We start from the raw sequence: 72,089 nt of genomic DNA on the forward strand, positions 1-72,089 counted from the left end.
GTATAACAGTCTATATATATATAAAAAAATACCCCGTATACTATAAAAAGAACACGGGGATTTTTTTATATATAGACTGTTATACATATATTGATTAAGCGTCAGACTCCTGTGATAGGTGTTTGAAATTCTGACTTTAATTGAGTTAAAAATCATATAAAAGAAAATAACTGTATAACTAACAAACAAAAACAGGTTTGCAACGACTCCAATGACAACAATCACAAAAAAATCTTCATTTTTTATAGTAATACCATTATTTTTGTATATGATTTTTATCTCAATTTACAGTCAGAACTTCAAACACCTGTGAAACGACTTGACACCCAAAGAGGTTTTAATTTCTTAGGTTTAAAAGCTGTATCATAATCAATGCACTATTCACACTTCCAGTACTACGACGTATTTTAACCTGTGTCATACAAGAATTAATTTTATCTCAAGCTTTCATATAGTTCTCAATTGTTTGAAAATGAAGATCAGAGGAACAAACTACTATTGAATAAATATATATTTCTACACTTAGTGTAAGTGGAAGAGGGGAACATACAGCCTAAAGTATACTAGAAGGATCATGGTGATGCTGTACATCAGATCACAGGAGTCTGACGTTTAATCAATATATGTATTATAACTGCAGTCTTTATATAAAAAAAAATTACCCTGTATACTATAATGGTTTTTTTATAGTATACGGGGTATTTTTTTATATATATATAGACTGTTATACATATATTGATTAAACGTCAGACTCCTGTGATCAGATATTACAATTCCCTGTCAGACTTGGATCATAAATGTTTACCGAAACATGTCATTACATGTACATCATACATGTACATTTCTTCATGATTAAAGACTGTGATAAAAGGTATTTTTTAAACAGAAGTTAATATTTGCTTGTTTTAGACTCTAAATAACAATTGAGATGGGAATTATTTGAAGAGTGGGGGATAGGGTAAATACAATTCGTCTTCTACCCCGCCCTTATTTTGAGTTACACATGTTGGTGTATAACTATAAATATTATATTATGAATATTGAGATAAAATACAATTTGCCGTTAGTACACCGGGATAATCCTGGAAGGGGGCCATATGGAGTCATTGACCCTCACAAATTAAATTGACCCTTCCAAGTTCAAATTTAATCTTACATAGAATGGTCCCTCTTAATTTTGATAATTCTTATTTCTTACATTATGATTTAAGGGAATTAATGGAAAACACTATAAACATCACTTTCGGATAATATTAATGTTTCAATTAGTGATGAGATGAAGTCATAAGTCAATGGCAAGGTCAAAATGATCTTTTTACTTTTGAGATATATATTTAATTGAAATTGTCAAGAAAAGTTATGAACTTGGTTCTATATTTCACGGTCAATAGGAATGCCAGTATCATGCACACTTATCATTAACCATGCCATTTTTACACAATATTATTTTTGTATTTTCAGTTCATATCTCAACTAAAATTGTCTTAGTGTTACCAGTCTGCCATGATATTTGGGGCCACATTACAGCAACAGATTCACCAGACGTGAAGGACATCAAAGAGGAAGCAGTCATAATCTCTTTAAGACAGTCAGTTGTCAGGGGACATTTTCAGCATAAATAAGGATCCATTGAATCTCATCCCAGAGTGGGTCAAACTAGTCAAAATTGAAATACATCTCCTAAATTCCTTCAAATAGAATACTCTTTTTAGGTTACTAAGCTGTGATAGTTACTCAGCAAAATGTGTTCAAGGTTATATAATTAGCATGTACACGTTACCTTGCTGATCACCAGAATAATATTGATTATAATTTGTCGTTTTAGTGGCTAGTGAGTTTGGATAGGTATATCTGTATCGATGAGCAGTAATTAAAATTAATAACCTGGTAACTGGATAGTTTAAAGCACAGTATACCCTCTGAAAACCCTCTCCGGATGAAATTCACTAGATTTTTATCGAACCACCGTCATCCATCGGTCTGGCGTCAACGTAATACTTTAAACAACTTCTTCTGAATAACCAAAAGGCCCAGGATGTTGATATTTTGGTGGTGAAATGTTGAGATGAATGACCTTGACTTATATTCAAGGTTGCAATAAACAGGAGCCCTAGGGTTGTGATATTAAGCAATTGATATGTTAAAATGAGGGAGATATGATGTATGTGGAATTGAATGACATTGACTAGCATTCAAGGTCACAGGTCAAATGTGTAAATTCCTGTAAAATAAATGACTATTTCTGAATACCAAATAAATCTTGGGTGATGATATTTAGCCAATACCATGCTGGGATAAAGGATTATAAAATATATTCCAATGTTGTTGAATGACCTTGACTCAATTTTAGAGTGACAATATGTTAAAATTGTTAATCATCTTCTGAATAATCAAGAAACCTAGTACATTTAGGCACTCACATGCTATGATAATGTGCCGTCTAGTTTTTTCAAATGAATGATCCTGACCCAATTTCAGGGCCATATGTTTAAATTTGTTAAAACATTTAATTGACGTCTGAATAATAAAAGAGGCTGACTGAAGTCCATGACTTTTTGCGATTTAGGTTAAAGGTTTAAATCAATATGATGTGTTAAAAGTGACTCAATTGCTATAACAACCAGCTAAGTTCAAATAAAAAAAATGTTCCAAGTCGTCCAACAAAGATTCACAAAGATGAAAAAAAAAAAAAAAAAAAAAGGGGTAAAAAAAAAAGATCTGCCAAAAAAACCCCAAACATGCATAGTCTGATTGAACAGCTTAAAGACTTTCTTGTACTCTTTTTGATAAACATGTATTTTTTCCAACAGCTTGAAAAATTCAAAATACTCCAGGTGAGCTATCAAGGCCCCTTGGCCTCTAGTTTGGGAATAAAGTGAATAGATCTCTAGGCAAATTATGTTTTTAACCAGTAGGTAGACTAATAGAGTTATAAGGATTCATGTTTTGATATTTCAGATTTTTTTTACTATTCCTTAAGTATATATATATCTTTAGTCACATTGTTATGGAATATAGATTCTATTCAGTTATAGCCTTTGGTTGAGGTCGACACCTGGATTTATCGACCCGAGAAAAGATATATCAATTCTATTTTTAGAAACACCCAGTCCTTCAACAAAAATCCCACGCTCCAAGTCAATATCGGTTTTAATCGGTGAACACGTGATGCACTTCTGGCCAATCATTTGTCGGGAATAATCTGAAAAAAACCCAACTGATATCACCTGTATACCAATATCATTATTACTAAAAATGTACTGAAAATTTGTTTGAAATATATGGTGATTTCTTATTTTGAGTAATTCCATGATGATGTACTCTTGTAACTTATGTTGTGCTTGTTTTGACCAATAAAATTTCAATTAAAGAGGTTCCACATTTTTTATCATGTTTATCTTACTGCAGTTAGTTATTGATATTCATTTTTATCAACAAGTGAATGAGCTGATGAGAGTTTTTCTATTTAAAACTTCAAAATTAATAAACTATCTCTATTGAGATGAAGAAGCAAAATATGTTGAGGAGTTTTGGAAATTCATTGTACCATATGTTTTTATGAGATTCGATTAATTCACACTATTAAGCCGACATTAGCAAGTTTCATGTTCGTGTTGAGTGCAATTCCTTCAGTTCCTTTTACTATAACACCTGATATCTTTTCAAAATCGTTTTCAAAAGTCTTGGTCAAATCATTCTTGGATTGAAACTTGACTGCTTATTTTGGTATTCTTCTTATTACAATAACAATGATAAGATGTGTGTGTTTTTTTAATTAGAACTGTAACAGATCAATTGATTTTTTTTCAAATGTTGATCTAATTATGTTGCTAGCAAACCATCCCTATAAAGGTATTGGGGTAAATAATAATAACTTATAAAATATCCCGATGATCTCCAAGAATTATGACATGTAAGCCTTTTGAGCAAGATTGCCGAGGCTGGTATTACTTATAAATTATAATTATAGAAATAAAGCAATTGCTTTAAAATAATATTTTCTCGGATATCCATAGAATAGTATGCTATGATATATCTGGAAAGATTATGCATATCTATGAGATCATTGTTGCGATTATTTGGTTGTCTTACTAACGGTTTGACAACTAAAAACATCACCTATTTAGTTGGAGATTTCTGTGTCTCACCCTCCAGGTAGGGGAATATTCTTTATTATTAATCAACACATCAGATTTGTTTAAAGTCCATAGACAAGAAAATATTCATAAAAGCTGAAGGCCAGACAAGGTTGATCAGTTTCTTCAAATATTGAAAAACTGAATGTCTTATAATTCTTTCATTAATCTTAATCCTGCCAGGATATGCTGACTGACTACATTGTATATTCAAATATATATATATATTGCAAATTCTGGTTAAAATATTTAGAGTCTATCACTTTTTTTCTTGTGTAATAATACAACTCGATAAACAAAACAGCTAGAAGGTAATAATTCTCTAAGCAATGTATGATTATTAAAATAAAGAATTATTTAGGCTAAAAGGAACACTACATCTTCGTTTCATCCGCAGTCCGGTGAGAATTGTGATCTCGCAAATGAAAGCGTTTATTAGTTTTATTACGGTACCGGCGAGGATGCGGCGCTGCAGTCGTATTGTTTACAACATCGGAACGGTGTAAGTTCAAGCGAACGTCTGTTTGCAGTAGGTCTATTAGGTCTACATAAAAGTATGTTTTTTATAAGGAGGTACACGTCTACAATAAAATGAGACGCAAGATTAACATTCATCATGTCTTCTTGTAAACGATTCTCGCTGATCGATGATCTTGTAGGATTACGATGTGGACCGCCTCAAGATGGTCATTTGAATCATTAGCACGTTTGTAAAACTCTCCATTCGTCCTGAATTAATTGGAGGGTTTTAAAAGTAAATGGTCTAGAAATAGTCGGGACGAAATGTCTCTTCCTTTCTCCCAATGAAATCTAGGTCAAAACGGCAAAACGGCCCTAGTGAAAACGGCCCTAACGTAAAAACGGCCCTAGTTGAAACGGCTCTACTTATTAAATCTTGTTATACATTTTGATTGGATTTTAAACGAAGTTAGCAACCTGTAAAAGATATAAAGTTAAGAATAATGTAAGTACGTGTATGCCATGTACGTGTAGTTATTTTTACATAAATTTAAATGCATTGCTTTTTGTCTTTTCGTCATTATGTTTTTTTCTTTATTTCTTTCCTTGCTATATATCGTTGTTTCGTCTTTCGTTATATCGGATTTTTTTGTCTTTTCGTTATTTAGCTCTGGCGCTTTGGCGTTGCTTCTTTATTTCGCTTTGGCGGGTTTTTGTCTTTTCGTTATTTCGTTTTTTCGCTTGGCGTTATTTCACGGGCGACAAAGCGAAAAGACGGTAAATTAGAAAGGAACGCTCAAAACTGTCCAGTATCTTATTTATTCTTAGATAATGTATAAATAATATCTTTTGCGGTCGAAGATGCTTTCAATATATTGATAAATAAGCTAACAGTTGAATGAGAATTGTGCTTTATTTGACCGTTATAAAAAGTTTTAACATAATGTTATATATGTCAATGCATTGTTTATACATTCTGTATATAATGTACAAAAAGATAATACGTTAATTTGTCAACAACTTTATTCAATGACTTAATGATCAAAAGCATTCATTACAAAGCCTTAAGGTTTAATGCAATAGCGTCGCCCTGCTAAATATCAAATTTTGGAAAAGAATGTTGTTTTAAAAAAAGCAGTAAAATTAAGGTTAGATAAAATTCCATTCCAAGTGCGAGAAAGTGTTAAAAGTGGACCTACCCTTGTTGGTTTTCCACCGCTTAGCTTCCTGTTTGGTTAAGTCAGAACTAAACTAAAGCAAATTGAGAGTGTAATTTATGGTTGACTATAGCGGGTCAGTAGAAAGTGCCTAAACATTTGATATTTATGGATCTTGGGATTTTTTCTTCAAAATTCCCTTTTCTTTCGTTTTAAGGGTGCTGTATTTCTACAGTCCCATGAAAAGTGTTCGGGTGATAGGGATCAGTTAAACATATTGTTGTAAATGTTGTAAATAAGAGATCCAGACTGGGGTCTTATTTGAAAACCAAGATTCCGTGGCAATTATCAGTTAATAACATGTGTAAAATTTGTTATTGTTCTTTTGAATGTTAAAACATTGTGTATGTGGTATTATAAAAAATGTCAATGTATCTAAATTATATACATATGTCTACTGTTGTGTAGGGCATCGTATAGAGAATGTAGATCTATATATGAAAATGAGAGTTTGTACTCAGAGTGTATGTATACAAAAGCAGAGATTTTATACTCACATTCGTGTACAATTATTAAGTGATGGACCAATGATGGACAGGTGTGTAAGGTAAGCCTTGATACACATATAGGAACGACACACTTGATAGACAGGTGTTATAGACAGGTCGTCACTACCTAACAACAGATAGAACTATACGACAAAGTCCGGTGAGCGTAAACAAAGCAGATACATGTATTTACCTACTGTCGTATCACACTCGATGTCTTAATCAACTAGATGTAAATATTAATGTAAATGTAAACATAATATTTTCATGTGCGGACGGCTTGTTTGTGTAGACAGATACCGCTGTGAATACATGTCAATTGCTTGTGCATGTTGTAGACTCACTGTCCTGTCCACGGAGTCACCATGGCCGAGAATACAGGTAAGCCAGTTATAAATTAAACGATAACCTACTATACTGCGTTATATATGAAACATATCTTGAATTTGTGGCATGTCACATTAGAGAGACAGCTGAAAATTGTCCTTAAGGATAAGTAGAAATTGCAGAAACTAAAGTAAACGTCTGTTTGATTATTGTACTGTTATATTTCCAGATCTAAAGCTTCTGTGATAAATGTTAAATAACTTGAAAATACTGATTATTCACCACTGCTGACGGACTCACTTACTACTCACTGTTTCTAAAGTTGCATTTTGATAAATACCAATGACAAGTTTATGGCCGCCATCATGATCTCATTGGGAAAAATATGTTTTTCTTTGTGCTGCAAGATTTAGGCATTCCCAAAGGAACAAACTATGCCCTTCGCAGGGCCGATTTGTATGAAGTTGAGTTTATTGATGAGCATTGACCACATCGATAGTTTATACCCTCAAGAGCTTGAAATCAATGACACCACAGACTCATCCACTTTAGCCGCTTTTCACGATCTTTACTTACACTACTAAACTGTACGATAAGCGGGACGATTTCGTCTTTCCGATCGTAAACCATTCCTTTCCTGATAGCAACATTCTTGCTCCCCTACCTACGTCCTTTTTAATGTTACAATTGATTCGATACTCAAAAGGTTGCTCCGGGATACAGGGTTTCCATAGATGCAGGTTGATGAGCACAATGGAAAAGTGTAATGGTCGCCATTAGGATATCGCGGAAAAAATATGTTATTTTAAGCTCCATGTAAATTTATTGGTTTTATTCATATTTTGCCCAAATTTTATCTATTTTCAGTTTTAATTATGGATTTGCTGACACTTTATATTAATAATGATAATCATAATATAATAATAATAATGATAACAATAATGCTTTATTTATAGAAGTTACAATTAGTTACAAAACTATTCTCCCTTGAGGCCTTCTCTACAATCTATGTCAATAATATATACAAGGTAATACCATTATATATGAATATATATTCAGATATCATCAAAATTCAACATTTCAAAGACTTTAAATACTATTCCAGCATAATAACAGCCAAATAGGTTGCTGTTAAGTATAAAGAAAAGGGGGAGGGTTCCAAAATTGAATGTTGTCAAACTAACAATGCAATGAATGATCATTTATGATGCAACCAAAAGTACGGATCATATGCTACAGTATACATACATGTATAAACCCCCTTGCTATGGTTAGTTATCAGATATTTACAGGCAAATCAACAGCCGAAAGACATCTCAATCAATGATATTTTCCAGACACAAAATGTTTTCATCTTAGAATAAAAGTATCTTATAACTTTTGTATACCAAAAATGGATTTTGATAAACTGTTCGTTGACCAACCTCTCCAAGCTTTGCAGACAGGGGCATCCAAGATGTACGGCACTTCTTAAAGGTCAATAATTATTTCAGAAATTGATAGTTCAAACACTCTCTTCCTTATAGGATTACCTGTGTACAAGGTTTTAAGCCAACGTCATAAGATGAAATGAGCTTACAGGTGATGACACAGAACACCACACTTTGTGTGTGAAAATTAACTGATGTCTGGCAGGTTTTTGCAGAAGCGTGGAATTCCCTCCCTTCAAATTAATTATTGTTAAAACAGAGACAACATTTTTTATGTGAACAGGACCCGTAAAACAGCTCCTTGATTGTTAAGAGAGGAAAACTTCTAGTAGTTGGATCTTTTTCAGATTATCTTTCTTCTCAGATACCGTTTGTTTCACTTCGGACCAATACTAGCTTCTTCAGTTGAGCAATGTATGCCACTTTTAGTCAGTATATCCAAAAGCCATTTATATTATGGATTTATTTTCACATTTCGTGTACTTTTACATTTGCGAGATTTCGCAAAGATACTTTGGTAACCTTCACCAATACATTTACTCTTCATAATGAGATGAATATTAAACAAATGAGCATGAAATATTCCCTAAAAGCAGCGTAAAAACGAAAGTTTGATAATAAAATGTATAAAAAAAAGATAACAGAATGTAAAAAAGAATTCTAAAAAGTGACAAGAAAATTACATTTTATCTCAAAATTGATTGTTAACAACCCTTTTATCAATCACGCCAACTGATGAAATAAATTGAAATTTGGAATTGTTTGTGACATAACATGCACTGAAATGTTTATTGTAGGCTTGCAACGAATTTCATTACCAACTACCTGTAATCAAGTGCATTGCTTTTTGGTGGTCTCCAGGGAGGTGTCTTAGGCCCTCACCTTTTTTGTAATGCCCGAAGAACCCAAATCCTCCTTTCGGGAATGCATTTCGAATTACCCTTCTCATACACGACTTTACACCGATGGTTCCAAAGAAGTTGAGAAAGTGGCCGCAGCCTGCTGTACTGCATATACTTGCACTTCAGTTCGACTACCAGACGGCGCCTCCATCTTTTCTTCCGAAGCATGCGCCATTGGTTTGGCACTCGACCATATCGATGAACACCGCATTAAAAAGGCGATCATTTGTTCGGACTCTCTATTTGTCCTACAGAGTTTACAGTTACGAGTTCCTAAAAACACACTCATACAAAACCTTGCTCTTCGAATATCCTGTTTCTTAAAAAAAAATCTGAAATAACTTTACTATGGATTCCAAGCCATGTCGGAATTCAAGGCAACGAATGTGTTGACAGAGAAGCAAAAAATGCATTAAATCTCCAACAAACAAATACCAAACTATACCATATACAGATGTTAAACCTACTATTCGTACAGCCATTTGAAATGAATGGCAGCCACGCTAGTCTCTCGAGACCACCAACAAACTTTTTAAGGTACAACCGAAACTTAAAACATCTATTCCCAGTCGGAGAGATCGTAGAAGAGGATATTGTCCTCGCTCGGCTTCGTACTGGGCACACATATCCTACTCATTCGTACCTTTTAAAGCGAGAAGATCTACCTTCATGCCACGCATGTGACACTCCATTTAGAGTGGAACATTTTTTAATAGAATGATCCGATTTTAAACACATTCGTGATCACTACTTTCCCGGACATGAAAACTTTTTCAGGTCCGTGGACTCGAGGCATTATTTAACTATTTGAAAGACATCGGTCTATTCTACAGACTCAGATGTCTTTTAACCCACCTTACCCTCTTTGCGTTATGCATACATCACATATTCCATATAATCTATTAATTATATTTTTTTATCATTTTAACCCCTTTTATTTTGATTATTTACGCATACAATGCGAATGCTTTTAAATATGCATTTTTATAAGATTTTATCTTCGCTACTCTCATGTTTGTTGAATAAAATAAATAAATAAATCGCCATGGCCCTGAATGACCACAGTTGTCGATGGGCCGTTCAACACCAACAAACAAACAAACAAACAAACTCACCTTTTTGGGTACACAAGGTACTCTGTTGTGCGAAATGAATACTTTTCACCACTTTTTTGGACTGAAGTTTTGCATACAAATTTGAAATAACACCACTTCTTCATACTATTTAAGAATGAAAAATCCTATATTTTACATTATTATTTTTACAAAATATTCTATTAAACTCGCATTCTAGATGATAAATACATTATTAAAAGCACTGCATGAAAATAAATGTTCTTTTCTAAGTATAACGATGCAAAAAATACCATTTTTTTCAGAAAAATACTGTCAGGCTGATATTCCATGCTGTAATAAGGTTATTCAATCATCTAAATAATTAGAAGAGAGATTCAAAGTAATAACTCCAGCATAAAACTCGTAGTACTTCTGAAACAAAAGTTATGAGGGGGCAGGCTCCTATGTAAATTTAACATAACTGGAAATAGTCCCTTTATTGTATATGGACACAACGCAATTATATTATCAATACTTCAAATATGATATCAAGAAGCATATTCATAGTTATTAACAGACAATATTGCAGAGATGGTAAGCTATTCTAGTATAATTACTAATAAATCCTGACTTGCTGTAGTATCTTGATTACATGGAGGTTACAGGGAAACATATGGTCATAGTATTGATGGATCAAACTAGAAATCAGAGATGCTTATAACATTTTGTCTTGAAAGACAGCAGAAGGTCAGAATTTTCAATTTGTAAGGGCAAACCATTCCAAACATGAATACCAGACATTTGAAAGCTTTTCTTACATAGTTCTATCTGAGGTTTAGGTTTGACAAATACATTTTTGAGGTATTTAGGTGTTAATCCATTAATGGATTGTTACATCAGTACAACATTGTGATAAATCACCCATTTATTTATTTCTAGTTTAACAAAAGTGACTTAGATGGTGCATCTGATGGTTCATTGAGGATCATACGTGCTGTTCTTTTTTGTAACATAAGAACTCTATCTAAGTTTTGTTTGGGACAATTTTCCCATACAGTTATACAGTAATCAAGTAGTGGCATAATTAAAGCATTATAGAACAGTATTCTGGTATTATGAGGCAAACACTTCCTTATTTGAATGAGAAAAACTATTTTTGCTCCCAACATTTTAAAAACTCTGTCAATCTGAACATTCCATCGTAGAGATTTGTCAACATGAATACCTACAGGTTTGTGACCTGAAACATTTTCAATGGGAATATTATATATTTTGAAGTTCTTGCTGATTTCTGTATAGTAGAAACTAGCATAGCTTTAGTTTTGTTTTCATTTAACAGCATATTGTATTGTTCACAAGGTTGTTGTACATTATATAGATCTTCAGCAAGTTTTGACTGTATAACTCGTCACTAAGGTCCATAAACATGAAGTATGGCGTCATCAGCAGAAAGGTCAACTTGCAATGAGTATTATTAAAAGAGAGATAATTTATAAAAAGGAATGGCCCCGGGACAGAACTTAGGTGGACCAACTTTGGTATTCTCTTGCTTTTCTCCGTAAACATAAACCTATAAATATATTACAAGGACTACTTCTTTAAGATTGCCATTCACATTCAAAACAAACAACCAAGGCTTAATGATAACAAAACATGTATTTTATTAAGGAAATGGCTTAGGTGAGATCCTGGAGATTCGAGACAAGAGTGGGAATACCATGAGCGTGTTTAAGTACGGAGAGGACGTTATACCGCTAAACAAAGGTCTGCTCGACTTCGTACTTCCTCAGGAACATATGTTACGACTGGGGGACATGGAGGCCAGAGACGACGATATCATGATATGTGCTCACACTAAGGCGGGTATGTTACTCAGTCAGTTTTACACAGGGTAGCCCTTTTTCAATTCGATATGTATTTAACTTTTAATGAAGTGTACAATCCCTGCTCCAAATTTTATTTTATTGTATAATAAGTAAACGATTTGATTCATTGATACATGTATCATTTAATTGATACATGTATCATTTAATTGATACATGGACCATTTAATTGATACATGGACCATTTAATTGATACATGTATCATTTAATTGATACATGGACCATTTAATTGATACATGTATCATTTAAGAAGTTAATAGAACTATATTGATATACATGTATTATATAACCAGCGTGAAGTTAGTTACTTATTCAATGTTGGTCATTATGTAGCATAATTGCAATAATTATTGTGACACATGTATTGTATGTTATACCTTGTTGATGTTGATATATATAGTGGTGTAAAAGTTATGTATTTAATGATCTCATTATAAGGATGCACGTATTCTATTTCACAGTTAAAGTATTGCTTCAGAGGTAAACTAGTTTCTGGTCCACAAGCCAATGTCTATTTCGTGACGCAAATTCAAAAGAGATAGGTCTGGTCGAAGTGAAACCAGTATCCCGAAAGCGTATATACTGCTTGCCTCTGTGTAAGCGATATAGGCCTCTAAAAACGTTTTAAGATAGCTTGCACAAAGATATTGGTGGTTGGTCTCCAGGATGATTTGATTGTCCTCTTAAAAATCAATGTTATGTACAATTTATGTGCTGGTAATGAAGAAAAAAACTAGCATCCAAAGAAAAGTGATGATATTCCATAAGTGGATGTATATATGTATATATTGATTGTTTCCAATACGTGGTTAGCAATGTATAAATATATAAGATAGAGGATACTCCTCTCTATGTTATGTAGTCATCAGTATTTACTTCATCCAAGATATTGGACTAAAAAAGCCACACCTCCTTTGATGCAAAATTGCACACTCTCAAAACATGGCGGGCAGGCTTATCAACTAGTCATCCAGGGAAGTCCTTCGACGGACATTATAACAAGTACATGCTAAAGCAAAATCCGTGCTGAATATAGGCCCGCAGACACCGGATATAAAACCACTTGATATTTGACCAAACAGAGTTGCATGTACTTGTACCATATCGATAACCGCTCTTGTCAATGGCAAGAATGACCAACATCTCCAACCAGCTGGAGAACCAAAACCTCCAATCCTAACTTTAGTTCCTAGGTATTCACATGGCAAGCATTTGTTGATTGGTAACGATTAGACTGTATATCCCTGTCACAAACTCCTAGGGCACCTCCTACGCGACTTTCCAGTAGTCTGCTAGGGTAACCCCTAGCAATACCACTGGCAGGCCTATCAGTTATGACAAAGTGATTGGTGGTTTACCTAGGTACTCACTGGATATGGGAAATCATCATGATGTTGACCAGAGGATCGACAGTATATGCAGCGGGACCAAAGGAACACGCAATGCTCGAGTTTCGTTCAGCGGAAAAGTTAGACGCTTTGGATTCACCTAGGATATTTAACACTCACCTACGGCTCAGCAATCTTCCAAAGAAACTGGTTGAGAGGAAGTGCAAGATTGTATTTTTAGTCCGAAACCCAAAAGATACAGCTGTGTCTTTGTACAACCACATGTCAGCAAAGGGATCTGCATTCGCTTACAAAGGCAGTTTTGATGACTTTTTATCCTTATTTATGAGTGACATATGTAAGTATACATCCACACCAAACAAGTAGAGCAAATGTTATTTCAAAATGTAAAGTTCCTGCTTTGAGGTTAAAATTAGTAATGGTTTAACTGAATTAAACAATTAATATCCAGAAAAGCGTTCGAAATCATATGAGAGCAAGCACGATTGAACGATTCTTTTTACGCTTGCATTCGTCATGAATATTTGAACATATTTTATTTATCGTTGATTTGATAGAATTGAATTCAGAAATCATTTGTCGATTTTGCGCTGTGACACATGAATATCAGTTTCATTTAAGAATAAATAAAATATAAGAGTATCAGGGAAACATATTCCTTTCTGAAACAATTAACATGACATACTTGAATAATGATAGCTTAGCTTATTTTTTGTGGTCATTAGTTATAAGATTGTAACGTTATAAAAGAAATTCATAAGATACCTTTCCATGGTCAGTAATTCTTATATGACTACGTAGGACCTGTTTCTCTGTTATACAACTTAGTTCCACACAACGCGTGGCCTGGGTATATGACGGGATGGGAGACTGACTTTGCGTTAAATCCAGACGTTCCACGTCACATTATATACTATGAGGATCTAAAACAGGTAGGTCGAGTAGTTGTTCCTGATCAGGTCTATGCTAACGTCATCATAGACATAATGAGGAATTAGTTTGTTGTCAATCAAATCCAATTGTAATTGTTAATCTTTGTAATTTGGTTTGATATATTTTTCGCTATTTTACGCTGTCTGTTGCCATTGATTCTAAATGCAACTTAAAACTTTATTGAATTGTAAATTAGTGTTGGCTGTCTCTGTTATGGCTAAGGTAGTTTGTTTGTGACCGACAAACTTTGATGAAGTTGACTGACAAGTGTTTCAATTTCAGATATATCGACAATGTACTATCTTTGAATCATGTGACCACCCCGTCGGTCATAACTACCCCCTCCGGCCACAATCATTATCTCACTTGGAAATGTAATATTTCCTTGGGCTATATGAAGGTCATTCTGTATTTTACTTGTTAGTACGCCTTTTGGTTTTGATGTCACTATCCCGGTACTAACTTTGAGGTCGTGACATTACATTAAGTTATCCTAAAGAAGAAGAAGACACTTTACCTTCCGCAGTACCTAGTCTTATTTTGAATCATATGTTTTTCTATGCTAATGCTCTTTTGTATTTACAGAACCCTGTTCATGAAGTCCGGATGTTAGCATCTTATCTAAATGTGACATGTACCGACTCATTCATTGGTGAAATAGTCGATAAGTGTTCATTTGACAATCTTAAGAATGGGAAAACTGACAGTCCTGATACTACAAAGTGGAAATTCATGTACAGGAAAGGTAATATCATGTGTATTATTATAATTGTAACACCGTTCTTGGTAACGCTGAAATAATAACATTGTTACATTTGTAATAAACTGCAGTATTTTATTTCCATGCGAGTTAGATGCCAAATACCCGTGTTTTAATATCTTGATTCCATCAATAGAGTTATATTCATTATCTTATAGTGAATTTCTCAGTTTACAGAACATATTAGGAAAAAACTCGCTTCATGTAAAGAAGTAGATAGGACACTGTTAAATATGGTATTATAAACAACTGTTGTAATATACTACTCTGAGTTAATGTTATATGTGTCATGTACATTATTACAATTGATTTACCATAAAGTAATGTGCGGAGGGTTATTTTCGTTTTCCGTAAGGAATCCCAGGATTATTTTAGAAACCGGCATATTATTACTACCGTCTTATTAGCACAGTCATATAAACAGTTAGGCGTGTACAGCTTAATTTCAAGGCCGTCTTTCTTATAAACAGTCAAATAAATCGTTTTATTTGCCTAGCTATTAGAAAAAAATAGTTAGTAATATAGTCAGCACAATTAGTAGAAATTCATAAAAAAAAAAAATTACCGCTGTTAGTTTGTCACCCCTAACTGGACCTTTTTGAATGGTACAAGTCAAAACATGCCTCAATTTGTTGAAATTTCAAGTCTAAGAGTTACCCTTCCACGTAACCATTATGTAACTATACACAAAACATTGAGACGTTTCACATATAAATGGGTGTCACAGTATATACAAAGTTAACTTATTTAATACAATGACGCAATGTATACACATTTATATAGCATGTGACTTGTCCTTGTGCTTACATGTCCCTGTGATACAAATTGACTTTTAGACTATCGTGCTGTACTGGTATAGGGGTATCATAATGACCTGTCGTGTAGACCTACTATTACAACATCGATTACAGTATTTATACATAGCGAGTATAGGTAGATATATGTAGTCAACAGTTTTACACCTGATACATCTGAACATTGAACAGGTGGCATGACTGAACAAATGAACATCGCGATGTAAGCTGTTCGCAATGGTTACATGTCCTGGTAAACAGGTTTTTTCTTAAAATCTGTATGTCTTCAATTTAAGAAATATCATATAGTTTTAGCAATTACCTAAATGTATTTGTTAATGTATAAACATGATGTTCGCCTGACAACAACTAGTTTGTGTGGTAATTCATGCACTTTTAACATCACCAGTACAATTATTTTTCGAATATACCATAACTGGACTTACATTTTCCTTTACGTTTTATCATTCATAACACTGAAAATAATTCATAGCAAAAATAGAGCTATTTTGTTTCTTTTATTTCAATTGATAATTATTGAATTCACTTATCTATTAACGTGAATAGCAGATCGGATACTTATCTGTTGTTCTGTTATATATTGAAGATAGATCTGACAATAATCTATGGTTGGGCACTAATCTATTATTTCATTTTGTATTCCAGGAGAAGTTGGTGATTGGAAAAATTGGTTTACAGTAGCACAAAATGAAGCATTCGACAAATACATAACAAAAGAAACGGAAAAATCTAACTTTAAATTCAAATATACCTTATAACGTGTACCATAGTTTTTTACGATTTTTACAATAAACGTTTAAAATATTTATCAACCTAAGTGTTTGTTTTTTTATGTCAGTCAACAATTATATACTACGCCAGTCAATAATCATATAATACGCCAGTAAACAATCATATCCTACGCCTGTCAATAATCATATACTACGCCAGTCAACAATTATATACTACGCCAGTCAAAAATAATATACTACGCCAGTCAATAATCATATACTTCGCCAGTCAACAATCATATACTACGCCAGTCAACAATAATATACTACGTCAGTCAATAATCATATACGTGCCAGTCAACAATCATATACTACGCCAGTCAACAATCATATACTACTCCTGTCAATAATCATATACTACGCCAGTCACCAATCATATACTACGCCAGTCAACAATCATATACTAAGCCTGTCAATAATCATATACTACGCCAGTCACCAATCATATACTACGTCAGTCAACAATCACATACTACGCCAGTCAATAATCATATATTACGCCAGTCAACAATCATATACCACGCCAGTCAACAATCATATACTACGCCAGTCATCAATCATATACTACGCCAGTCAACAATCACATACTACGCCAGTCAATAATCAGATATTACGCCAGTCAACAATCATATACTACGCCAGTCATCAATCATATACTACGCCAGTCAACAATCACATACTCCGCTAGTCAATAATCATATACTACGCCAGTCAACAATCATATACTGGGCCAGTCAACAATCATATACAACGCCAGTCAATAATCATATACTGGGCCAGTCAACAATCATATACAACGCCAGTCAATAATCATATACTACGCCAGTCAACAATCATATACTAAGCCTGTCAATAATCATATACTACGCCAGTCACCAATCATATACTACGCCAGTCAACAATCACATACTCCGCTAGTCAATAATCATATACTACGCCAGTCAACAATCACATACTACGCCAGTCAATAATCAGATATTACGCCAGTCAACAATCATATACTACGCCAGTCATCAATCATATACTACGCCAGTCAACAATCACATACTCCGCTAGTCAATAATCATATACTACGCCAGTCAACAATCACATACTACGCCAGTCAATAATCATATACTACGCCAGTCAACAATTATATACTACGCCAGTCAACAATGATATACTACGCCAGTCAACAATCATATACTACGCCAGTCATCAATCATATACTACGCCAGTCAACAATCACATACTCCGCTAGTCAATAATCATATACTACGCCAGTCAACAATTATATACTACGCCAGTCAAAAATAATATACCACGCCAGTCAATAATCATATACTTCGCCAGTCAACAATCATATACTACGCAAGTCAACAATCATATACTACGCCAGCCAACAATCATATACTACGCCAGTCAACAATCATCTACTACGCCAGTCAACAATCAGACACTACGTCAGTCAACAATCATATACTACGCCAGTCAACAATCATATCCTACGCCTGTCAATAATCATATACTACGCCAGTCACCAATCATATACTACGTCAGTCAACAATCACATACTACGCCAGTCAATAATCATATATTACGCCAGTCAACAATCATATACTACGCCAGTCACCAATCATATACTACGTCAGTCAACAATCACATACTACGCCAGTCAATAATCATATACTACGCCAGTCAACAATTATATACTACGCCAGTCAATAATCATATACTACGCCAGTCAACAATCACATACTACGCCAGTCAATAATCATATACTACGCCAGTCAACAATCATATACTACGCCAGTCAACAATCATCTACTACGCCAGTCAACAATCATACACTACGTCAGTCAACAATCATATACTACGCCAATACTTATACTTTATTTCCCTAAAAATACATAAGATTTCATCAGAATTATCACTTTAACCAAGACTCAATCCACCTCCATTAACTACTGGATTTGGAGGGTATCTCACTGACACGGATAACTCCATTAACTACTGGATTTGGAGGGTCTCTCATTGACACGGATAACTTCATTAACTACTGGATTTGGAGGGTCTCTCACTGACACGGATAACTCCATTAACTACTGGATTTGGAGGGTCTCTCACTGACACGGATACCTCCATTAACTACTGGATTTGGAAGGTCTCTCACTGACACGGATAATTCCATATTCAACTACTGGATTAGGAGGGTCTCTCACTGACAGGGATATCTTCATTAACTACTGGATTTGGAGGGTCTCTCACTGACAGGAATAACTCCATTAACTACTGGATTTGGAGGATCTCTCATTGGCACGGATATCTTCATTAACTACTGGATTTGTAGGGTCTCTCACTGACACGGATACCTACCTTAACTACTGGATTTGGAAGGTCTCTCACAGACACGGATAACTCCATATTTAACTACTGGATTAGGAGGGTCTCTCACTGACACGGATAACTCCATTAACTACTGGATTTGGAGGGTCTCTCACTGACAGGAATAACTCCATTAACTACTGGATTTGGAGGATCTCTCATTGGCACGGATATCTTCATTAACTACTGGATTTGGAGGGTCTCTCACTGACACGGATACCTACCTTAACTACTGGATTTGGAAGGTCTCTCACAGACACGGATAACTCCATATTTAACTACTGGATTAGGAGGGTCTCTCACTGACAGGGATAATTCCATTAACTACTGGATTTGGAGGGTCTCTCACTGACACGGATTCCTCCATTAACTACTGGATTGGGAAGGTCACTCACTGACACGGATAACTCCATTAACTACTGGATTTGATAACAGTCTTTTATATGATCAAGAATATGTGCAAAATATTAAAGATACCATATATAAGATCAAACATCAATATTCATCACCAATTTACGATAATGATATTTCTAATATAACTGATGAAGAACTAATATTTTGTATAGATGAACAACTTTTTTTAGAAACATTATTAATGGAAATGAGGGGAACAACTGTATCGTATTCATCATTTATACAAAAAAAGAACGGGACAAAAGGGCAAAAAGTACTAATATCTGATCTAGGAAAATTAGAAGACAATAATACATTGGCTACTAATTTAGATGAATACGAACAGAAAACAAACGAGCTAGAGAATATTAAAAAAAAAAAAAAATGAAAGGGCATATGATCAGATCAAAAGTAACTTGGCTTGAAGAAGGGGAAAAACCATCAAAATATTTTTGCAACTTAGAAACACACAATTATGTTAATAAAACTATTGTAAAAGTTGAAAAAGAAAATGGGGAAATCATAACTAGTCAAGATGAAATTCTTAGGGAAATACAAAACTTTTACAAACAATCATATGCTGACCATTCGGATAATATTGAAGATGTTAATTTAGAAAGCCATTTAGATGGTTTAGAATGTGTAAAATTAACAGACAATCAACGTGTAAATTTAGAAGGCGAATTATCAGAAACAGAATTACTCTTTGCATTAAAAAACATGAAAAACTGTAAATCAACCGGTTCCGATGGTTAAACTAGTGATTTTTTCTTAAAAAAATGGAATAATTTAAAATATTTTATTATCAGAGCATTGAATTTTGGTTATAATAAGGGGGAGCTATCCATTACACTAAGACAGTGTATTATCACCTGTATTCCCAAAGGAGATAAAGTTAGACATTTTATTTAAAATTGGAGGCCGATGACTTTATTAAATGTTATATATAAACTTGCTTCAGCTTGTATAGCCAACAGACTAAAAACGGTTCTTGATTTTATTATTTCAGACACACAAACAGGGTTTTTAAGTGGAAGATATATTGGGGAAAACACCAGACTTATTGCGACATTATAAATTTTACTGAAATAAACAACATACCAGGACTTTTAGTAATTAATTTTGGTGAGAGCATTAAAAAATGAGAAAACATTATACAAAAATACCTACTCTGCAATAAGCCAAAATTGTATACTGTCAATTTTTTTTGATATACAAAGGGGTTGGCGACAAGGGGATCCTGTCTCCCCATATCTATTTTTTACTTGTAGTTGAAATATTGGCTATTCTTATAAAAAAAAACATAAAAATATCAAGGGCATTACAATCCAACAGAAAGATCATAAGCTCTCACAGTTTGCAGATGATACCTCACTAATTTTAGATGGATCTAGAAACTCATTCAACGAAGCACTGAATGTTTTAGATTGCTTTGGTAAAATATCGGGACTAAAAGTAAATAATGATAAAACCAAGGTGATTTGGATTGGCAGCAAGAAATTCAGTGCATACGTTTACCATCAAAGATGGAAACTGAAATGGGGAGAAACAAAATTTAATATGCTAGGGGTTTATTTTTCAGTTAATCTAGATGAGGTTGTAACCTTGAATTATACCACAGTTCTTAAAAATGTTAATAAAAGTATAAACCAGTGGTCACGCAGAATTTTAACAACTCTTGGTCGGATAGTTGTATTAAAATCAATTATTATACCAAAATTTAATCATCTATTCATATCTGTTCCTACACCCGACAACAATTTTATTCAACAGTTGAACACTACTTTTTTCAATTTTATTTGGCAATCACCAGTCGAAAAAAATAAAACAGACACTATAGTCCAAAGCTATGAAAATGGGGGTCTGAAAATGATTAATATCAGGAGTTTTATAACAAGCCTTAAGTCTACATGGATAAGAAGATTACCTAAGAATAATGATAAATGTTGGACAAATATTTTTGAAGCAGAACATTTTCCCACCATCAACATATCAGATTTTGGTACTGACTTCATTAAAAAATTTAAGACCAAAAATGCCTTCTGGAAAAATGTTTTTCAGGCATGGGTAGATATTTCAGAAGAAACACAAGTGCGAATTAAAAATATTGAGCAGTTTCTTACTCTTCCTATATGGTATAACCCAATTTTCTGCATTGATAACAGGTCTTTTTTCATTAAAAATGGTTTGAGAAGGGTGTTAAAAATGTGTGTGACCTACTGGACCAAGACAATTCTTTTTAACCTTTGCAAACTTTAAACTAAAATTCAATATCGATTCAGAAAACTTCTTAATTTATCAAAGTATATGCCAATCAATTAAGCAAAGATATAGACAGTTTAACTTTAATTTAACTGCTGAAAACATTGTTGAAAGACCATTTTTACCACACCATATCAATGTAATTATGAAAAGCAAGAAAGGTTGTAAAGACATGTATGTTACACTGAATAATGAAAATAAATGTGCGAATACAGCTGAAATAAAATGGAAATCAAAAGAAAGTTTTAGAAACATAGACTGGAAACGATTGTATAGCATTCCTTTTAAAAGTACAACGGATACAACACTACAGTGGTTCCAGTATCGATTACAAAATCGCATTCTCCCACTAAATGATTACTTGAAAACTATTGGTGTTTTGAACAATAACCTTTGTAATATGTGTAACACAGAAATTGAAACTATAGAACATATTTTCTGGGAATGTCCTCATTCTTTCAGTCTTTGGCAAGATTTGAAAAACAAAATATACCACAACTTAGATAAATTAATTGATTTTAGATTAGAAACAGTATTATTTGGAGAGACAGAAAATGTTGCCTTACCAATTAACTTTATTTACACTGTATCAAGAAAACAACAAAGACTCAGGTTGGATGGTTTGATTGAGTTTCTAGCATTCCGATATAACCGATATAACATTCCGATATAACATCGAAAACAATTCAGCCTCAAAAACATTTAATCAAATATGGTTCGAATGGAAAGATATTTTTAAACAGATTGAAAAAACAAGTTTACACAATCCATACATCTTTGTATCTTTGTTTATATAATTGATGAATTTAAATTTCATCTTTATTTGTAATCTGATAAAAATAAAACTGCATATATCCGGTATGTTATGGTGTGAGTGGATGTATGTGCTGTTTTTTGTTTGTTTTGTTTTATAATTACCTTTTTAGCGGACATAAAAACCTGTATGAAAACCGGTTTTTAAATGCTATTTGAAAATTGATGTCAGTATATATCCATATCAATGTGAATCACCACATGCCTGTGTCATAGAAATATTCATACACATGTGTATATATATATATGTACATCTGACACTGTTTGCACAGTGTATTTAATATTGTTTCTTAACTGCTTGAAACTATGCGTGCATAATGATGCATCTAATTCAATGTATGTAAGTCTGTCTCAAAGTATACATGTATGTATGTACTGTCTGTCTGTCTGTCTGTGTGTGTGTGTCTGTGTGTGTGTCTGTCTGTCTGTCTGTCTGTCTGTCTGTCTGTCTGTCTGTCTGTCTGTCTGTCTGTCTGTGTGTCTGTCTGTCTCATGTATATACATTGTATGTATGTGTGTATGAGTATATATGTGGATGTATTTGTATGTGTATTATGTTTTTATGTGTATACTAGACGTGCTATATGTTTATGCTTGTTTGTAATATTATGTTGTATATGGAGTTTGTTAGGGTGTGAAAGAAGTATGTTTTGTGCACTTGTCCTGTACTCTATTTGCAAATATTTTGTTTTCCCATTGCCCTTCCTATTTATTTATTTATTGTTTGACTGATGGATGTTGAATGAGAAACCTCCAGCGTGAGGACACCATATTGTTCAGGGGCTGACTCCAGGGCTCCCCAAACCTGGCATCCCCTATCAAAATATTTATATATGTATATATATATCTGCTTCATAGCAGCATATGTATATACATATTTATGAAAAAAATGGCTGGGGAAAAAAATAATTAAAAATATATATATATATATATATATATACTGGATTTGGAGGGTATCTCACTGACACGGATAACTCCATTAACTACTTGATTTGGAGGGTCTCTCACTGACACGGATAACTCCATATTTAACTACTGGATTTGGAGGGTCTCTCACTGACACGGGTAACTCCATTAACTACTGGATTTGGAAGGTCTCTCACTGACACGGATAACTCCATATTTACCTACTGGATTTGGAGGGTCTCTCACTGACACGGATAACTCCATTAACTACTGGATTTGGAGGTTTTCTCACTGACACGGATAAATGGATATGTTCTTTGTTAGGTATCTTTTTTAAAACTTTACTCAAAGAAACTTTATAATCTTCCATAACATCTGTCCGCTCTTAAAAAAATATAAATAAAAGGAATTAAAAGCATAATCTTCATTCTTAGTGACGTCACGCTAGACAATTAGTTAAACAATACGCTTCAAAACCCTAGGGACCTTACAGTATATATTGTAACCGACATTTTTACTATACTAATCCGTCCATAAGTTTCATACCTTTTGTGGTAATGTATGATGTATTTATGCATATACGTAAGTCCTTTATCTGTCTTAATTTCAATTCAAATGTTAATGGTTTCAACACCCAGTGCCCCTCCTTCGAATTCATTCCCTAATTGTTAGCTTTTCAAGTTCAATTAAAATGAGGATACAGAAGAGTGACACAAACATTCACTTGTTCTATCGTCGCTTCATCTGCGTCTCAACAGAATTCTGTGGCTTTGAATGTTTGCTTGTCTTGTTGGTTTGTGTGCTTTACATCCAATTAGCTATTAACCTTTTGTGGAGGTAAACCGGAGCAACAAAAGAAAAGCCACCGACCTGGGGTAAGTACCAGTAGGGCAGTTTTGGGGGTCTTGTTACTCCTCTTACTCCTCTTTACTCCTCATTACTCCTCTTTACTCCTCATTACTCCTCTTTACTCCTCATTACTCCACATTACTCCTCTTTACTCCTCATTACTCCACATTACTCCACATTACTCCCATCCTGCTCCCACCCTGCTCACACCTTACTCACACATGACTCCCACACCTTACTCACACCAGTATACACTATATAAGTCAGAGATATTATCAAGGGACGTATCACTACCTCACATGGCTCAAGCTCTCATCGACACCGTCAAGAACGTTGATATTTCAATCGCTAACGTATCTTCTAACCAAGTGGATTGCTATTTAGGACTTCATAAGGAAATCGCTTTTAAACAGTTGAAAAACAAGGTAAGCATATACTTAAAAGAAGAAGGAAAGAAAATAACTACATCACTAGAACTTTTAAAAAGAATATTGTCAGTGTCGGAGAGTTTACAATTAATCTGTGCAATTGTTGAAAGTTAATACCCATGGACAACGTCACAGACAGCGCTTCACATACTATAAACACTAATGTAATACAACCGTGTTATCCATCATTGATCAAATGTTGTAACCGGCTGGAAACCTACAAAAAGTGGTCTTAACATCACCATCAATCTCCACAGCAACTCGCCAGTAACGGATTTTTCTACACCGGTATCGAAGATCGTGTTTTATGTTTCATGTGTGGTGTTTCGTTAAAACATTGGAACTATTGTGATGATATCAAAACAGAGCATTTGAGATGGTCAAAAGAATGTCTGTTTCAACATATGATGTTCGTCATTTAAATATGTAGAGTTACGTTATCATACCAATACGTACATGTGTAATAATGGAATTAAACACAGATTTGCTAGATAAAAGACTGCAAAACTATTTGATTAAAAAAACCGAAGAAAAGGCCTATGTGAGACTACTGAAAAATCTGCTGTGCCTCTCTTATGCATACGTTGTAAAATCAAAAATAACAGAACTATTCGTATGTTTAGGTTGTGAGAATCGTCGAGCTAGTCAACATGAACATGAATGTCTGATGTATTCCAATGCTGTTGTTATAGACCTACATTTTGATGAAGCATTGACATTTACAAATCATTTGAAGTGGAAAAGACTTGGCGCGAGTTTGCCATTCAATCTTGTATACCTTCGAATACATTACAATATCTCATGCAAGACGAACGTTTGAGGAACGAGAACTACGTGAAACAAAGTTATAGCGAAAAAATAAAGAAATACGTGAAGAAAATCGGTGACGTTTAGACATGCCTATTCATTTGATTTACAGNTCTTATCAGCTGGCTAGAGACAGATTTTTTCACGAAGGTGTCGGTGATTACGCTACCTGTTATAAGTGTGGAAATACACTGAAATATTGGGATAATAAAATCTTTTCTGTGGAGTGTATTGATCGGCATTGTGTTTTACCTCACACGCCCAATTTGAATAGGATATATCAACGTGCAACGCAAAATGAATGATACTTTTCCTTGTGGGAATTCCTCAGAATTCCTCAAAATAGATAACTTATTAAAACTGATATATACATATCATGTTCGAGAAATCATAAATGAAAGACAGTTTGATATAATGCATGCATTTATTCAAGTGGATGACATTAAAGTGATTCGTGACTTTATTCAAGAGACTGGTCGTTTTAAAATCCAAAGAAGTGCTAGAAATGCATTCATTTCACAATTATGTAATGCCGAATGGAGAAGTAATGAACTTAAAACAGAAAAATGGAAAGAGAAAGTCGGTATAATGGTCATGTCCATGAATCGTGTAGAAGATTGGTTTCACAAAACGTTGTAATATGTATCAATGTTAATAAAAGTTTGTACATACATGTTTTTGTCTCATTATTTTCAAATATGTTGACCAAATATTGAAATCACAAGGTATTAAAACCCTTGGTATATATAAGATCAGAAGATATATACAGAGTCTTGATGATTATAGTTTACAAAAACCAGTTAGGCGTTCTTTTAAACGTGCACGTGTTGAAGTTGGCGGGCCAGGTGAACAGCACGATACTGACTTGGCAGACATGACATCTCTATCCAAACATAATTTGGGAGTGCGATATCTCTTGATGGTTATTGACGACTTCAGTCGACATCTATGGATTGAACCTCTGAAAAACAAAACGGCAAAAGAAGTTTTAAACGCTTTCAAGAAAATTGTCCAAAGAAGTGGAGTGCCTCACAAACTTCGGACAGACAAAGGTGGAGAGTTTAATAATGCGATCTTTAGAAAATACTGCAAGGATTGGGATCGATCTAGCAGGATTGGTAAAAATACCTATCAAGATACTGAACACATTCATTATTTTACCATTCAAAACGATACGAAGGCAAATATAATCGAAAGGTACATACGGACGTTTAAGACCATGCTATTTCGATACTTTACAAAACACAGAACGTACAAATATACTGACATTCTACAGAAACTGGTTGATAGTTACAATTCTTCACCACATCGATCTTTAAATGGTATAGCTCCTAAAAAATATCAACAGAGAAAATCAGGCAGATATTTTTGCATATCTGTACTTAAGAAAGAAACCGATGAAACATCAATCAAAGAACCCAGCTAAGCCCCCCATCAAAAAGAGGATCAAATATGGATTCAAAATAGGAAGTCTCGTTCGAATATCTCACGCGAAACAACTATTTAAGCGTGCCTATCAACAACAGTGGTCATCAGAAATATTTAAGGTACACCGACGATATCTATTGCAGGGTATTCCCCAATATCAGCTGATTGATTTTCTAAACGAGGTACTTAAAGGTAACTTTTATGAATCAGAATTGCAGAGAGTTGATAAGAACATGAATTCACTATTTTACATAGAGAAGACAATCAAGATGCGCAAGATAAGTGGTAGAAACAGTGGCTAGAAAATGGTTGGGGTGGCCTGCCAAATATAATTCATATGTCGATGCAGATACCATTATTGATACTGTAGACATTGATCATGACGCACTACGTCACAATCAACAGTAATAAGAACAAGGAATATTTTCCAGATAATTAACCGCATCATTTTCGCGCTCATTTACAATCTCCCCTGCATCTACCTGGACTCTGGCAGGTAGCGTTGGCAGACATTTATTTAGTTGGAACTGGTAAAACAAAGGAAAACTTATACGTACATTGCGACGTAAGTGATGGATTTATCATGGATGGTGAAAAGGAAAGTCTCCTCCGCATGGTGAAGTCGTACAAGCAAGCTAACTGGACCCAATCTTTCACGATCTTTTAATATGTACCTGTAAATAAATCAGAGATTAGAGACATCGATATATACATAACAAATGAGAAAGGCGAAGTTCCTTCATTTTTAAAACAATCGGTGACGATAACACTACATTTCAAATCATATCCGTTTTACTTATGAATGTTTCAAACATGTACGTTCCCAATGTGGAAAAATGGATTAAGTATTACAAAAACGTTACTAGTGGCAAAATTAATCCATATATCGATACCAATCGAGAAGTGAAACAGCATGGAGGTGGTATATCTACCAACACTAAGGAGTTCATGATTCCCATTGATAATGTCAAAAGTGAGAAAACTATAGCATTACACAACCTCAACAGGTGATAGAACAAGCCAAATCCGGGATAAAAAGAAAGCGGAATACACCCTATCATCAGTCGAACAAGAAACGTCGAACTGTAAACATCACACCACAAGCTAAGTCCAAGAAGAAAATTGTGATAAAAAAGAAATCTGCTACAAAAAAGAAACCAGTCATCAAAAAGAAACCAGTCATCAAAAAAAAAACTATAACAAAAAAACAAAAAACGGCGAAGCAGAGAGGTAATAATAAGAAATCTCTACCATCATGGCTGCAGTAAACAGTGATTGCTTCACAGAACCTCAACCCTCACAACTCGCCATTTTTTAATTACCTCCAACACAGACAGCTGTAGAGAATATATATTATCAAGACGTTCTTCCCATTTCGCAAGTCGTCGGCGAAGCCCCCATCGAGTTCGTCATTTCCGATCTAAATGGTATGGAATACATCGATCTGAAAAACACAATGATATCGGTGAAAGCTAAAATAAAAAGGGTGATGGAAGCAACATTGCTGTAGATGAGAACATTGGGCCTGTACATTTGTTTCTACCTGCCATGTTTTCACAAGTAGATGTGGCGTTACAGGGAAAGCCTGTGGTGTCTACAACGAACCATTACGCATATAAAGCTTACATTCAATCACTGTTAAACTTTGGTTATGACGCAAAAGCATCTCAACTTGCCACACAATTATGGTACCAAGATACTGAAGGAGAAATGGATGATGTAGATGTGCGGACTGGATCTAATTTGAATCTACTGACTAGAGCGAAACTGTTTGAGAGTAGTTAAACCTGGGACATGCAAGGTCCTCTGTATCACGATTTATTCAAAATGGATAGATATTTACTTAATCAAGTAAATGTTAATGTAAAAATTTACAGATCTAAACCAGAGTTCTGCCTTGTGACAGATGCAGCTAATGCCAGCTATAAAATCGAGTTGGAGAGCATATGTTTACGTGTGGCTAAAGTCAAAGTGAACCCTGCCGTTATATCTGCACAGAGTCAAGCTCTAAATACGACTAATGCAAAGTACCCCTTCACACAATCTCTCATTAAACAGATGATTATACCAACGGGTTCGTCCAGTTACATATATGACAATATGTTTCAAGGAATGAGACCAAACTTCATCACTGCAGGATTTGTAAAGTCTACAGCTGCTACTGGAGATTATAGTCAAAATCCATGGTACTTTAAACATTATAATGTTACATCTGTTGGTTTATTTGTGGATGGTATTCCCGTCGGGGGAACTCCTTTAAAATTGAATTATTCCTCGACAGGCGGTGAGACTACCATTCCCGTTCTAGCAAATATGTTTAAAACCAGTGGTAAATGGTTGAATGATAGTGGATTGAATATTGATAGAGATGATATAGCCAACGGTTATGCACTGTACACATTCAATTTGGAACCCATATTTCAATATAGTCAATACCTTACCCTATTAAAGCAGGGTAACGTAAGACTAGAAGCCACATTCGGAACTGCTCTCACAGAAACAATCATCTATGCTGAATATCCAGGATATTTTGAAATCAAAGCTGCTAGAGACATTATTGCACAGTCATGAACACACATCAACTTCGATGTGCTATCGAATGTGATCCTGCGATGAGAAAAATGATTATAGGTGTCTACGCGATCAGATACCAACAAACATATATAAGTAGCCTACCGGTTTTGTTGTAAATACAGATAATAGCAACCTACCTGGAAAGCATTGGCTAGCTGTATACATGGAATCAAAAAATAAAGGAGAATTCTTTGACAGTTATGGACACTCGTCAGAATATTTCGACTTTGATTTCTCCAATTTTGTATATAACCATAAACGCATTCAGAGTACAACCTCGAATGTTTGTGGACAATATTGTTTGTTTTTTTCTGCTTTATCGATGTAGAGGGATGACTATAAAATATATAACAAATATATTTGATAGTGATCATGTTAAAAATGATAGGATTGTATATAATTACATAGAAAACTCTTTTCCGCTTTGTATTCACCATAATGATATCAAACAGAAATGTTGTTCTGAAATAAAATAATGGAATATATATATTGTGTTGTTTTGTGTATGTCTATTCATTCTACATTGAGTCATGGAAGATAAATGGTGGGTAGAAGAAAGTTTGATCAAATTTCAAACTCCTACAACCGTTATGATATGTGGACCAACAGGATCCGGTAAAACATATCTAACAAAACAGATATTAGAACATGCAGATGGAATGTTTGAACAGCCTCCAACCAAAATCATTATTTGTTATGATACATGGCAGTCTCTGTTTGACGACATTAAGCAAAAGTTGGAAGAAGTTACTCTCCATCAGGGACTTCCGGATGAAGAACAGTTTAAAGAATGGGCGCAGATTAGCGGACATAAGTTACTAGTCATCGATGATTGCATGGCCGATGGAGTAAATAGCCCAGATCTAATGAAGATGGTCTGCGTTTGTTCACATCACGAAAACATTACTGTTATGTTTTTAGTGCAAAATATATTTTAAAAAAGTAAGGTTATGAGAACATTAAGTCTAAACACACATTATTTTATTCTGTTTAAGAATTATCGCGATCAGTTACAAGTTGAAATGTTGGGAAGGCAAATATTTCCAAGACAAACTGCATATTTTAGAGACACATATCTTAAAGCAACCTCTAAACGTTACGGTTATTTGTTGATAGACATAAATCCACATGGAACACAACTCAATATTAAAGACGATTCGATTGAAATTACACCATTACGCACTCGAATATTGCCCGGAGAAGACACCATTGTTTACGAACCGAGAAAATGAAAGAATTTGCTGATTTCTTTAATACTGCTTCAAAGCAACAACAAAAAGTTATATTGAAGTCATTGGCTTATAAACAGCTAAAGTTTTTGATCGAAATAATCTATAATGCTGTCATGGATACTATTCCAATCAGTAAAAGCGATAAAAAATAAACTGATCAGACATAAATTGACTATTCGTAAAGTTTTAAACGAGGGAATAAGACCAAAGCAGAGACAGAAGAGATTATTGTCACTCAAAGGAAGCTTGTTAACTTTATTTGTTAAAGCGTATTTTGAATGGCAAAATAATTAGTTTTAATTCCGAGAGCTAAATACGAAGGGTTATTAAATGACAGTAAACAAGTATCAAATGAAAGGAAGGAACCACCAAGTAGAGTAAAACAAGAATCAAGCGAATGGAAGGAACCACCAAGTACTGTAAAACAACAAACTAATGACAATAACTCAGTAGAAAAAAATGATTCAAATCCTGAAACAACACAGGACGGTGGGCAATTATATGTAGAAACTACACCTCGTGATTTCATGACTCGCATCAATAAACAGAAGGTGAAGAAGAAATGGCTGTCATTCAAAGTTTAGACATGCCCACTTGCTCCGCCCACACACTATAAGTATAGCTGTTTCAAGACAGATTTCATACAGGATCTAAATTGTTCACTATGGCAGACGGATTTCTTGCTGGTCTACTGAAGAAATATGGAGAAGAAGATGAAGAAGCTATAGAAACATTACGAGATTTGAAGAGAAAACAAGACAGTATAGATACCTCACCAACTAAAAAATCGAAAACATCGGTAAAAGATAGTGATGTTGAAACTGAGCCAAATGAAGAAACAACCCAAGAGTGTGAAAACGTCTAGTACGACTCCAAATACTAAATTTCAACCTTGTGGTTTTGGTTATCAGGTTGTGTGTGAGGATGAGAGGTACGCTAAATCACCCGTTGTTTATCGAGGGCCAAATGTTAGTAAAACATTCCTAGAAAATTTGATTGAAGAGCAGCACCTTATCAAAAGCATTTTAAAGCATGTCGAACCACTAAAAATGACGAAGGAAGATGAGCGTCATTTTCAAAATTGCGAAAAATGTCATATTTGTAATAAGTATTTCGCGAGAGATTCCATCAAAGTAAGAGATCACTGCCATTTAACGGGGAAATATAGATCGGCAGCATGTCAAACTTGTAACATACAATATCAACATCCTTCTTTCATCCCTGTAGTTTTTCACAATTTGAAATGATTTAACGGCCATTTATTATGCGAAAGTTTAGGTCTATTCAAAGATCATGAAATCTATTAAAAAATATATTTCATTTAGTTTAGGAAGTTTACGATTTATAGATCCATTCCAATTCATGTCAGAAAGTTTAGATTCACTGGTTAGTAATTTAGCAAAGGGAGGAAGCTCCAAGTTCAAACATTTTTCAAAAGAATTTACTAAACCTCAGACGGAACTGTTACTTAGAAAAGGAGTTTATCCATACGAGTATGTAAACGAGGAAAGTAAATTCAGTGGAACAAAACTCCCATCACAACAACAACAATTTTATAGTCAGTTGAGCAAATCTCACATATCAGATTCTGACCATGTTCATGCACAACGTGTTTGGAACAAATTACATATTCAAAATTTAGGAGAATATCACGACTTGTATTTAAAAACAGATGTGCTTCTCCTAACAGATGTCTTTGAGAATTTTAGAACTACGTGTTTAAATTATTATGGATTAGATCCGTGCCAATTCTATACTAGCCCCGGTCTAGCTTGGAATGCAGCATTGAAAATGACAGGTGTGCAATTAGAATTACTAACCGATCCAGACATGTATCTATTCTTTGAGGGTTGTGTTCGCGGCGGCGTATCTATGATATCTAACAAGTACTCGAAAGCCAACAACCCATTCATTCCTGAAGCGTACGATGCATCAAAACCGAACACATATATTCTATATACAGACTGTAATAATCTATATGGGAAAGCAATGATGGAACCATTACCCATGGGATATTTCCGCTGGGTTGAAAATATAGAGGAATTTGACATTGACAGTATTTCAAAAGAGGGAGACTTGGGCTACGTGTTAGAGGTAGATTTAGAGTATCCCGTTGCATTACACGATGCACACTCCGACTACCCTCTAGCTCACGAGCGGAGGAAAAAATCTGACGATGAACTCTCCCCATACAGTAGAGACCTTTGGAACACATTACATGGTAGCCATTCCAATCTAAAATTAAAAGGTCGCGTGAAAACGGAAAAACTAATTCCAAATCTAGAAAATAAAACAAAATATATCTGTCATTATAGGAATCTGCAGCTGTATCTAGATCTCGGCATGAAGCTTACCAAAATTCATAAAATTTTAGAGTTTAGACAACATCCTTGGCTAAGGCCATATTTCTTATTTAATTCGCAACGAAGGGTTGAATCGCAAAATGACTTTGAGAAAAACTTTTTTAAGCTCATGAACAATGCCGTGTTCGGTAAAACAATGGAGAATGTTAGGAATCGAGTCGACATAAAGTTAGCTCATACTGAGAAAAAAATTAAAAAAAATATTGTGCAAAAGCGTCTTTTGAACGATTTAAAATCTTTAGCGAGAATTTGGTGGGTATTGAGAATGCAAAAACCAAATTATTACTGAACAAACCGGTATATGCCGGACAAGCCATTATAGAGCCCTCGAAAATAGTCATGTATGAATTTTATTACAAATATCTCAAGCCGAAATATCATGATGGAATGAAGTTATTATTTACAGACACCGATTCGTTCGGTATTGAAATTGAAACCCTCGATCTACAAGATATTAACTTGATAGAAGACTATAACACTGTACATGTATGATATATATCAATACAAAACGGGTTTAGATCGTTTGCGATTTTCAGGTAAATTAAGCTTGTCAAACACAGGATTTGCACTCTGTCAGTGTCGTGAGAACTTGCGTGAGGCATACTAATTTAGGTATTTTGTGATTTTCAGCCGATTCGTTACATAAATCATTCGCTCTTAAAATACAATTTTGTTGATTGTCTCAATATATGCATACACGTTCAAACCCTTATTCTAGACAGTTTTTCTATAAAACTTATGTTAATTGACAATCATATGTGTATGCAAAAACTTGAAATATTTCATCTCCTATTGTAAAAATGTATCATACACTTTCTTCTAATAACCTTTTCATCTATTACTTAAATTTATCGTAGCAGATGTTTACTACTTACTATAAAACAAGAACTAACACTATCCGTTATTAAAATACTTTGCCTTTCTTTTACTTATCGTTAGAAGTCTTTTTACATAATACAAATTGTGTATCTTACAGTTTTATTTACAATGTGGCTAGTCATTCTTATAACCTCTTCGTGCATAATTTTTGTATATTCAACATTTTCATATATACTAGCATGAAGCTTTGAAATTACTCGACAGATCTGCGTACTACCTCCAGCGATATTTCTTTTAAATGTATAAATCTGTACTATCTCCAACAGTTTTGATATTATTCGACAGATTAAAGTTAGACCAATTCAAATCTGTAATTTCATAGTTAAATACTGGTAAAATATTTCTCAACTTGGTTTTTAAATATTAAGATTCATAAATACATCTTCTAAGTTACTTAATGTCTTACATTTCCTTTGTTGCTGGTAAATTATGTTTGTCAATACCTTCATTTTGTTTTCACAACTATCAATGCCTGTTGTTGGCTATATATTTAAATGATAATTTAAATGTTAAACAAATAAAATAAGTACATTCATAAGGTTCAAACAAAATATTTTTTACAGGAGTTAATGTTTCGTGTAAAAACTGTACTTGTGATAAATAAAAAAAAAATCCATTTTTATATTTTGAAGTCTCATAACAGTTTATTCATGTAGCATACAAAAAATGCTTTTTTTCTTCAAATATTAACTGCTTTTTGCTGTCTCATTCTCTTTTTGATATATGTCTATGAATATAGATAGTGTCAATGATTTTAACTTTGATAAGGTTGTGTTTTCGTAAAACAGTTTTTATATGTCTATATACAATCAATATCTGATGAATATATGTTTAATGTTTTTTTCAAATACTCAACAGATTTATTTTACAAATTCATTTCAAGATTATGATATTTACATTATTGAAAGGTTGTGTACCGTTTTTTTCAAATACTCAACAGATTTATTTTGCAATTTTCTTATTTTAAATAATATAAGTTGTGGCTTCATCTAAATCTTTTCATATTTTTTTTCCAATGTTGACTTTTTTTCCATGTCAGTTTGTTTTATTTGTAATGTCTATGCAGAACAGTTTTTTATGAATATAAACAATCAATATCTGTTGCTAATGAATACATTAGCTAAAGCTCAGGTGACCTAAAAATGAAAACAACAAACATGAATAAAAGTAATCATCTTTAAGTGTTTAAATAGAATTCAAGTATTCCAATAAACAATAATAATAATAAAAATGCTAGTTAATCCTCTTTAAGCATTAAACAAAAATGCTAGTTAACCCTCTTTAAGCAATAAATCAGCTTTGAAACAAAAATGTTCACGTGTGTTGCGATAGAATTGAAGCTGCTTTAATATTTTGTTCTATATAACCATTCATGAAGTAGTGATATATGGACTAATTTCGTACAGGACGCATAAACTCGCACGTACAAATAAATTTGTCACTCCAAATATCCATTCTAGTTGAAAACCAATGCCGGTCCTTTCAATCAGAATTTCGATCAGTACTCGGCGCCTGTTGGATTGTAAACACCCCTTTGACCCGTCCCTGTTTACAGTGTACATTACAATGATGACATTATGTTTTATGTAAACTTGTGGGATGTTATTAATGTGTCTATAAGCCATGTGTTAGTTGTATCAAGGACAATTTTTCCAACATCACGTGATATAGAATATATGTCGCTGACTCACTTGACATCAAGTCTGGGTATCTGCTGATATACGTTACTAATCTGGGTAAAGAATCTAAGATAAGCTATCCTCACATTGTAGAGTACAGTTTTGAGATAGTAACATACTATTATATTGCTATTTTACCTTGACTGTGACAGCCATTGATAACGGTCCACTGTTTAGGAGGAAGTTATACTTGTTTATAAAGATTATATATATTTATTTGGATGATAATATAAGTCATAATGACCAATCGGAGAGGTAAGTAAAACATTAATGACATGTTATATAAATAACGTAGAGGCATTGTATATTTCTAGGTCAACGACATGTATGTATACCTGTCGTAGACACCTGATCAATTTTAACTGCGGTAAGCATTTTTTTCTTCAAGATAAAATCGAGGACCTAGAATTTTGTATACATGATAAATAACCGTCATTCTTTGTGAAATGTCTATACATAACAAAACGTTGTTGTTTAAGTTGGCCATTAAGTGATAAATTGATACTCACTCAGGTAATATGGCTTGACTTGTATCAAAAGTCTTGTTAGCTTGATGAATTATTGTTAAATATCAAAACAAAATACATGTCATCATTCTCGAGATTTGAAGCATTTTATTACATTTTTCTCGACAAATGCATCTCCATGGACATACACCCTTATGATATTTACAAGTTTAAATGGTGTTTTTTCCTGAAATGAACATACAAAAAGTGAGTTTTTCATCAGTTATTAAAAAAAATTCTGAAATTTAGTGTGCATGTACCTCAATTATGTTTGAGAAATATTGGAGGAGGATTATTTTGTGACAGGGATTGTTTAATGCTAACAGAATGTATTATTGAATTTGATATACAGTTTGGTGTGGCAGCCATATTGGAATGTCCTTAAGACTCTGTGTTTGTATGGTGGCCGTAGCCGTGCAGCTTATGTCACGTGACACCAGGAGAAAGCCTTGTATATAAGATAACTGAACGTATTTATTTACAGCTTTGCCAAAAGTAGTGACAATACAAACATACAAACATTGCACTGAATCGCTCTCTTAAATCTGGTGGAAATTGGCAGTGACAAACGTGGCTATTCGCCCCTTGTTGTGTTATATTGTGAAAACAGAAGTAACCCCGTTATATTATTTTAATAATCAAAGCCGGGACGTTTTACGTATATGTGAGAAATAGGATGTACTAAAACGGGTTTTTTTATGGAGGAACCCGGACATTTTGAAAACGATATTTTTTCTAAATATTAATGTGGCAGTAATCATATCATATCTGCTTCATCTAGATGAAGATATCGCCAATGGACAATTCCTTCAAAGTTGTGACAAAAGAGGGAACTGCATAGAAGTGTGCAAGTATGGAGAAGATTTTATTCCAACAGCCATTTTCAAGATGGGCCATATCCCAGACCCACGCACACATTTTCCACTCCTGCGAGACATGCAGATTCGAGATGACGACATTTTACTCTGTGCTTACATGAAGGCAGGTGAGTTATAAAACATGTTTTTAGTTTTACTTCTGGTAGATATTCCAAAAGCGTCAACACAAAAATATCAAAGTTAATTAAAAAGACAGAACCTAGCAGTTACCAAGGAATTAGATCAGAATAAAAACTGTAGTAATATTGCTCCAGAAGGTTAAGCGTTTCCAAAACCGTCGTGGCACCCGTAATAGTGTTCTTCATATAAAGGATGATCAAAGATAATGACGAAGATGCGTTTAAAGTACACGATGAAATTGTTAAGAAAAACAATGATGTGTTATTTTCATGCGAATGAAGCTACTGTTATTGCATAACAAAAACCTATGTCTGTTGCCTAGGTACTCACTGGGTGTGGGAGATCATCGCGATGTTGACCGGACAATCGACAGAGTATGCAGCGGGTCCTAAGGAAGACACAATGATCGAGTTTCGTTCAGTGGAAAAGCTTGACGCCCTGCCATCGCCAAGGATACTCAACACCCACATACGGTTTAACAATATCCCAAAAGGTCTGATCGAAAGGAAGTGCAGGATTGTATTTGTAGTCCGAAACCCCAAAGATATAGCTGTATCTATGTACAACCACATATCAGCAAAGGGGTCTGCCTTCGCTTACAAAGGAAGTTTTGATGACTTTTTATCCTTATTTATGAGTGACGTAGGTAAGTTGATAGCTACGAAAGATAATAGAATAATGTCTTGAAATGTCAAACTTCAGAGATTTAAATATTAAATAGAAAAATCATATTTTGATAAGTCGATATCCGGATTTGTATAGGATACTATGGCAAGCCAAGTTGTCATGTATTCATGGAGCAATGTTGATCAGTACTTAACCAACTTATATAAGATATCTTATATATTATATAAGATGTCTTATAAACATATCAGATATCTTATTTAAAGTTTATGAGATATCTTATATCTTTTATAAGATATCTTATATAATATATAAGATATCATACCTTTTATAAGATATCTCAATTAATTTTCTTTATAAGATATCTCATAAAGAAAATTAATTGAGATATCTTATAAAGACCGAGACTCTCGCGAGACGGACAAGGAAGAAATGTTTGAAAATGACTGCTCCCGTTGTAAGGTCACATCCGTTTTCGTTGGCGATAGTTTGGTTAAGTACTTGATCAAAATTGCTCCATGAATATAGGCAGCCATTTTCGATCAAATCCTCTCCGAACCCTTCCGTTATCGATATGTTCTGAGCGCTGTGGGGGAGGGTTTATTATCTCAAATTCATATCTCGTTCTATATAAGATATCTTATAACCGAATTATATAAGATGTCTCGTTTGATTTAGTTTATAAGATATCTTATATATTATATAAGATATCTTATAAAAGATATAAGATATCTCTTCTTTTTTTATAATATATCTTATATCCTTTATGAGATAAATATCTTATATAATATATAAGATATCTTATATCTTTTATGAAATATCTTATATAAGATATAAGATATCTTATAAAATATATAAGATATCTTATGAAGAAAAGTATATAAGTTATCTCATAAAGTATATACGATATATCATAAAGGATATAATATATCTGATTTAATTATGTAAGATATCTTATATAATTTGGTTAAGTACTGGATTAACATTGCTCCATGAATAAATGACAACTTGGCTTGCCATAGAATACAGTGGTATTTCATCTTTAGGAAGCAATATTTAACTAACAGTGCGATGAGTCATATATCAGCAGACATTACTCTAGAACGGTTGTTGTCATAGTTCAATTAACCACATGAAGTTTAACATATCTTATTATCATACGCTAAATACAATGATAAGGTTTATCATTGTCATTTCTGAACTCGAACATACTCATCTGTATAAATTTGCTAGTGCTGAAATAAAACCAACAGGGGGAACGGTGTTGTTTGTGGTGATTCGGGTACCAAAGAGATGACGTATTACTAAGATGTAGGAAGAGCGTGACAATTTCGATTTTCCTATCGTTAAGTTTCCCTTTCTTGATAATTACATCCTTTACAAACTTAAGCTGTTTATTTGTTACTTCCCTTGTTTTTGTATAATATCCATTAGTATACCTTGCTTTTTCTTTGTTACTTCCCTTGTTTTTGCAATGTGGACGTGACATTACTTGGATTTGACCAAAATTAATAGCGGAAACGGCAATGAAGCAAAAAATGCATCCCCTTCCGGATCACCTGGTCTTATATTCCTTGCGCCTTTTCAAGCGTTACCATATAAGTGTTTCCTTTTCCATATCTTGCCACCGGTTTTGTCGATTTAAAGTTCGAATTACGGTTTTGTAAGCATTTCATTTGGGCATTATCTTGTTTGTCTTTTCTGTAATACAAATTAGTTCCGCACAACGCGTGGCCGGGCTATATGACGGGATGGGAAACTGACTTTGCGTTGCATCCAGACGTTCCCCGTCACATTATATACTACGAGGATCTAAAACAGGTAGGTCGAGTAGGTGATCCTGATCAGATCATTTCTAACGCCATAATCGACTTCACGCATAGATATATTGCCAAAAACTGTTAACACAACGTCAATCTTTGTAAACTGGTTTGATCTAACTTTTTCTGTTTCTTTCACAGTCGCATACTAGGTGTATCTGCTCAGATTGTTTCTAACGCCATAATAGACTTACATTATGACAAATATATTTGTTTACAATTACTATCCAAATGAATATTGTTGGCGTTTGCAATTTGGTTTGATTTGACTCTTTTACTCCCACAGCTGTAGAATTAAGTGAAAGTCAATCGTATCAATGGACGGTTTAAAGCACATTTCCGTTTGCACTTGCCATATTTTTTTACTATTACACCTTTCTCTTACAGAACCCGGTTCATGAAGTTAAAATGTTAGCATCTTATCTGAATGTGACATGTACAGACTCATTCATAGATGAAATAGTTGACAAGTGTTCATTTGCAAAGCTGAAGGAGGGTAAAGCTGGCAGTCCTAAAAATATGAAGTGGAACTTCCTGTACCGAAAGGGTAATGTATACTTTGTAAAGGTTGTAACATCTTGTTCTAGGTACAGATTATGTGTACATTGTTACTAGTGTAATGTACTGTTCTAGGTAAAGGTAATGTGTGTCGTGTACATTGTTACTAGTGTAATGTACTGTTCTAGGTAAAGGTAATGTGTGTCGTGTACATTGTTACTAGTGTAATGTACTGTTCTAGGTAAAGGTAATGTGTGTCGTGTACATTGTTACTAGTGTAATGTACTGTTCTAGGTAAAGGTAATGTGTGTCGTGTACATTGTTACTAGTGTAATGTACTGTTCTAGGTAAAGGTAATGTGTGTCGTGTACATTGTTACTAGTGTAATGTACTGTTCTAGGTAAAGGTAATGTGTGTCGTGTACATTGTTACTAGTGTAATGTACTGTTCTAGGTAAAGGTAATGTGTGTCGTGTACATTGTTACTAGTGTAATGTACTGTTCTAGGTAAAGGTTATGTGTGTGGTGTAATTGTAACAGTTGCAATGTACTGTTCTATATAAAGGTAATGTGTGTCGTGTACATTGTTACTAGTGTAATGTACTGTTCTAGGTAAAGGTTATGTGTGTGGTGTAATTGTAACAGTTGCAATGTACTGTTCTATATAAAGGTTATGTGTGTCGTGTACATGTTACCATTGTAATGTATTGTTCCAGGTAAAGGTAATGTGTGTCGTGTACATTGTTACCGTTTTAATGTACTGTTCTATATAAAGGTAATGTGTGCTGTGTATATTGTTACAATTGCAATGTACTGTTCCAGGTAAAGGAAATGTGTGTGGTGTACATTGTCACAATTGTAATATTTTGTTCTACAGAGTTCTGTGTGAAGTTAATACAAATCAACACAATACCTCCCACACGCTATATCTGGAACAATCACGTGGCATTTTTGTCTTATGCTGTGTCTGAAAACTTATCCTTACTTAATAAAAAAAATCATCAGTATTACATAACCACATAGAAGTTGATATCCTTATTTAATTTAAGCATACCTTACTTGATATACAATGACAAGTACAAGTGTTTTGTGTTTTAGGTGAAGTAGGGGAATGGAAGAATTGGTTCACAGTGGCACAAAATGAAGAATTTGACAGGTTTTTACAAACTTCAACAAAAGACTCAAATTTTGTTTATAAATATACAATATAATGTATTTAGCGGAGTATACCCAGGTACTGTCTTGTTTAACAGAGCATTACAGAAAAACAAACTAAAGCGTCAAACTAACATCAAGCGTATTTTAAAAATAAATTCAAATTGATAATTCTATTGATTGTTAACTTATGCTTTTAAACAGAGAAATGGTTTGACCATGATTTCAATCATTAAACTAACTTTGGTTTGACTTGTAACATCAATAATTACACTTATTTTGGTTGAACTTCAAACGTCAAACACGACATTAACCCTAACCCTTACCCTAACCCTAACCCTAACTGGATCATCAAACATAACACTAACCCTAGCTGGATCAATGACACTAACCCCAGCTGGATCATCAAACATAACCCTTACCCTAGCTGGATCATCAAACATAACACTTACCCTAGCGGGATCATCAAACATAACATTAACCCTAGCTGGATCATCAAACAACACTAACCCTAGCTGGATCGTCAAACATAACACTTACCCTAGCTGGATCCTCAAGCATTACACTAACCCTAAGCTGGATCATCAAACATAACACTTACCCTAACTGGATCATCAAACATAACACTAACCCAAGCTGGAGCATCAAACATGACTCTAGCCCTAGTTGGATCATCAAACATAACACTAACCCTAGCTTGATCATCAAACACGACACTAACCCTAGCTGGATCATCAAACCCCCCACTAACCCTAGCTGGATCATCAAACATTACACTAACTAAGCTGGATCATCAAACATAACACTAACCGTAGCTGGATCATCAAACATGACACTAACCCTTGCTGGATCATCAAACATGACACTAACCCTAGTTGTATCATCAAACATAACACTAACCCTAGCTGGACCATCAAACATGACACTAACCCTAGCTGGATCATCAAACATAACGCTAACCCTAGCTGGATCATCAAACACGACACTAACCCTAGCTGGATCATCAAACAACACTTACCCTAGCTGGATCATCAAACACCACACTAACCCTATCTGGATCATCAAACATAACACTTACCCTTGCTGGATCATCAAACATAACACTTACCCTTGCTGGATCATCAAACATAACACTTACCCTAGCGGGATCATCAAACATAACACTAACCCTAGCTGGATCATCAAACATTACACTAACCCTAGCTGGATCAATGACACTAACCCCAGCTGGATCATCAAACATAACACTTACCCTAGCTGGATCATCAAACATAACACTTACCCTAGCTGGATCCTCAAACATTACACTAACCCTAAGCTGGATCATCAAACAAAACGCTAACCCTAGCTGGATCATCAAACATAACACTTACCCTAGCTGGATCATCAAACATGACACTAACCCTAGCTGGATCATCAAACATAACACTAACCCTAGCTGGATCATCAAACATGACACTAACCCTAGCTGGATCATCAAACATAACACTAACCCTAGCTGGATCATCAAACATGACACTAACCCTAGCTGGATCATCAAACATAACACTAACCCTAGCTGGATCATCAAACATGACACTAACCCTAGCTGGATCATCAAACATAACACTAACCCTAGCTGGATCATCAAACATGACACTAACCCTAGCTGGATCATCAAACATAACACTAACCCTAGCTGGATCATCAAACATGACACTAACCCTAGCTGGATCATCAAACATAACACTAACCCTAGCTGGATCATCAAACATGACACTAACCCTAGCTGGATCATCAAACATAACACTAACCCTAGCTGGATCATCAAACATGACACTAACCCTAGCTGGATCATCAAACATAACACTAACCCTAGCTGGATCATCAAACATGACACTAACCCTAGCTGGATCATCAAACATAACACTAACCCTAGCTGGATCATCAAACATAACACTAACCCTAGCTGGATCATCAAACATGACACTAACCCTAGCTGGATCATCAAACATAACACTAACCCTAGCTGGATCATCAAACATAACACTAACCCTAGCTGGATCATCAAACATGACACTAACCCTAGCTGGATCATCAAACATAACACTAACCCTAGCTGGATCATCAAACATGACACTAACCCTAGCTGGATCATCAAACATAACACTAACCCTAGCTGGATCATCAAACATGACACTAACCCTAGCTGGATCATCAAACATAACACTAACCCTAGCTGGATCATCAAACATAACACTAACCCTAGCTGGATCATCAAACATGACACTAACCCTAGCTGGATCATCAAACATAACACTAACCCTAGCTGGATCATCAAACATAACACTAACCCTAGCTGGATCATCAAACATGACACTAACCCTAGCTGGATCATCAAACATAACACTAACCCTAGCTGGATCATCAAACATGACACTAACCCTAGCTGGATCATCAAACATAACACTAACCCTAGCTGGATCATCAAACATAACACTAACCCTAGTTGGATCAACAAACAACACTAACCCTAGCTGGATCATCAAACATAACACTAGCCCTAGCTGGATCATCAAACATAACACTAACCCTTGTTGGATCATCAAACAACACTAACCCTAGCTGGATCATCAAACAACACACACACTAGCTGGATAAGCAAACATAACACCTACCCTAGCTGGATCATCAAACATAACACTAACCGTAGTTGGATCAACAAACAACACTAACCCTAGCTGGACCATCAAACATAACACTCACCCTAGCTGGATAAGCAAACATAACCCCTACCCTAGCTGGATCATCAAACATAACACTAACCTTAGCTGGATCATCAAACATAACACTAACCCTAGCTGGAACATCAAACATGACACTAACCCTAGCTGGATCATCAAATATGACACTAACCCTTGCTGGATCATCAAACATAACACTAACCCTAGCTGGATCATCAAACGTAACACTAACCCTAGTTGGATCATCAAACAACACTAACCCTAGCTTGATCATCAAACATAACACTCACCCTAGCTGGATAAGCAAACATAACACTAACCGTAGCTGGATCATCAAACATGACACTAACCCTAGTTGGATCATCAAACATAACAGTTACCCTAGCTGGATCATCAAACATAACACTAACCGTAGCTGGATCATCAAACATAACACTAACCCTAGTTGGATCATCAAACAACACTAACCCTAGCTGGATCATCAAACATAACACCTACCCTAGCTGGATCATCAAACATAACACCAACCCAAGCTGGATCATCAAACACGACACTAACCCTAGCTGGATCGTCAAACAACACTAACCCTAGCTGGATCATCAAACAACACTCACCCTAGCTGGAAAAGCAAACATAACACCTACCCTAGCTGGATCATCAAACATAACACTAACACTAGCTGGATCACCAAACATAACACTAACCCTAGTTGGATCAACAAGCAACACTAACCCTAGCTGGATCATCAAACATAACATTAACCCTTGTTGGATCATCAAACAACACTAACCCTAGCTGGATCATCAAACAACACACACACTAGCTGGATAAGCAAACATAACACCTACCCTAGCTGGATCATCAAACATAACACTAACACTAGCTGGATCACCAAACATAACACTAACCCTAGTTGGATCAACAAGCAACACTAACCCTAGCTGGATCATCAAACATAACAATAACCCTTGTTGGATCATCAAACAACACTAACCCTAGCTGGATCATCAAACAACACACACACTAGCTGGATAAGCAAACATAACACCTACCCTAGCTGGATCATCAAACATAACACTAACACTAGCTGGATCACCAAACATAACACTAACCCTAGTTGGATCAACAAACAACACTAGCCCTAGCTGGATCATCAAACAACACTCACCCTAGCTGGAAAAGCAAACATAACACCTACCCTAGCTGGATCATCAAACATAACACTAACCTTAGCTGGATCATCAAACATAACACTAACCCTAGCTGGATCAATGACACTAACCCTAGCTGGATCATCAAACATAACAATAACCCTTGTTGGATCATCAAACAACACTAACCCTAGCTGGATCATCAAACAACACTCACCCTAGCTGGAAAAGCAAACATAACACCTACCCTAGCTGGATCATCAAACATAACACCAACCCAAGCTGGATCATCAAACACGACACTAACCCTAGCTGGATCTAACCCTAGCTGGATCATCAAACATGACACTTACCCTAGTTGGATCATCAAACATAACAATTACCCTAGCTGGATCATCAAACATAACACTAACACTAGCTGGATCATCAAACATAACACTAACCCTAGCTGGATCATCAAACATAACACTAACCCTTGTTGGATCATCAAACAACACTAACCCTAGCTGGATCATCAAACAACACTCACCCTAGCTGGATAAGCAAACATAACACCTACCCTAGCTGGATCATCAAACATAACACTAACCCAAGCTGGAACATAAAACACGACCCTAACCCTAGCTGGATCATCACACATGACACTTACCCTAGCTGGATCATAAAACATAACACTAACCCTAGTTGGATCATCCTAGCTGGATCATCAAACACGACACTAACCCTAGCTGGATCATCAAACATAACACTTACCCTAGCTGGGTCTTCAAACATTACACTAACCCTAAGCTGGATCATCAAACATAACGCTAACCCTAGCTGGATCATCAAACATAACACTTACCCTAGCTTGGTCTTCAAACATTACACTAGCCCTAAGCTGGATCATCAAACATGACCCTAACCCTAGCTGGATCATTAAACATAACACTTACCCTAACTGGATCATCAAACATACCACTAACCCTAGCTGGATAATCAAACAAAACACTTACCCTAGCTGGGTCTGCAAACATTACACTAACCCTAAGCTCGATCATCAAACATAACGCTACCCCTAGCTGGATCATCAAATATAACACTTACCCTAGCTGGGTCTGCAAACATTACACTAACCCTAAGCTCGATCATCAAACATAACGCTAACCTTAGCTGGATCATCAAACATTCCACTTACTAAGCTGGATCATCACTGGATCATCAAACATGACCCTAACCCTAGCTGGATCATTAAACATAACACTTACCCTAACTGGATCATCAAACATACCACTAACCCTAGCTGGATAATCAAACAAAACACTTACCCTAGCTGGGTCTTCAAACATAACACTAACCCCAGCTGGATCATCAAACATAAAACTCACCTTAGCTGGATAAGCAAACATAACACTTACCCTAGCTGGATCATCAAAAATGACACTAACTCTTGCTGGATCATCAAACATAAAACTTACCCTAGCTGGATCAACAAACATAACACTAACCCTAAGCTGGATCATCAAACATGATACTTACCCTAGCTGGATCAACAAACATAACACTAACCCTATCTGGATCATCAAACATAACGCTACCCCTAGCTGGATCATCAAATATGACACTAACCCTTGCTGGATCATCAAACATGACACTCACCCTAGCTGGATCATCAAACAACACTTACCCTAGCTGGATCAACAAACATAACACTAACCCTAGCTGGCAATCATGACACTTACCCTAGCTGGACAATCAAACATAACACTAACCATAGCTGGATCATCAAACATAAAACTTACCCTAGCTGGATCATCAAACATAACACTAACCCTAGCTGGAACATCAAACATAACACTAACCCTAGCTGGATCATCAAACAACACTTACCCTAGCTGGATCATCAAACGTGGCACTAATTAACCCTGGTTGAACTCAAACTAAAGCATTATATAAACTCTGTATTAAAATTGTCTTGCGCAAAAAGAGTGCAGGTTGGTACTCTTTCAGAAACCCTGGAGGTCATCTTGGATTTGTTTGGATCAGCATGAAAACAGCACTTGACCAAACCGCCAGGATCTATTTGAACCAATATTGGATTGAACTTGGTTTTAAGTCATTAAGAAGCGAGGTTTACTTCCTGATTCGCTCGTTTCGTAATCAGGTATATTGCTGATGTTTTCACATGCATTTTTTATGCCATTACCAAGATTTACTACCAAAGGGCTTCAGTCTGTAAAATTCTATGATGTTTGGGTGACACGATTTCATCGAACTTTACACGATATATCATGATGTAAACCACAGGATTTTGATGTCTTCCCCTTCCTGACACGATGTCTGACATGGTTAGTGAGTTGCTCTGAAACACTTCACGTGTTTGAAATACCCCAGGCTCTCATATGGGTGTTTCAAACCACAGGGACCTGATAATTTGTTACAGATATACACCTTAGTTTATGTCCAAATATAGCTGTATTAAATTCTCAGGTCCCTGTGTTTCAAACCAGGGGCCGTGGTGGCCAAGTGGTTAAGGCGTCCAACATTCTGCTACCACTAGCCCTCAACCAATAGGTCGCGTGTTCGAGGCCTACGTGGAACAGTCGCCAGGTACTGGCTGTAGGTCGGTGGTTTTTCTCCAGGAACTCCAGCTTTCCCCCAACCAAAACCTGGCACGTCCTTAAATGACCATAGCTGTTAATGGGAGGTGAAACACAAACAAATGTTTCAAACCAACAATGTGTGCATGACATTACCTACATGTATTATAATAGTTTGATCACTATTGACGCCTATCCAAGTTGAATAAACTAGTTCGTTTGAGATCCATGTGAATCTTTCGAGTTTGAGATACCCATACGATTCTTTGAGAAGAATTTCAAACACACCAAGTCCAATTCTGTTTCAAATCAATATATAGTGAGCCCATGCCAGACACTTAATGTACCAAAGATGATAATACAACCGAAAAACAGTTAGAAGGCCCTGTATATAAACTGCTTCAGCAAGACTGTTCACGGTGATCAATACCTCACAACACACACCAAAGAAACACCTGGATGGTCCTATTAAGTAGCTGTCTGGACGAGACGGTTCAAGTTGATTAACGACTAAAAAATGTACAAGAACTGATTTCTTGAGCACAAATGACTTTAAGAAGTCAGCCCTCTTTGGTTGTCGTGTAAAACATCAATTCGAGTCATAATACCATTAACACTGAAGAGAGGACAACCCCGACAAATATATATATCTAGCTATACAAGCCGACCTTCAACCAGGACCAGGAAGACACCGGCCCCCAGATGTCTATCAGTCTCCTGCAATCATGTATCTTTAAGCAAGGTCATTAAACTTCTGGTAACACCTGCCAAGTTTCAGTCCAACTGAGTTAAGCCACAGTAGAGGTGGAAATATTTCAATATGTAGTATCTTTAACAAGATTTTAACATCACAATACATGTTTACCAATCCAGATTAAAATCGTTTCCTAATACATGAATGTATTTACAATATTGCATTCATAATCTTACCATTGAGAAACATTCTACAAAATAAATAAATACAACAGTTCTTTCAGAAAAAGGATTTATTTGAAATAAAAAAAAAGAAATATCACAGTCTATGTTGTTAAATGTAATCCTAAATAGTAAAACATCACAACCAGAAAACACGTCTATAACATATAACGAATACAATATACTAAGCTGCCAATTAACTACAGTGTAATCCTCCTCCACACAACACTGTCTCTGCTAACACGGTTACAGTTTAACAATAATAATAATAATAATAATAATTTGAGGTTCTTATATACTGCTTTATCACAACCTAGTTCGTAGGTCGTCTCAAAGCGGGTCACAAATTATTATCCGTGGTTATAGGGCCTTTGCAACCAGCCAATACCTTTCTCAACTCCATAGGGAGCATATAGCCAGAGCTGCCATTTCGGCGCTAACAGCTAGCATTCAACAATTCTAGCACTGCCCAACCACATACTCATTTACAGCTGAGTGAACGGGAACAAGCAGAGTAAAGTATCTTGGTCAAAGATACAACACAGTGCCGTGTCTCGGACCTGCAACCGTTATGAGCCCGGCGTCCTACAACTAGACTACTGTGCCTCCGGAATAATCAGAATAACATAGTCTCATTAATTATGCATAAATATATAACTATGCATGCATCAAATTGGCAATCAAAATTGCCCTAATGCTTGCCATTACATATGAGCTTCATATGAGTCTTGTGTTTACATATGTACATTTTAGGACAGATATTGAATGAGACTAAGGGGGGACTGATAGACAGAAAAATATCCCTTTTTCTCAGAAAAGTAGGGGGTTAACAAAGTCAAACCTGGTAGATTGCATAGCTGATACCTGGCCTCAACATCACCATCACTTTGAGTCTACTTAAAGATTTAGAGATTTATAACTCAAATAAATGTACATAAAAAGTTTACAAATGAGGGGATAATGAGTCACTCATAGTGCTATATGGAGGAATGTGTACAACAACCTAATGAAAACATCTACATATCTAAATAAAAGTTTAAATCGCCAACTTTATCGTTACATTAAGTATAACTTAATTATTTCTCTTAATATACTCAGTAATCTATAAAACATGATAGGAAATCACCTCAAACACCATGAGACAACCAATCACAACTTACTGGATCAAATAACAATTGATGGGTGATAAAATAATACAGGTTACCTAGCCTGTAGTCGAGTTTAAAATACAGCAATGTACAATAAGTAGGAATGTATCAATATTATATGGACAGATAAAGTATGTTTAAACGAGCAATTATTTAACAGCTGCCTTTCTCTTTTAATCAACTTGTAATGATCGGTATCGTCTGTGAAATTCTTAATTACGTTAGAACAGATGAAATTTTGCATTGAACACGCTATCTTTGTGATAAAATCAGTCAGACATGGAAATAGTACTTCATGCCTTTTTCGCAACTTTGACACATCTCTGACACATCTCTGACACATCTTTGACACATCTCTGACACATCTTTGACACATCTTTGACACATCTTTGACACAACTTTGACACATCTCTGACACATCTCTGACACATCTTTGACACATCTTTGACACATTTCTGACACATCTTTGCAGCACGTCTTAACTCCTCTGCTGACTTTTAACCTAAAATCATGAATTCAACTCAATTGCAGATGGATAAATTGAACATTCATTTTTTTCAATTTCCCATCCACTTTATAGTTATGAGGCATATCAGAGTGGATGGCTTGGGAAGTGACCAACAGCTCTGCTATCACCAGCTTTCTACAGTCGAGTTCTGTGAACTGTTTACAAGGTTTTCTGTGCTTATTGTAGTCTATTTGTCAACCAAGTACCCATGTGACGGCAGACAGCGCCCCTTCTTTAAACTATCATCCAACCATTTTTCATATACAACCACAGCTTCATCTGGGATCACAAGGGATTTCCTGTCCTGCAAACATACAGATACATGCTTTATAGATTACATATGTATAAAATAGATTTCAAAAACACAATTTGTGTTAGTTTATATGTAAGGTGACTATTTAAACAGCCTTGTAAAGTCATTCTCGATATCCAGGGGTTACGCTCACTTTCGCTCTCTTCACCCCTGGAATATGTCCTAGCAAAATTGAAGGCTCGGTGTGCGCCACCTTGTTGATGAGACAAGGAGACTAGTTTGATCCTTTTATATACATCACAAGAATCTTGCGGTCACATAACAGTAAAAGTTGACAGGCTTTGAAGTTGGGCATCTCTCCTTTGTAATCTTCAAAGGACAGGTATCAGCCTAGCGATTGGTCTTTTTTTCCAATCGAACAGCTATCTTTGTGCCTTCAATTTTGCCATGACGTATTCCAGGGGTGTAGAGAGCGAAAGTGAATGTAACCCCTGGATATCGTGGATGTGTAAAGTAGGATGCTGTGAGGAACCGCCAAAGTCCCTTCTCCAGTGGCCCTATAAATAGTAATGCCTCATGGTGAATCATCAGGTCCACAACCATTTAATCTTATGTAGTGTTGTTGTAGGAGAAACCATTGAGTCCCTAGTAATGGTAGCCTTATACCTTTGGGATATTGTAGGGAACTTCTGGATGCCTAAATCTTGAGAGCCTTATGGATGCCTAAATCTTGAGAGCCTTATGGATGCCTAAATCTTGAGAGCCTTATTGATGCCTAAATCTTCAGAGCCTTTTGGATGCCTAAATCTTGAGAGCCATATGGATGCCTAAATCTTGAGAGCCTTATGGATGCCTAAATCTTTTGAGCCTTATGAAAGCCTAAATCTTGAGAGCCTTATGGATGCCTAAATCTTGAGCCTTATGGATGCCTAAATCTTGAGAGCCTTATGGATGCCTAAATATTGAGAGCCTTATGGATGCCTAAATCTCGAGAGCCTTATGGATGCCTAAATCTTGACCCTTATGGATGCCTAAATCTTGAGAGCCTTTTGGATGCCTAAATCTTGAGAGCCTTATGGATGCCTAAATCTTAAGAGCCTTATGGATGCCTAAATTTTGAGAGCCTTATGGATGCCTAAATCTTGAGAGCCATATTGATGCCTAAATCTTGAGAGCCTTATGGATGCCTAAATCTTGAGAGCCATAGGGATGCCTAAATCTTGAGAGCCTTATGGATGCCTAAATCTTGAGAGCCTTATGGATGCCTTAATCTTGAGAGCCTTTTGGATGCCTAAATCTTGAGAGCCTTATGACCGTCGGGAAGCGTTTGCAATAGAATACTGCTAGGATACATCAGGGCAGAACATTGGTAGTCAAATGCACTATGGCATGAGCATGTGGAACTTCTATGCACTGCTCGAGTATAGTCAAATTTAACAAAGGAAGGATATGCTGGACAGTATTGTCAGATTCAGTAGAAGAAAGATTTGCCGGAGAGTAAGGTCAGGTTCAGCAGAAAAGTATTTTTAGAGACTTTAATCTGGTTTGGCAGAGGCAAGAAAGCGTTTCAGAGAGCTCTTTAACTGGCTTACCTCTGTTGAGCAGGTAGAGTGGACTATCACATGGGTCGTCTTGTCTCCTATGGCAACCTCAACATCAGCATCATAAGTGTAGACATTAAAGAAGAATCTGATACAAACTATGTGTTACATGATCCCATATTTAGGAAAGTTTTTACACTGTTAGGAAACCAGATAAGACTGATCAAACCATATACATCAACACGTTCTTAACCAGTTAAACATCAGGCAGATAGCAATATAAAATCTGTGTATATGTGAATGGAGTAAGATCCCATGTCCAGCTAATAAGCTCTGTTAAACTGTTGGTATCAAACCCAGTTAAACTCCTGGTAGCAAGCCCTGCTGAAAAATTGAACTAATAGCACATGCCTACTGAAATTGAACTAGTCTAATAACAAGCCTGCTGAACTTGGACTTCTGATAACAAACCCTGCTGAACTTTAAATAATTCCTGATTATCTTTAATCACATGGAAATTATTTTAACCGAATACCTTACAACAGAATAATGCAGGTACTTGTACGTTAAAAAGATACTTCTGAGAGGCAAAAATACTTGTTTGTTTTGTCCACCAATTCACAGTATATCTGGTTTCAATATCAGCATACTATAGCATTCATGATCCTACATTACCAAATAAATTTCATAGAATTGAGGCAGAAAAATCAGAAATCTTTATCTTTGTAACTTTTCAAGCTGTGATAATTCAAGCAGAATCAATGTATACAAGGATATGCCACTAAATATCGCCGGTATCTCTTGATCTGGTCAGCAGCCATATTGGACGGATGCAGGTAGGCGGTGACGCCATGGAAGATATCTAGGAGGGTATGAGGTTTGTTCTCCTCCTCCTCCTTAAAGCTGACAGTAGATATCTTCTTCTCTTCAAATGTACAACCACATATATGTCAACATTAAGTCTTACGAAGAATACAACAAAAGTACAACCTCAAATATTTTAGCATTAAGTATTATGTAGAAATATAGGGTACCGTAGATTACCGGGGTACTTACATTTTGTGATATTTAATTCCTATTAATTTTTGTGAAGAATTTTATCCTGAATTCAAGTGAAAAGTGAACTAACATCTCCAAGAATAAGAACAGAAAATCCAATTCAAGAAAATAAGTGTGAGCAAAAAGCGAGTATCTACAGTATCTTATTGCACTTAACAAATATAGTAACAGTTAAGTGATATTCCCGACACATTGTATACTTTACACTGACTGGAGATACAGCATATAGCCAGATTACTGTATACCAGGAAACTGTTGCCCAGTCAAACTGTTGCCCTACACCGGTAAACTTTATATCCACCCAGTGTCAATTTTGCCTTTCATATTTGATTGCTATGTTCATTATATTATTTAAGAATGTTCACTGTACTGTTAAAAGGCAAACATCAAACTGCAGTGAGCATTTCTAGTACATTTGTAATACAGTATAGCAGTTTACCCAATAACTGCAAGATTTTATAGCTGGTGGGTAATAAATCCAATATATATCTTGTCGTACAAAGGACTTGGGATTGTTATACCTTCAATACAGACCACAGTACAATGAGTACCCCGACTACTTATGAAGAGTCTTTTTCTATTTGAGTGTGACACATTATCAGGTAACTTATCTAGGTCTGTATACTTACTTTTAGCTGGTGGATCACTATCTTCTGAAGATTTCCTCTTTAAAAGTTGCTGTTTACGTGGATAGTAATAACTGGTTGAAGTTAAAGAGTTTTTGTTTGCATGTTCCTAACTAAAGGTAAATCATAATTTGAATATTTTCAAGTCTCATTTAGAATGTGCTGATTTCGTTTTCTTCCCTCCTCAAAGGAACATCTCTAAAAAGTTATCAGACAGCAAAAAACTAATTTACATGATTTGGTCTTCTTTAGAAGGAAAATATTCCTGCATTTATATATATATAAAAAAGATACTTTGTTTTGTATTAATTGTAGAGAGACAACCAGGTCAAACCCATGACTTCCAGCACACCAGAGCTCAACTAATTATATAATGTTATAACATGCTTACACCTGTTTAGTATCATTGCCATTCTTATTTTTTACTTTATTTTTGTGTTTATGTGTTCTCTAAAAATCTAAAGATACGAAATGTAAAAACATATGTAGAAATTTTCAGATCAGCCTCAAAATTCATTTTGAAAATTTTCCTTTACAATTCTTTAATATTACCAGGCTTTGAACACCAGTGCCCATGTAGCTGAAATATAAAAAAAAAAAAAACATCTTTAATCTGATTAGCTGAAGGTTTGATTCGATACTCAATATGTGGACAAAGCTTTCTGGTAAATGAACTACTAAAATAATCTAAGGTTAAAAGAAGGATACATGAAGGTTGGAATGCCTTCTGCTGTAAGGTGTTTCTTGATGAGTCTCTCAGTACCATACCAGTTAAACCAAGGAGTGTCGTGTCCAATTCTTGGAAGATGTACACTGGCTGTAAACACATTAACAATGTGAAATTATTGGATGAAATTGATGATATTGTTTATCTGGCTATAAAAGTAGTTAACCTAATGTGAATCTTCCTGTTTTGGCATTTTTTTCCACTTGCAAAATGAGATATTTTACCACAGGATTGAAAGACATTTACCTTCATAATCTAGAAATTATTATGACTTCTAAATTTGATACGAAAATATTTCAAAAAAACCCAACAACAAATAATTGTTATTTGTTATTCCTCATCTGATGTCAATCATTCAATAGCAAGGCCGCCATATAACCCTTCCAACTTAAGATGGCATCTGTATCAGCTTAATTACCCAGGGCCATTTTGTGTTTCATCATTATCATGCCATTGTAATGTGTAACATTAGATAATACTGACTCTTAAAGGTGGCTGTTTTATCGACTGAACAATCATACACCATTATAATTCAATGATGAATGTCAATACATTAAATATTTTTCAAATAAGAGTAAGATATTTCCAAAATGTAATATAAGGCATACTTTGTGTTGAATTAGTAAATTTCCTGTTGGCATTCATATTGACTACGAAAAACCCCAACAGAGAGCATTTCAATGTTTAAATGAATATTTATTCAGTAGTTCAATACATTCTTCTTATAACAACAGGTACATTTTTTCATTTAAAAACCCAGTATCCTACCAGGTAAATGTTTCGTCAACCATTTGATTCCATGGGTCTCTGGCAAATTTATCAATAAAGTTAACGTTATCGCTATGAGGACAGTGATTTACAGGTGTATTTATGTAGAGGTATGTGTTACACATAAACAATGGAATTCCAGATACAAACTTGCTTTTGCTGCGATATTTGTTGCTGCTGAGAGTTACCTTTTCTTGCTTTAGCGAGGTAGTGAACAGCCTTAAGACCTTGCTGAAGGGCAGACAACTTTATACCAGACAGGTTGTTCCTCTTATCCCTGTGCTGGGCTATCACCAGGGCTAACTACAAGTGAAACAGATTCATCTAAACTCTTATATAGGGTACATTTGCATATCCGGTTGAAACGGTTGAACCGGTTGAACCTGTAAAGAAAACAACTGGTACAGACCTGACCTCAAGAAAATTTGGCACGTGTAGATTGAGGGGTCCAGACATACCTGGCTGAAACTAAAATGCTGACTATTGCTAGTTTGCGTTATTTCTTTCTTAAACAATGTCAAGCCACATGTAGTTTTTAAGATACATTATGTAATTCAGTGGACGCGTGAGAGAAGGGCACAATATTCTTGATACATTGTTTTTTATTCTCTGAAACTGTGCATTTTAAGCTCTGCTTATAGAACGGTCCAAGTGCGTTGGTTTATCGTGGAATATTTCTGTGCCACACATACTGTTTCAACCGGGATACGCGAATGTAGCTCTAAACTCATCAGTAGTGTCACTAAGTGTATATTACTGGGCTCAGAACCATCAATAGTTTCATTGCAGAGAAATATAATATAATAACAAAATGTCTTTAGAAAATCAACAGAATTTCAATTAAGATTGGTTCACACTGATCCTATAGAAACAAAAATATTTTAGGAACAAGAATGTTACCAACCCAGTCTTCCTCTCCATCTCGAGTGTGATTGTCGTCAAGAGCAATGAGATGACAGTTCCCTAGAGCCAAATCTACAGAAACAAGGTTTCATTGATCTATTATTTTCCCATTGATAATGTAAAAGATTTTTCACTGCATTTATGTTTACACATGAAGTTAATGCTTCACTGAAAGTTAATATAAGGCCAGTACATGTCAATGGCATAAAGTCAATGCTATTAGTGCTTCACTGAAAGTTAATATAAGGCCAGTACATGTCAGTGGCATAAAGTCAATGCTATTAGTGCTTCACTGAAAGTTAATATAAGGCCAGTACATGTCAGTGGCATAAAGTCAATGCTATTAGTGCTTCACTGAAAGTTAATATAAGGCCAGTACATGTCAGTGGCATAAAGTCAATGCTATTAGTGCTTCACTGAAAGTTAATATAAGGCCAGTACATGTCAGTGGCATAAAGTCAATGCTATTAGTGCTTCACTGAAAGTTAATATAAGGCCAGTACATGTCAGTGGCATAAAGTCAATGCTATTAGTGCTTCACTGAAAGTTAATATAAGGCCAGTACATGTCAGTGGCATAAAGTCAATGCTATTAGTGCTTCACTGAAAGTTAATATAAGGCCAGTACATGTCAGTGGCATAAAGTCAATGCTATTAGTGCTTCACTGAAAGTTAATATAAGGCCAGTACATGTCAGTGGCATAAAGTCAATGCTATTAGTGCTTCACTGAAAGTTAATATAAGGCCAGTACATGTCAGTGGCATAAAGTCAATGCTATTAGTGCTTCACTGAAAGTTAATATAAGGCCAGTACATGTCAGTGGCATAAAGTCAATGCTATTAGTGCTTCACTGAAAGTTAATATAAGGCCAGTACATGTCAGTGGCATAAAGTCAATGCTATTAGTGCTTCACTGAAAGTTAATATAAGGCCAGTACATGTCAGTGGCATAAAGTCAATGCTATTAGTGCTTCACTGAAAGTTAATATAAGGCCAGTACATGTCAGTGGCATAAAGTCAATGCTATTAGTGCTTCACTGAAAGTTAATATAAGGCCAGTACATGTCAGTGGCATAAAGTCAATGCTATTAGTGCTTCACTGAAAGTTAATATAAGGCCAGTACATGTCAGTGGCATAAAGTCAATGCTATTAGTGCTTCACTGAAAGTTAATATAAGGCCAGTACATGTCAGTGGCATAAAGTCAATGCTATTAGTGCTTCACTGAAAGTTAATATAAGGCCAGTACATGTCAGTGGCATAAAGTCAATGCTATTAGTGCTTCACTGAAAGTTAATATAAGGCCAGTACATGTCAGTGGCATAAAGTCAATGCTATTAGTGCTTCACTGAAAGTTAATATAAGGCCAGTACATGTCAGTGGCATAAAGTCAATGCTATTAGTGCTTCACTGAAAGTTAATATAAGGCCAGTACATGTCAGTGGCATAAAGTCAATGCTATTAGTGCTTCACTGAAAGTTAATATAAGGCCAGTACATGTCAGTGGCATAAAGTCAATGCTATTAGTGCTTCACTGAAAGTTAATATAAGGCCAGTACATGTCAGTGGCATAAAGTCAATGCTATTAGTGCTTCACTGAAAGTTAATATAAGGCCAGTACATGTCAGTGGCATAAAGTCAATGCTATTAGTGCTTCACTGAAAGTTAATATAAGGCCAGTACATGTCAGTGGCATAAAGTCAATGCTATTAGTGCTTCACTGAAAGTTAATATAAGGCCAGTACATGTCAGTGGCATAAAGTCAATGCTATTAGTGCTTCACTGAAAGTTAATATAAGGCCAGTACATGTCAGTGGCATAAAGTCAATGCTATTAGTGCTTCACTGAAAGTTAATATAAGGCCAGTACATGTCAGTGGCATAAAGTCAATGCTATTAGTGCTTCACTGAAAGTTAATATAAGGCCAGTACATGTCAGTGGCATAAAGTCAATGCTATTAGTGCTTCACTGAAAGTTAATATAAGGCCAGTACATGTCAGTGGCATAAAGTCAATGCTATTAGTGCTTCACTGAAAGTTAATATAAGGCCAGTACATGTCAGTGGCATAAAGTCAATGCTATTAGTGCTTCACTGAAAGTTAATATAAGGCCAGTACATGTCAGTGGCATAAAGTCAATGCTATTAGTGCTTCACTGAAAGTTAATATAAGGCCAGTACATGTCAGTGGCATAAAGTCAATGCTATTAGTGCTTCACTGAAAGTTAATATAAGGCCAGTACATGTCAGTGGCATAAAGTCAATGCTATTAGTGCTTCACTGAAAGTTAATATAAGGCCAGTACATGTCAGTGGCATAAAGTCAATGCTATTAGTGCTTCACTGAAAGTTAATATAAGGCCAGTACATGTCAGTGGCATAAAGTCAATGCTATTAGTGCTTCACTGAAAGTTAATATAAGGCCAGTACATGTCAGTGGCATAAAGTCAATGCTATTAGTGCTTCACTGAAAGTTAATATAAGGCCAGTACATGTCAGTGGCATAAAGTCAATGCTATTAGTGCTTCACTGAAAGTTAATATAAGGCCAGTACATGTCAGTGGCATAAAGTCAATGCTATTAGTGCTTCACTGAAAGTTAATATAAGGCCAGTACATGTCAGTGGCATAAAGTCAATGCTATTAGTGCTTCACTGAAAGTTAATATAAGGCCAGTACATGTCAGTGGCATAAAGTCAATGCTATTAGTGCTTCACTGAAAGTTAATATAAGGCCAGTACATGTCAGTGGCATAAAGTCAATGCTATTAGTGCTTCACTGAAAGTTAATATAAGGCCAGTACATGTCAGTGGCATAAAGTCAATGCTATTAGTGCTTCACTGAAAGTTAATATAAGGCCAGTACATGTCAGTGGCATAAAGTCAATGCTATTAGTGCTTCACTGAAAGTTAATATAAGGCCAGTACATGTCAGTGGCATAAAGTCAATGCTATTAGTGCTTCACTGAAAGTTAATATAAGGCCAGTACATGTCAGTGGCATAAAGTCAATGCTATTAGTGCTTCACTGAAAGTTAATATAAGGCCAGTACATGTCAGTGGCATAAAGTCAATGCTATTAGTGCTTCACTGAAAGTTAATATAAGGCCAGTACATGTCAGTGGCATAAAGTCAATGCTATTAGTGCTTCACTGAAAGTTAATATAAGGCCAGTACATGTCAGTGGCATAAAGTCAATGCTATTAGTGCTTCACTGAAAGTTAATATAAGGCCAGTACATGTCAGTGGCATAAAGTCAATGCTATTAGTGCTTCACTGAAAGTTAATATAAGGCCAGTACATGTCAGTGGCATAAAGTCAATGCTATTAGTGCTTCACTGAAAGTTAATATAAGGCCAGTACATGTCAGTGGCATAAAGTCAATGCTATTAGTGCTTCACTGAAAGTTAATATAAGGCCAGTACATGTCAGTGGCATAAAGTCAATGCTATTAGTGCTTCACTGAAAGTTAATATAAGGCCAGTACATGTCAGTGGCATAAAGTCAATGCTATTAGTGCTTCACTGAAAGTTAATATAAGGCCAGTACATGTCAGTGGCATAAAGTCAATGCTATTAGTGCTTCACTGAAAGTTAATATAAGGCCAGTACATGTCAGTGGCATAAAGTCAATGCTATTAGTGCTTCACTGAAAGTTAATATAAGGCCAGTACATGTCAGTGGCATAAAGTCAATGCTATTAGTGCTTCACTGAAAGTTAATATAAGGCCAGTACATGTCAGTGGCATAAAGTCAATGCTATTAGTGCTTCACTGAAAGTTAATATAAGGCCAGTACATGTCAGTGGCATAAAGTCAATGCTATTAGTGCTTCACTGAAAGTTAATATAAGGCCAGTACATGTCAGTGGCATAAAGTCAATGCTATTAGTGCTTCACTGAAAGTTAATATAAGGCCAGTACATGTCAGTGGCATAAAGTCAATGCTATTAGTGCTTCACTGAAAGTTAATATAAGGCCAGTACATGTCAGTGGCATAAAGTCAATGCTATTAGTGCTTCACTGAAAGTTAATATAAGGCCAGTACATGTCAGTGGCATAAAGTCAATGCTATTAGTGCTTCACTGAAAGTTAATATAAGGCCAGTACATGTCAGTGGCATAAAGTCAATGCTATTAGTGCTTCACTGAAAGTTAATATAAGGCCAGTACATGTCAGTGGCATAAAGTCAATGCTATTAGTGCTTCACTGAAAGTTAATATAAGGCCAGTACATGTCAGTGGCATAAAGTCAATGCTATTAGTGCTTCACTGAAAGTTAATATAAGGCCAGTACATGTCAGTGGCATAAAGTCAATGCTATTAGTGCTTCACTGAAAGTTAATATAAGGCCAGTACATGTCAGTGGCATAAAGTCAATGCTATTAGTGCTTCACTGAAAGTTAATATAAGGCCAGTACATGTCAGTGGCATAAAGTCAATGCTATTAGTGCTTCACTGAAAGTTAATATAAGGCCAGTACATGTCAGTGGCATAAAGTCAATGCTATTAGTGCTTCACTGAAAGTTAATATAAGGCCAGTACATGTCAGTGGCATAAAGTCAATGCTATTAGTGCTTCACTGAAAGTTAATATAAGGCCAGTACATGTCAGTGGCATAAAGTCAATGCTATTAGTGCTTCACTGAAAGTTAATATAAGGCCAGTACATGTCAGTGGCATAAAGTCAATGCTATTAGTGCTTCACTGAAAGTTAATATAAGGCCAGTACATGTCAGTGGCATAAAGTCAATGCTATTAGTGCTTCACTGAAAGTTAATATAAGGCCAGTACATGTCAGTGGCATAAAGTCAATGCTATTAGTGCTTCACTGAAAGTTAATATAAGGCCAGTACATGTCAGTGGCATAAAGTCAATGCTATTAGTGCTTCACTGAAAGTTAATATAAGGCCAGTACATGTCAGTGGCATAAAGTCAATGCTATTAGTGCTTCACTGAAAGTTAATATAAGGCCAGTACATGTCAATGGCATAAAGTCAATGCTATTAGTGCTTCACTGAAAGTTAATATAAGGCCAGTACATGTCAATGGCATAAAGTCAATGCTATTAGTGCTTCACTGAAAGTTAATATAAGGCCAGTACATGTCAATGGCATAAAGTCAATGCTATTAGTGCTTCACTGAAAGTTAATATAAGGCCAGTACATGTCAATGGCATAAAGTCAATGCTATAAGTGCATGAATTCTTTATTTCAATTAATCAGAATTTAATTATCATGGTACTCACTACAACAACAAAAGTAGTTGAAGTGTTAAAAAATTCACAAGCATGAAATGTGTATGACTATACATAATTTCTTTATTTCATTACTAGATTAAGTCCACTCTTTGTTGTACGTTTATAGTGAAATAGGGTTTGTACTAGGTCTAAGCTCACTCCTTATTTTAGGAACCAGTTTCCATGTCAAATTTTTGACTCTCTCTTTTCTTTCTGTTATTTTATAGAGAATATTACTACTAGAGTGGGAACATTTAGATCTTTGTGAGTGAAGAGTGATGTGGAAACCATTCTGAAACTGTTTGTATACATGTCTCTATCTCAAAGATAATAAACTCAAAATTAAGTGTTTTTTCCAAATTTTGCCATTGTTATGCACTTTTGAGAAAGACCGCCTCAACTGAAGGTATGTCCTACCTCCCATATCTCCCGCTAACTCATACTGCTCCTGTGGTGCTGAGGATCGTCGTCCAATCGCAGAGAACAGACCCCCTCGACCCCAGCTTCCAGAGTCATCTGACAAAAAATTAACCATAACACTTAAGAAGGTATATCACAATTTCTGTATATAGTAATCCTCTGAGAGTTATTTACAGCATTATATGTCACCTAATGTTTCCAGTCGTATTTGACATAATAACAATTACCTTATTTAGAGATGGATTTTTTTTAGACTCGTGCATTTTTTCAAAGTACGTCAAGGTACTAAGTACACACAATATATAATCATATATAACATTTGAAAAATATTAAATCCACGAAATTTCCAGGAGAAGAATTCTTTTCTTCTGTGAAGGGATGGGCACATAACACAGATGATATACCTAGAATTTTTGTCCTCTGTTAAGGACAAGAAACACTGATTAGTTACCTAGACCTCCATATGGGGAGGGCAGGAAATGCTGATACTTACGACCTCCATATGGGGATCGAGGACAGGAAATACTGATACTTACCTGCACAGTGTACAATGACATTGACTTGTGTCCCTCCAGTAACTGGGCATGTCACATCCCCACTGACATAGCTGATAGACCTATTCTTAGCAACTCCTCCATCTTCCTCTTCTTGAGTGAGATCAAATTCCTCCTCATCTTCCCCATTCTCTTCCTCCTCCTCATCACTCTCAATCTGTACACAGGAAGAAATGTACCCTGCTGCATTCCACATGTCTTCTCTGTCAAGTAAAAGAGGAAAGTTTATAATCCAAATTCGTTTAAGGGCATTTAAGTGACCCTATCAATGGAAACAACCTGGCAGCACTTTGCCTTATTTCTAAGGTAATCGAACAGTTGTCTACAATGAGAATATGTGCTACTTTACAAAATCATATATGATTTTTTTTATAGGGCTATCTCCCTTTAGGATAAAAGCTATTTTGGGTACATTCGCGTATCCGGTTAAAATGGTTGGACCGGTTGAGCCTGTAAAGAAAATGACAGGCACAGATCTGAACCAAGGCTGACCTCAGGAATATTCGGCACGTGTAGATTGAGGGGTCCAGAGGACCTGACCAAAACTAAAATGCTGACTATTGCTAGTTTGTGTTATTTCTTCCTAAAACTAGAACACTGACAGGTCAGTAAGGGCCCCTTCTTGTGGCAATATATCCCGCATAATCATCAAGAAGCAATCTGCCCATATAGCTGAGCTTAACGTTTGACATGTGGACTTCAAAAAGAGTCGCAAAGAAGCAAAATATACATTTTACATGTACTATGATGTGAGTCTTGTTTCCTTCCACCTCCATATTTGCTGGGCTGACAGAAATGTAAATACTGGTGCAATACTCATTTGTTAGCTTTGATTTGTTTTATTTCATCTTATATACCTCCTCCATCAAGAGCCAGGGTCAAAGTCAGAGGTCCACTTTGTCTTTGATCTTTGGACCCAAATGACCTTAACCATTAACCCAGTGACCCTGATATTTTGTCAGTTGACTTATTCTTTAATTCAGACCAACTTTACTTCTTAATATAATAACAAAATGTTCATCAGTGAAAAATACAAAACTTGACCTTGACCCTTTGAACCCCGTGACCTGGACCTAAGGTCAGTTGACTCTGTGTTCAGAGCAACATTGCTTCATAATGTCATAACAAAATGTTCATCAGGGAAAAGGTACAAAATTTAACCTTCACCTTTGACCCAGTGACCTTGACTTTTGGTCAATTGACTCCTTGTTTAATTCTGAGCAACATTGCTTCAAAGTGTCATTGCAAAATGTTCACAAGTGGAAGGATACAAAATTTAACCTTGAACTTTGACCCAATGACCTTGAACTTTATTCAGTCGACTCCTTGTTTAATTCTGATCAACTTTGCTTCATCATGTCATAACAAAATGTTCATGAGTGAAAAGATGCAAAAATTTGACCTTGGCCTTTGAATCTAATGACCTTGACCTTTGACCGCAGTGTGTCTCTTTGTTAAATTCCGAACAACTTTGCTTAATAATGTCATAGCGGTTTGTTCAATAGTGAAAAGCTACTAAATTTGACCATGACCCCTGAACCGATGACATTGACCTTAGGTCAGTTGACTCCTTGTTTAATTCTGATCAACTTTGCTTCATAATGTCATAACAAAATGTTCATCAGTGAAAAGATGTAAAATTTGACCTTGACCTTTGAACCTAATGACCTTGACCTTTGACCTTGACTTTTTACCTCAATGTGTATTTTTGTGAACTGAACATCTTGACCAAGTTTCATGTACTATTATTACAAACCTTTGATCCTCTCTGCTCCTTTCTCATAACTTATCTTTGCTTTCTCCTCTGATCCTCTATTATTACAAACCTTTGATCCTCTCTGCTCCTTTCTCATAACTTACCTTTGCTATCTCCTCTGCTCCTCTATTATAACTAACCTTTGATCCTCCCTTCTCCTTTCTCATAACTTACCTTTGCTTTCTCCTCTGATGCTCTATTATTACAAACCTTTGATCCTCCCTTCTCCCTTCTCATAACTTACCTTTGCTTTCTCCTCTGATCCTCTATTATTACAAACCTTTGATCCTCTCTGCTCCTTTCTCATAACTTACCTTTGCTTTCTCCTCTAAACCTCTATTATTACAAACCTTTGATCCTCCCTTTTCCTTTCTCATAACTTACCTTTGCTTTCTCCTCTGATCCTCTATTATTACAAACCTTTGATCATCCCTTCTCCTTTCTCATAACTTACCTTTGCTTTCTTTTCTGATCCTCTCTCCTCGCCTTCTTTTCTTCAGCAAGCTTTGCTTTCCTCTCTTCTGTCTCTTTTCTCTATGAATTAAAATATAATTTGACTGAACAGCATTAATGTGACTTAAATAATGAAAATAAATAACACCTGATAGAGTTCTTTTAACACTACCAATAACATTTTCTATGTGACATTTCGATGACTAGTACGATATGTACACTGTCACCTTCATCAGACAAATGACCAGTGAAGCGTATGCACACAAAGGTGTAAAATGTGTACAAGTTGTCCACAAAATCGATATCGATTTCGGCTACGCTGAAAGTGTATGTACAATAGTTATTATATATGTACCGAAATGAAAGTTAAAGAAAAGGGCCAAAACTCTAATTTAGGAACTATTTAGTACATGTACAACCTTCCACCTAACAAATGATGTTTTCAAGCCTGTATGATCCTTAAACAACTCATTACAACATGAGATCAAAATGGATGTCGACATTTATACCATTATATCATATAAAGATAAACTGATCAACTCTTTTACTTCTGTATAACCAACACTGTATGACACTCAGAGATTCCACAGAAACACCGTGCTTTACCTTGGCATTTCTTTCCTCCAGTTCCTCTGCAGTCAAAGGTGTCCTTGGTTTCCGTTTGACCCCTGGGAAAAGTTCCAATACCTGTGTTGCTTTTCCACGACTGGATCTCTCCGCTGTATATTCCTCATCTAATACTTGCTTTTCAACTGTACAATACATAGCATTCCATACTTTAGTCATCTAATTTAACTGTCATATTTTACAGTTTATTGAAAGTTGAGGATAAACAAATAAATATGAAGACCGGAATGTGTGAATATGGTCTTTCTGAAGATCTAGTATTTCACTGGAGTGGTCTTTGAGGACAACTCTTACAGTACTATCATCTTACATCAGCCATACCTTCATTGAAATTTTAAAAAAGTTCATCGTCTAGTTCAGGTAGAAAATGCTGCCTTTACATATACAGTAGTAGTGTATTAGTATACAATGTAGTTTTTTAGTGTAATTGTAACAAGAGGCCCAATGGGCCTGAATCGCTCACCTGGTATTAATCTCACACTTGTAATCTTAAAAGTGGACTAAAATACAACTACAGGCAGAATATCAGTGTTTGATTCATAAGTACCTATTAAAAGAATTAAACATATGACGCCCGTGACCTTGAATGTCAAACAAGGACATTAGGTTGAAAAGTTTATAGTCTTCCAACCCAGCATGCTTCTAGCAAAATATCATTACCCTGGACCTTTTGGTTATACAGAACAAATCATTTAAAGGTTTAAAAATATATTGACTACTGTGACGACGGACGCCGCACCATGCCATGCCTTCGGGCCAGGTGAGCTAAAAAGTGATTTGTAAACTTGTAACTAACCTGCCAGAAGTTTTTCAAAAGCCTTAATGTCTTCAGCACTGGGTTCTTTTGAATAGTCTGTGCCCTCAAACTCATACATACTGGACGGTGCCTCCTCCAGGACCTAAACAGTACGTACAGGTCATGAAATACAACAGAAAAACACAGTGATATAATCTCAAAGGACCTGTTTACATTGGTTGAGACACATTATTGTAACTCGGTCAAGAATGCAGTTCATACGTTGGCCAGGAATAGCCTCCGAGTGACCCTCTATATAATCTACATTGGGTCAACTAGATTAGAGACCCCAAATATATCACAATCAAATATTACCAATGGGTTAGTTACAAACTACATAGCTTATGTTGACGTGTCATGATTCATTGAGAGAGTATGTTCCAGGAAAATGCTACCAATGACTTCACTGAACTTCTTGCTTTGACACTAAGCATGGACATATGGACCTAAAAATGTAAAAGGAGTAGAAAAATACAACAGTCAGCTGACCAGGATTAAAACCGTGGACCTCTTAACTCTGAAACATCATTCTAACAAACAAAGCTATTAATTATAGCTAGTCATCCAACACCTTGGTTCTACCAAAGAAATTGGACCTGTTGTCACACAAACGTCTTTATACACAAATGTCTCAAATTTCATTGAATTCAGCAAATTTATTGTGAAATTAATATTTTGGATGGTCTTCAAGTGTATCTTAATTAGTGCAACACCTTGTTCTGTCTGCTAGGGTTCCACATTTACTTTCTTCATACTCCAGTTAACCCATTACTACTGTGTCTGAGTGAGGTGCTCCTGATGGAATGGAATGTGTCCCTACTAGATATGGTCATGTCTCTATTATATATATGTATAGCCAAAACAGGCTGTGTCCACAAGCAAAAAAACCTTGCTTTCCCAAAATGAAGAAAAAGTTCTGTACTGCGGACACAGTTGTGAATCAGTTTCTACTTCTGTACTGCGGACACAGTTGTGAATCAGTTTCTACTTCTGTACTGCGGACACAGTTGTGAATCAGTTACTAGTTCTGTACTGCGGACACAGTTGTGAATCAGTTTCTACTTCTGTACTGTGGACACAGTTGTGAATCAGTTTCTAGTTTTAGTATTTCAGCATCAGTTGCACTCACTGCTGATTGGCTGGTCTTTACTTCTGGCTCCTCCTCAGGTTGCCATTCCCCGTTGACAGATGGGCCGAGAATCTGTGTGAAGTCTACATCGGTTTCATCTGTATCATTGTCATCCAGTAAAGTGTCTACACCAAACTTGAGGATGTCTTGAAGCTGAAGAAGATAATAATTTCCGTCTCTAAAAATTTAACTTTTTCTTAATTAGTTTCTGGTATGAACTTAAGGAATTACTTTTCAACAAAAGTTTTGTTAGTTTACACAAAACCAATCCTTTATTTTTTAAGAACTTTGAAGAAAGTCCTAATATGGCGTCATTAAAGTGAATACTGTATTTCCTCTCACATAAAGTTAATGTTTATTTACAATTTTACATTTCCTGTCTGAATGATTTAATATGAAAACCTATTATATTTGACATGCTGTGATTATGTGACGTACCCCAACTTTATCATTGGTGATGAGAGATTTGGCTCCGAGAGTGAACTGGCCCTCCTCAATGACTTTCTCTGTGAGATGGAGTTTGTCCTCTGCACGGCGCAGAATTATTTCTTCCACAGTATTACGGCCAATCAACCTCATAATCTTCACTGGTCTGTGGAGAAAATAGGTAGTCATTAGACCCAAGTTAGTGAGAACACTGGTAAGTCATTTGATCATGAGTAAAAGCTTGACAAAGGGACTAGTCAGTCTTGGAATGTCGTGACACATTTTATATTAACTGCGAAAATTTTATACATACATGTTCGTGTATAAAGTAAAACTTTGTTGTTATATATTTCCAAATTAATGAATTTTATTGAAGACGTTACCTCACTTGTCCAATGCGATGTGCTCTAGCAGCAGCCTGGAGGTCATTTTGGGGGTTAAAGTCACTGTCCACAAATATTACAGTATCAGCTGCCACCAAGTTCAACCCCTGACCACCTGAAAGATTGTTTCTAAGTTTGTACGGACTTCTATTGCAAACATCCATTTAAAAGTATAACTCTGACAACATATATGAAACAATATCTTCTAGATTCAAACATATTTCTGTTGCTAGTGGTAACCATATATTTCAATCAAATAATTTACAGGATATGATCTTCCTCCAAATTCTTACGTTCCCGGCACCCCTGGATTATGTTATGACAAAATCAAAGGCTCTTTACTCGCGACCCGGTGGATGATACAAGTTAGGCTAGTTTGATCCTTTGATGTAAATAAAAAAGAACTGCACAGCAGGGTAACGATAAAATATACTGGCTTTGAAGTCGTGTGTTGCTACTCTGTAATCTTCAAAGAATAGGTATCAACTTAGCGATTGGTCAGGTTTTTTAACCTTAAACCAATCATATTACTAACTGTGTCACTTCCATTTTGTCGTAACATATTCCAGAAGTACAGGAATGTAATTAAGTGTAACTCCCAGAATTTTGAGGATGAATAGGGATCAGTGGAATGACAAAATATCGTTTTAACAAATTAGTCATGATAGGTCATTACAATAGGATAGCCATGTAATTTGTCATCAGCCAACAAAGTTATGTACAGGTAAACCATTATTAGGTCCCATCTCATGATAGTCCTCTATAAGACTTGTCCAGAAGAGATTAAAGCAAGTCTTCTTAACACTGCGATCTGTTTTATACACTGTATATACATTTGTATCATGAAATGTAAGTTCATGTTACAGAGGAAAGATGAGTTTTGAAGTATTTTTCAGCTGAAACCCACCCGCCATGTTGGGGAATATATTCTGTGGTGGTATGCAAGTTTGATAGGACAATCACAGGGGTCAGACACATGAGGATGAGGTGTGTTGATTTTGATGAAATTTGGGTTCCAGATCTACTACATTATACTGCAGTTCCCTAAGCTTACAAATAGTTTCAAATATCTAATTTCAGCCATTGTGAGTACAAAGAGTGACAACACATCAAGGATATATTGTACATGATATTCTTATTGAAATGTAAGACAAGGTGTTATTAAAAACAGACAATTATTCCTGTACCTGCTCTTGTGCTCAGTAAGAATATAAAAGTTTCTTCATTTTTATTGAAGTTTTGTACAGCAAGAAATCTTTCTTCTCCCCTCACAGAGCCATCCAGGCGTTCATAGGTGTAGTCTGTGCACACAAAAATAAATTCAATAGCATCTTATAAAACTTCCAAAACAAACAAATCCGGGTTCCCATAAAATGTCCTCAATGAACAAATGTTATATTTGATAATGTTGTAACAAGTCCTAAACAAGAGGCCCAGAGGGCCTGCATCGCTCACCTGGATAATAAAGCAACCATGGGAATTTTTTCTTATTACATAAAATCCCTCCAACGGTACAGATGAAGAAAGATTTTAACCTTGAATTGCCCTTTTGGGCCCTGCAACTCTCAGCACCCAGAGGGTTCTCACCCTTCCTTTATACAAAATTTAGTCCCCACACTCCAAGCTAAATTGGGATAAAATCTCTAAATGTTTATAGTAGAAGAAGGATTTCAAAAGTTTTTACCTCTATTCTCCCTATTGGACCCCGCAACTCTCCCCACAGGGGATCCAAACCCAACATTTATACAAAACTGGCCCAAGCATGCTCTAGACAAAATTGGGATGAAATCCCTTAATCACTATTGCAGAAGTAGGATTTCAAAGGTTTTTTTACCTCTATTTCCCCTATTGGGTCCTTCCCTCTGCCCCTAGGAGGGCCAATCCTAGTACCGTTTATACAAAATCCTTACAGTAGAAGAAGCATTTTAAAGGATTTACCTCTATTTCCCCTATTCAGCCCCACCCCTCTGCCCCCAGAGGGGCCACACTCACAGTTTATACAAAATTGAGTCCTCTTGGCCTAAGGATGCTCCAGACCAAATTTAGTCAAAATCTACTGGGCCGTTCAGGACTAGTAGCGTTTTAAAGGAAAAGTTGACGGACGGATGACAGATGCTGCGCCATGGCATAAGCTCACTTGCCCTTCGGGCCGGTGAGCTAAAAATGTGTCATAAAATAAATTTTGATTCAGCTAAATGACTTTCACACCTCATACCGCCTTATCTACACAGATAGATATTATCATTATATCAATTGATCTCAAAGTGAAGTATGATATTATTGGGCAGGAGAGCTGTTACCGCTGGCATGCTTATTATGTGTTAAAGAATATAGCAAGTTCTATATAAAGAGTGCATGAATATTAATTAGAAGTTTCATGAATACATGTTAGCTTTTATCTCTAAATTTGAATGGAATAGGAATGGTAAAAATAAGGGACACTGAATGGAATAATGTAGTTTGACAAGTTGCCAAAATATCAAAATCATCAAATACATAACATGAATTCTACAGTATCAACATACATTAATAACACATGGAAACCATGATATCAAATAGAACCAAATAGTTAGATACACAATGATTCTCAGTATCAAGTAGCATCAAGCATCGGAAACACAAGCATTTCATGTCAATTACAATTGATCAACTTTCATCACAAATGCAAGTAATCCATAATCATTTATAAAATCTTAAATGGTCACTACCAATAATATCTATTTAACGAGAATATTTATTAATCCTCGCATACCATAAACATACATGCATTAGCTCAGTAGAGCTATTTCTGCTTAGACAAAGGCTTAAGTCCCTGTAACAAGTTTAGATAGTCGAAATCTTACCTCTGTAGCCAAGATAGTCCTGTATAATGTCTAGCATGTGTGTCATTTGAGAAAAGAGGAGCACTTTGTGGCCAGTCTGTTTTAGGTGAGAAAGGAGCTTGTCAATCAACACCAGTTTACCACTGGCCTCCACCAGGTGTTCTCCCAATAAAAACGGTTCCGGCTCTACACCTGTTACATACAAATACATGGTGACACCTTTCACATACAGTTACATAGCTACACCTGTCACATACAGGTACATAGCTACACCTGTCACATACAGGTACATAGACACACCTGTCACATACAGGTACATAGCTACACCTGCCACATACAGGTACATAGTTACACCTGTCACATACAGGTACATAGATACACCTGTCACATATAAAGACACCTGCATAGTTTGTGCTTAAAAATTACTTGCTCTACTGTGTTTTCCTCATTGGTTGTGCTTGTGTGAAAGCAATTTATCTCCATACTACTGATTCAAGAAAAATGTCTCAGACCAGATATGCCAATTCTGAAGTTTTGCTAAATTGATCTTACCATCGAAGAGGTAGGGATGGTTGACACACTTGCGGAGCTGCATTAGGATGTTCATCAGGCGAGGAGTTCCTCCTCCTCCACCCGGATAGTTACCTCTCGTCTGAAAGACCGCTACAACAGGTCAGACACAACAGGTCAGATACAACAGGTCAGACACAACAGGTCAGACACAACAGGTCAGACACAACAGGTCAGACACAATAGGTCAGACACAATAGGTCCGACACAACAGTGTTTCGGTGATTAACATCAAACATAGTACAACTTTAGAAAGAACATTGATAAGGACATAAATGCCACAATGTATGACAACGATACACATAATGTATGACATTGATATACATAATGTATGACAACGATATACATAATGTATGACATTAATATATAAATGTATGACATTGATATACATAATATATGAAATTAATATATTAAATGTAGGACATTGATATACATAATGTATGACAACAATATACATAATGTATGACATTAATATAAAAAATGTATGACAACGATATACATAATGTATGACATTGATATACATAATGTATGACAACGATATACATAATGTATGACATTAATATATAAAATGTATGACAACGGTATACATAATGTATGACATTAATATAAAAAATGTATGACATTGATATACATAATGTATGACATTAATATAAAAAAAATGTATGACATTGATATACATAATGTATGACATTAATATAAAAAAAATGTTCTGGCTTTCTTACAAAGATCCTTGGTGAGAATAGCCTTGTAGACTTTCTTCTGTAGCTTGGAGATGCCATGGTAGAGAACAACTTCAGATTTCTTGGGTAGGTCCTTCAGTACACCCTCCTTGGTCCTTCTCAGAAGGTAGGGCTGAAGGAGGGCGTGTAGCTCAGACACACCTATAAGTACCACCAAATCATACAACTAAGCACAGATCACGTAA

General features: G+C 35.6%; 3 protein-coding genes across 4 annotated transcripts in view; 2 read left to right on the top strand and 1 right to left on the bottom strand.

Moving 5' to 3' along the window:
• Nucleotides 1–6,446: 6,446 nt before the first annotated feature.
• On the top strand, nt 6,447–16,524 carry LOC110441770 (estrogen sulfotransferase-like). Its single transcript, XM_021485017.1, has 7 exons — nt 6,447–6,460; nt 6,639–6,681; nt 11,683–11,877; nt 13,260–13,583; nt 14,075–14,178; nt 14,765–14,924; nt 16,400–16,524. Exons 2-7 carry the CDS (start codon nt 6,666–6,668, stop codon nt 16,510–16,512), a joined length of 912 nt encoding a protein of 303 aa, XP_021340692.1. The 5' UTR covers nt 6,447–6,460; nt 6,639–6,665; the 3' UTR covers nt 16,513–16,524.
• A 19,093-nt stretch (nt 16,525–35,617) lies between these two features.
• Nucleotides 35,618–41,241, top strand: LOC110441769 (sulfotransferase 1C4-like). Of its 2 annotated transcripts, none has more exons than XM_021485015.1 (6): nt 35,618–35,756; nt 36,789–36,992; nt 37,328–37,651; nt 39,347–39,450; nt 39,837–39,996; nt 41,045–41,241. In XM_021485015.1, the coding sequence occupies exons 1-6, from the start codon at nt 35,741–35,743 to the stop codon at nt 41,155–41,157; spliced, it is 921 nt and encodes a 306-aa protein (XP_021340690.1). In that variant the 5' UTR covers nt 35,618–35,740; the 3' UTR covers nt 41,158–41,241. The 2 variants fall into 2 exon arrangements, with proteins under 2 accessions (XP_021340690.1, XP_021340691.1); XM_021485016.1 differs by having other exon boundaries at nt 39,936–39,996.
• An 8,764-nt stretch (nt 41,242–50,005) lies between these two features.
• LOC110441768 (chromodomain-helicase-DNA-binding protein 1-like) overlaps nt 50,006–72,089 on the bottom strand; it is a 28,487-nt gene continuing 6,403 nt past the window's right edge. Inside the window, exons 7-25 of the mRNA XM_021485013.1 lie at nt 71,887–72,045; nt 71,147–71,257; nt 70,616–70,786; nt 68,960–69,073; nt 67,773–67,887; nt 67,402–67,555; nt 66,964–67,116; nt 65,835–65,937; nt 65,018–65,163; nt 64,413–64,492; nt 62,185–62,405; nt 61,646–61,744; nt 56,004–56,074; nt 55,288–55,402; nt 54,313–54,421; nt 53,608–53,678; nt 52,697–52,844; nt 51,971–52,046; nt 50,006–50,429 (exon numbers count right to left, since the gene is read on the bottom strand). Coding sequence (XP_021340688.1) covers nt 50,313–50,429; nt 51,971–52,046; nt 52,697–52,844; nt 53,608–53,678; nt 54,313–54,421; nt 55,288–55,402; nt 56,004–56,074; nt 61,646–61,744; nt 62,185–62,405; nt 64,413–64,492; nt 65,018–65,163; nt 65,835–65,937; nt 66,964–67,116; nt 67,402–67,555; nt 67,773–67,887; nt 68,960–69,073; nt 70,616–70,786; nt 71,147–71,257; nt 71,887–72,045 — 2,333 coding nt within the window. The 3' untranslated portion in view covers nt 50,006–50,312. The remainder of the gene's footprint in view (nt 50,430–51,970; nt 52,047–52,696; nt 52,845–53,607; nt 53,679–54,312; nt 54,422–55,287; nt 55,403–56,003; nt 56,075–61,645; nt 61,745–62,184; nt 62,406–64,412; nt 64,493–65,017; nt 65,164–65,834; nt 65,938–66,963; nt 67,117–67,401; nt 67,556–67,772; nt 67,888–68,959; nt 69,074–70,615; nt 70,787–71,146; nt 71,258–71,886; nt 72,046–72,089) is intronic.

The sequence above is a fragment of the Mizuhopecten yessoensis genome, unplaced genomic scaffold (assembly GCF_002113885.1).
Source record: "Mizuhopecten yessoensis strain PY_sf001 unplaced genomic scaffold, ASM211388v2 scaffold716123, whole genome shotgun sequence".
In the NCBI taxonomy this organism is placed as follows: domain Eukaryota; kingdom Metazoa; phylum Mollusca; class Bivalvia; order Pectinida; family Pectinidae; genus Mizuhopecten; species Mizuhopecten yessoensis.

Coding starts and splice junctions, on each gene's coding strand:
- LOC110441769 (XM_021485015.1), top strand. Junction 37,652..39,346: donor CTTATTTATGAGTGACGTAG/GTAAGTTGATAG, acceptor AATACAAATTAG/TTCCGCACAACGCGTGGCCG. Junction 39,997..41,044: donor GAACTTCCTGTACCGAAAGG/GTAATGTATACT, acceptor TTTGTGTTTTAG/GTGAAGTAGGGGAATGGAAG.
- LOC110441770 (XM_021485017.1), top strand. Junction 13,584..14,074: donor CTTATTTATGAGTGACATAT/GTAAGTATACAT, acceptor TATACAACTTAG/TTCCACACAACGCGTGGCCT. Junction 14,925..16,399: donor GAAATTCATGTACAGGAAAG/GTAATATCATGT, acceptor TTTGTATTCCAG/GAGAAGTTGGTGATTGGAAA.